This window comes from Bidens hawaiensis, unplaced genomic scaffold (genome assembly GCF_021521415.1).
Source record: "Bidens hawaiensis isolate Kalapana, Puna unplaced genomic scaffold, B.hawaiensis_p1.1 tig00055699_1, whole genome shotgun sequence".
Classification (NCBI taxonomy): Eukaryota; Viridiplantae; Streptophyta; class Magnoliopsida; order Asterales; family Asteraceae; genus Bidens; species Bidens hawaiensis.
Genome location: NW_027500024.1, coordinates 1 through 72,089, shown reverse-complemented (window position 1 = coordinate 72,089; position 72,089 = coordinate 1). Strand labels below are relative to the sequence as shown.

The window sequence follows — 72,089 nt, the reverse complement described above, 5'->3', positions numbered from 1 at the left end:
AAGAGTTTCTTGATACTTGAAAATGAAGCTGGGATCGTAAAAAAAACACCTAGACTTATGAACTTTGAAAGCAACTTTGAACACTGGAAATGGAGGTTTAAGAACTTCATAAGAGCTAATGACTTTGCAATTATAAGATCTATAAAAAGTGGATCTCATAGACCTGTAACGATAACTACTAATGGTCCTGTTGATATTCCTCTTGAAAGTCTCTTTGATGCTGATAAACAACTAATGCTTATAGATGAAAACGCATTTGGCTATCTGAGTATGTGTCTCTCTACTAAAATCACTGAAAGCATAAGAGAATGTGCACTATAAAGGCACTTTGGGATCCTTGGTGGAGAAATTTGAAGGAAACTTATATATGAGGGAAAGCCGAAAGGAAATGTTGAAAGGTGAATTCAATATGTTCAATCATGTTCAAAGAGAAATAGTTTCACAACTCCTTAACAAATTTAAATCCCTGAATGCTAAAATGAGAAGTGTTGGTAGCTTTTGGGATCCATCTGAGATCAATAAGAAGTTATTGAAATCATTAACTTACACGTGGAATAGTAATTTAATTATCGTCAAAAGAACCATGAATCTGAACACAACAACTCTTCTGCAGTTAACCTCCACCATTGGATCAGTGGAGATGGATGATAAGCTCTGAATGAACAACCACTTTAGTTCTCTAAATCATGCATTTTGTTTCAACATGTTCAGGGGTTGGAATAGCTTTTATGAGTCAGTCACATCCTACCGTTCATGCAGTTAATGGGGTAACTAGGGCTCAATCCACAGTTCTAGCTGATCAGAACAAGGCTCTCATATCATTTGTTGGTGCATCAGAATCGTCATCACCAAACATTGTTTAGGAGTTGGTAAACCATGCCGTTAATCAAGCTCTAAAGGCTCATGGCATCAACTAGTCTTCAAGCAACAACTCAGGAAGTTCTAGTATCTCCATAAAGCATGTTCATGAATCCCACATTTCACTATTCCATGCCTTTATAGCCAGTCATGAGGAATTGATACAAGGAAAACAGTTGCCTCTATCTTTCCATCAAGGGGATTTACCAGAAATCAATGAACAAGACCTTGAGAAGATGAACATCAAGTACCAAATGGCTATGGTAGTTCACAGTAGGGGTGTTCAAAGTCGGATATCCGAAGTTTCGGATATCCGAACATTTGGGATAGTGAATTTCACTATCTGAATCCGTATCCGAAATTTCGGATATCCATTCGAATAGTGAAACGGATATCCAAAATAAAAAAAAATAAAGAAAAACCAATTTCATCTCCAATTTCTCGTCCACTAATTCCCTTTATCATTAACCCAACTTGACCAGCACCATCAACAATAAAACCACATCGAAGTTAACAGCAGGTCAGATCTTTTATAGATCTAATATGGTAAATCTTCAAACGAATTGAAGGGTTGCGGTTAGAGGTTAACAGCATGTCAGATTTTAGAGGTTTCAATCTACGAATTACAACCAGGTCTGATTTGAAAATTTCAGAATACGATCAGGCCGGTGCTAAATTGTAATGGTCGAAGAGTAAGAGCACGAACGTCGATGATCGACGACATAGAAGCAACGACATCATTAGATCTATAGTCGAAACGAAACAAGCGGCAGTGGAATCGGTGGTGACCGGAGGACGGAGGTCGTCGAAGGTGGTCGAAGGCTACTGACTGAGGAGGCAATGAGCATATAGATATTAGTATGGTAGCGGTTGTGTTGTGTAAAAAGAAATTAGGGTTCCAATGGTGTATAACTTCTAATATTAGTATATATATTAAAATGAAAAAAAATATTAAAGTTAATATTTCGGATACTTCGGATTTCCGAACTATCCGAAAAAGCCAAAAAATGCTATCCGAATCAGAATTTTCGGATATTCGAAAATTTTTTTGGATATCTAAAATTTCGGATTCGGATACTTTTGAACACCCCTAGTTCACAGGACCACAAATTTCATGAAGAAATATGGAAAGAACAGTTTTCGTGATGCAGGTAGCAACAACATTAGGTTTGACAAGGATAAGCTTCGGTGTTACGAAATGAGGCACTTTGCAAGAGAGTACACAAACCCAAGAAAGCTGACGGAGATGTGAAGATTGTGGATATATCTGATGATGAGAAAGGAAATGGTTCAAGTGCTGGGAAAAGACCATCTGGTCAGAGCAACTCATCGAGTCAAGGGGTTCCAAGGATCGATCAAGGAAACTCAATGACAAAGGCTTTGATCCCTCAATATCATAATGGGTGAACTAATGTTGCAAATGAAATTTGTTGGGATGACTTTTGTGAATGGGAATGAGTGTAGCTTAAGGCGTTATCAGTCAATATGATCTCATGCTGTGATCTTTCTCATAACAATATTTACGGATTATGTTATTATTTGCATTTTTCATCATAGAAAAATACAAAATATTATGTATAAATTTTCATAGTATTAAAATATATGAAAATGCCAAAAAGATTTTAAGTTTTTATTGTGTTCCTAGATATTTTATTAAACCTTTGTTTTATTCAAAATCATGTGTTTTGTTTTCAAGGTCGTTTATGCAAAGTTCGTTGGAAACATGGGGCTTAAACAAATCATTTACAAGTTGAGGGTTTAAAATTGGTAATCTAAAAAAGTCAAGAAAAAATAAAAATTAAACTAAACATTTTAAAATCTCTGCAAATACTTCAAACCAATGACATGTTTTGAAAAAGACAATTCTTCTTTGATCCTCAAGAAGGTCTGGAAACAAATCTTATTCATTCTAAGTTTTGTACAGTTGTACATGGACAGGTAGATCAAGATCAAGTCTACTTGGATGTAGAGACTAAAGTTGCATATGCTGAAGCTCTTAAAAGAAAACGAGAACGTGAAAGTTGGTAGTTGAACCAAAAAATGAATTGATTGTGTCTGAAGATCATTCGAAATACAAAGAAAGAAACCAGTCGGCTCAAGAAAGTCAACAAAAATAAATTAGATGTCGGGCCTCCCACATATGATGTTTCAAAAACTTCTTGTTAACGATCGTTTCGAAAAAATAAGATTGAAATTCAAGTGTACAAGAATGGATTGTCCAAAATCCAATATCGTCTAAACTCTTGAATCAAGATAAGTACCGAATATCAAGAATACAGACGAAGCAAAGAACTTGATGAAGGTGCCTCGACATACTCAATCCTAGAGGGAGATTGTAGGGCTAATACTCTATATAATTATTAGGATTGTGTATGTCTTTCAGTTTGCTTATAATCGGTTTATTACATACTCAGTATGTTTATTTTGTACGGTAAAAGCCCATTGGGTAAGCCCACTTGAGCCCATGAAATGAAAACCTAGGAGAAATGAGGACCCTACAGAAGGTTACTTTCACTCATTTCTCCTAACAACTTACTTTTATTCTCTCTCTCTCTCTCTCTCTCTCTCTCTCTCTCTCCACAAAACTTCATCTTTTCTCTATTTTTGTGTTTGCATAACTAATATCCGAGATCCGAGTGTTGTTACTGATTTTCGCTAACTAACAACATGGATTGATCCGAATAAAGTTGTGAGATCCATTATTTAGGACCTACAATCGTTAATCACTGATATACAATGGTGTGCGAACATTCCCGAGGCAGGTTCTTGTAGAAGTTGCAAATGTTAGTTAAGGAACTATGGGAAAAAAAACTAGTGTTCCCATAGTTCCTTATATTTCCCTTGTCTTGTCCATGTCATGCCTCTATCTTGTCATTTCCTTGGCATGCCTTTGTCTTGTCCATATTTTGTCCTTGTCTTGTCCATATTTTCATGGGCGAAGCTTATGTAGGGCCCCGATTAAATAGCGCTATTCGTGGATTTTGAGTTTCTTATATTTCCCTTGTCTTGTCCATTTCATGTCTCTATCTTTTCATTTCCTTGGCATGCCTTTGTGTTGTCCATATTTTGTCATTGTCTTGTCTTTGTTTTCATGGGCGAAGCTTATGTAGGGGCACGAGCCCTTTTTTGTTTTTTTCGCTTAGTAGTGTAATTAAGCCATTTTCATCTAAAGATTTTTATACGTAGTGTAAACTCACTCTTTTTCATCCGAAACTTCTAACCACCCCCCCCCCCCCCCTCTTCTTAAAAAAACACACACACCAAAAAAAATAAACAATAAACGTGTGTTTTCATCCAAGCTTCGCTGTTGTTGTCTTGCTATTGTATGGTCTTTGTCTTGTATTTTTAATCATTATAACAATGGATCCCCCTCATAAAATGTTCGGCCACACAAGCACTATAAACTCCATCAAATGCTTATAGTTAAACGTATTTGGTCTAGAGAATTGAGCCTAACACATACGAACCCATGAAAAATAAAGTCTAGACCCAATTCCTCTGAATCTGATACCTTACATAGTCGTATTCTATATTATCATGCATGAATGTATAAAATATCCATGGAGAGAATCCAACAACGATTTGAGCGTCGACGAGTGGTTCCCAGGTTCAGCCTTGGACCCATTCTAACAAGTTAGTTCATGGTTATACAAATTTGGCACGAGAGGAACAAGACTGCGTCATCGAAGTGTGGTTGTCTTTCCCTTACTAAATATTTGTTTTTAACAGTTGACCTCCTGACAAGTACTCGTCTAGCCAGCAGAAACCATGTTAAGAGCCAGTTGAGAGGCTAAATTGGTATAAGGCAACAGCTTATGTCTACGAATCCCTCGTGAGTAGAGGTGAAAATACCCCGTTAACCAGCTTTTAAAATACCAGTAATCGATCGAAACCAATTATTGCTGCTAACCGGTTTTCAAGTGAAAACCCTGTAACTCGGTTCGGTTGTTAACCAGTAATAACCTCTTAACATAAACTTCATTAACACCAACCGAATTACCTTATGTTCCTACAAACCGGTTCCTATTAGGAACTTCCTAACCATCAGTTACTATCCGGTTTCTAGGTTTGGTTTCCAGCTTTGGTTCGGTTAATCGGTTACAATTTGCACCATTACTTGTGAGGAGACAACGGATTGAGGAGAAACAAAATAACCATCAGAAGGCCCTGATAAGTTATAAACAAGTAACACATTGACCACCAACTGTTGACACAAGTCACCACTCAAAACCCTAACAAATAAAAGCTTGAAAGATGTACGAGTAAAAGTTTGATAAGCTAGAAAGTGTTACAAATGCATACATTTAACAATTCAAACCCAAAGAAAGCAACACATAATAATCTCATAGTAAATTACACATGCCACCTTGCTACCGTCATGGGTAATTGAGACACGTTTACCTCCAAGAAGAACCACCGAGCCGAATGACCTCTTCACCACCATTATTATCCCTACCAATAGCACCACCGCCTCTTGGACCGCTACCCTTATCAGTAGACAATTCGCCATACATGTCTTTAAGCTTAGCCAAGTTACTAGATGCAGATGTTCTATCTTTTGTTTCTTCTCGGTTTGGACTCGGTTTATAATCCACACACACGCTCTGGCTTCGGCTACGACACCGGCTCCTGCTTCTACTCCTGCTTCGGCTTCTTCGAGAACTAGATTCCCTGTGGTAGTCTCTACGGCTTGTTTCCCTGTGCCTGCGATCATAATCATGTCTCCTGTCTCTATATCTGTCTCTACTATCTCTATCTCTGTCACGTCCATGATCACGGTCCCGGTCCCGTCCATGTTCTCGATCCCGGTCCCTTCTATCTCGATCGGTGTAATCCCGATCGGATAAATCACGGCTTTGGCTACGGTGGCGGGAAGGGGATCTTTTGGAATCGTCACCGTCTTTCCGGTCATAGGAAGGGAGTGGCGGGAGAGTGCGGCGAACAGGTGAGGAGTCTCGAGTGGATGCACGGTGAGGGGCCCGCTGACCGAAAGAAACTGAAAGTGCTGCTTTGACAGATGGCGGTCGACGGGCCATGTCATCGGATCCACGGGTGGATTCCCCTGTTACTCCACAATGTTTGGTTGGGAGTTTGAGTTTTTCAAGGTTTGCTGTTATTGACCGCATTACGGGGACGGGAATGCGAGGAAAGAGTGTATCAAAGTAGTACTGCAAGAAAAAGAAATCAAGACTTTAGTATATACCAAATGTGGCCATTCAATAACATGATGGAATATTGTAAACTGAGAAAAGCACTTTAAGTTTATTAGACACTGGATCATTGTTATTTGGAAGATTGATACAAGGGTATAGCTCATTTTGTCACTATTTACTAACAATGTTTTTTATCATATTAAGTATAAATGAAATCAGATGCACACTTGTGTGGCCTCCATATACCTTACACCGAATGTATTTGCATACAGTTATAGTTATTGGTAAGACAGAATTACAAATTTTGTCCTTTAAAAAAAGCCAAAAACCGGTTCGTGTCCTTTTCTAAGTTTCCTTGCAGGCGGTGTACTTTAAACTTTTTTTTTCTACACGTTATGTCCTTTACGCTAACTGGGTTAGAAAAACACAGTTAAATGCCCTCACGTGAGGCGCATGTGAGGGCATTTTTGTCTTTTCACCTGTACCTGCAACTCCTTCTTCTTCTTCATTTTGCAGATCTTAAGCTTCTGTTTCTGTATCTAGGGTTTCACTCAAAAACAACAGGTTTCATCCTGAGTCGTGTACCTCCACTTTCCTCTTTCACCGGAAACCCACCACCACCACCACCAGCGATGGACTTCCGCCACCACGCCCCCGGCGGATCTCCTTCCTCCTCTTCCACCTCCTCCTCCTCCTCCCAAACCCACCACCGTAACGGCAACCACCAGATCCTCAACACCACTCTACTCTCCTCTTTAACCGCCTACAACGCCGTCTCTCTCTCCTTAACCTCCTCCGACCACTCCGGCTCCGGCGACGACAACCTCTGCAACTGGCTCTACGACACCTTCCTCTCCTCGGACCCAGACCTCCGTATTGTCGTCCTGTCCTTCATCCCTTTAATATCCGGCCTTTATTTATCCCGTATCCATTCAATTTCCCAAACCGTACCACCAATAACAACGAAGTGAAAGTACAATAATACCCCCCAAAAGAATGCACAGAGTAAGCCTAAGACACAGATTCTAGAGTGGTGTGATTTGTTAATCGTCTTTTCCATGTGATCGGATGATGGAGTCACCGGTGAACGGCGTCTCATCAGATCAACAGATCACAAACATAATAATAAGAGTTAACGGAATTGAATCTATGTGAAGCTAAATTGGTGAAATTAGGGCACGGAATTGACGGAATGCAGGTGGATCTCACAAGTCAAAATTAATCAGATCGAGTCAACGAGAGATTATGAGATGATGAAGTGAATGATGATACTTACAGGAGGATTTGATGGAGGCGATGAATGTGAATATGATGATTGATTGATGACGAATTGGGGTTTATGCATATATATATATAATATGTAATTTGAATGGATGAAGGAGAAGGAGTTGCAGGTACAGGTGAAAAGACAAAAATGCCCTCACATGCGCCTCACGTGAGGGCATTTAACTGTGTTTTTCTAACCCAGTTAGCGTAAAGGACATAACGTGTAGAAAAAAAAAGTTTAAAGTACACCGCCTGCAAGGAAACTTAGAAAAGGACACGAACCGGTTTTTGGCTTTTTTTAAAGGACAAAATTTGTAATTCTGTCTATTGGTAAAGAGAGAATCTAGTATCACAAAAAAACAACATTTTATAGAGTAAATTACACTTTATGCGTTTTAAAGAACCATCCTTTATGTTTCTCAATTATATAAGGGCATATTGGTCCCTTTAACCTTTTAATACAAAAATTAACAATTTAATAAAGTTGTTATTAAAACTCAGAAACGAAGCGGCAAACTATTGAAAACATAAAGGATGTTTCTTCACTTTCTTGTTATTTCCTTGTTTAAAAAGATTTAAGAAAAAAAGCGTATACATTTAACGAACGAAAATGCTTGTTTAAAAAGATTTAAGAAAAAATACGTATACATTTAACGAACAAGAGCATAAATTATTCTATTTTGTGTGTATCAACAAAAGTATTGATGGGTTGATCACTTGTTGGATCAATCAATAAAGTTTGATGACCCATCTGGATCACGGCCTGGCCCAGTGACACCTGACTTGATCCAGAACTAACTGGATCTCATAAATGAAGACTAGCCATCTGAATCATAAAACTGGACCAGACCCGATCTGATCCATTCTGGATCAGCCTAACCCATTGACAGGTCTAAACTAGTTAAATGACAAGATGAGATCAGAAGTATGACTGGCACCTGACCTGGCCAAGAAGTAAGTCCCGCACATATACACCCATTGTTGTCATCCTTCCATTGGATCCAGGCGAGAACTCCTACAAAGAAGAAGAAAAAAATATAAATCAGACATCAAAACAAATGCCCTTAAAAATCACATTAACAATAAAAATAACAGTGCTATAAAGCACCATATGGACTCGCTGCACATTAATAAAAAAAATTCCAATTACACTAACATATAAGTATATAATTGCCTCCGAGTAACGCTCCTACGACACAAGTAATGCTACCTATATAAGCTGCAGGGGACTTGTAAGCCTTCCTTTATTGCCCGAACTCTTGAAAGAGTACAAAAGAAAACAAACAGTTAAAATGATCCAATATTATCATTTGATAGCACACAATGGAAAAAAATTGCCTGACATATCTGAAAAGAGAGCACACTGGTCTTAATCAACTCCTCATTTGGAGTACCTAACTGAACTTAAATGTCATGGACAAATTAGAATACCATGTTCTGGCCCTATCTTCAATCTTATACATAAATCATGATAATTTCAGGAATTTCCAACATTAACAATAAGACATCTAATCTGCATTTCTTGTTAGCTACTTGACTCTAGAATACACAAAAACATAATCCAAAAAGTCAATAAACTGAAACTTAACGTTGCAACAATTAATACAAATAGCTAACATTGTTTCTATCCATTACTCTTTTATTTATTTAACTCCTAAAGAACATAAGAGGACAAGAGAGAATCAAGCAGCAGCTATTAGAAGTATATCTACTTAGTGTACCTTACCAAACCCAGAGACAGAGATCATCTATATAGTTTAGGGCAAGACTTAGGACATCCACACATTGAACAGTAAAAGAACACAACTCAAATCAAAACATAACAGCATTGTGTAGCAAAAATAATTAACGTTTTGAACCAAACTCTACTGCGCAAAATGAAAACCAAACAACAAAGTACCTCATCATCCTTAACATATGGTTCAAACCAGCCCCACAGAGTTTTGGGTTCTGCAGCATATCTTAAGTATAGAAATCCAACCTGCAAAATAAAAAGAAGACATTAACACCTTCGTGTAAATATAGGGCTATACGCCGGGTATATTAAACTTGATTGAGCACAATGCAAATAATATATTAAACTTTAAATCAATACCAGTCAAAGTCATGAAAAAAACATGCATAAGAATCAAGTCAGTTCACAACAGAACTGCCAAACCTTTTCGTTGATAGTTAAAGTTCTATTTCTACAAATTCATTCTTAAGTCTTAACCACATATAAATTTCCAGATCAGACCTCTTGTTCAACAGATTTAAACAGTTCTAGGTTCAAGTACACTGACTACACTGGGATAACATCTTTTCCTCGCTGACCAACACATTTTTTATCTTGTGATTTTTACTGGCCACTCGTGTTAATCAAAATCTTAACCTATTTATCTTAGTTGATGGCGTTGTGGGTCAATAATGCATAAGCAATATACTCCGAGATTTCACATTTAGTAGATACACAAATAAACCTCTACAATCTAGCCCACTAGTTGATACAAAAATAACAGATGTGAACATTTTACTCAAAACAGAAAGTACTATAAACATAAGACAATACAGTATATACACAAATAAACCTCTACAGTCTAGCCCGCTAGTTGATAAAAAATTAGCAGATGTGAACATTTTACTCAAAACAGAAAGTACTATAAACAGAAGACAATAATAAAGTACACGTGCTTCTTGCCCAACTCAACGTATTTACTACTCATGTACCCTATTGCAGTATTGCCTTGTAAAGACTAACTACTTCTTAGAACAGATGTTTTCAATATGAGCATCAAGTGCAACAAGCCTGCAAAAGCTTAACAACCAAACTGAAATACATACAATCCACAAAGCAACAAATGTTAAGAACTGGGCATCACAAGCTAATGGCAACTAACACAAATTTGTTATCTTCAATAAAAAATTTTGGGCATAAACATAATTGTCAACTTATGATAAAAAAAAAAAGTAAACAGCACATCAAAGCTTACCGCTCTTATGTATGGAGAATCCGGGTGCTTCAACAGGCCATGCATTTGTTTCACAGTAAGTTTCATGGTGAAAAACTTGTACAAAAGACAAAAGGCGGTTGAAGGCCCACGACAATTCCCAGTCATCCACGGCTCCACATGATCTACTTGATTGTATATCTCATCAATCACTTCATGATAAGTTTTGAAACGATAAAGCTCTTTAAAGTAGTCCGATGAAAGGATATTCATGCAAAGAACCCTCTCCAAAAGCTGATCAATCGGCTTAATAGGTATCTCCATCACTTAAACCACACAGATACCCCACTCAAGAACACCCAAAATCAGCTGTTTATTGTGCTTATACTTGACCTAAAAGTTAAAACAACACAACAATAAGAAAGATGATTAAAATTAAAAAGTAATGATTATAACAAGCATAGCTAGGGGTGCAAACAAGCCAAGCTGCTCGCAAGCAACTCAAGATCGGATCAATAAAAAGCTCGAAACATGCCGAGCCTTATCGAACCCGAGTGATGCCCGGGTTTGAAATAAATCTTGTTTAGTTAACAAGCACGAGCTCGATCCTTGTATGAAAAGATCATCTAGGCTTGACAAGCCTTAACAAGCCTAGTGTATTAATTTCACGCTGCAATGCCAAGCTCAAACCGAGTTAAGGCATTTTAAAGTTTTTCTTAAAATATAATAAACAATATTTATAAACTAACTAATTAATAAATAATAAACGAGCTGAGCTCGAAACGGCTTGAGCTCTCATAAGTCAAAACAAGCAGAGCTTGAGCCTAGTCGAGCTCGGCTCCGCTTGTTTACAACCCTAAGCATTGTTACAGAAGCTCGTAGCTCGCTTGATAAAAGCTCAAATAAAACTAGCTAAAAAAACTTAATTTGAAACGACCTGAGCCGAGCTGGCTCATTTTTGTAACAGAGACGAGCTCAACACAAGCTCAGCCAAGGGAGAAGTATAATGGGGACCGGGGGTGACCCTGGTCCCTGCCGTTTTTCCGCATAGTAGTGTAAATTTACGCGATTTTGTCTGAAAATTTTTATAAGCATTGAGCACGATCACCCCCGAGGTATTGAGTCCGTAACTTCGATCACCACTGGGACTAAGCGCAAGCTTCGCCACTGATCATGGCTCTGCTCTCATAAGTCAACAACAAGCAAAAAAAAAAACTTAAGTTAAAACGACCTGAGCCGAGCTGGCTCATTTTTGTAACTGCGCCAAACTCAACCCAAGCTCAGCCCGGGTGATAGCTCAACAATATGCTCGTTTAACTTCAAGCTCAAGCTCGAGCCGAGCTGCCACGTTTAATTTCGAGCTCAAGGTCAAACCCACCCTGGCTCGAGTCGTGAACAGCCCTAGCATAGCTTCTTTAATTATCTCAAAACTCGTCAACATATAACAAGATTAACAACAAAACTTACTACAACATCCAAAATTTCACTCCTTTAGCATTAAAAACATATTCGCATAACAATATTATCCTAACCCTAAACCTAACCTATTTGGGGAAGTTAACTCCAATTGCTGCTAGATAATTTCAGAATCAATTGACTAATTAAAATAAATAGTTAACAAATAGCTTCGAGAAATTAAAAAAAGAAATACGTGTAATCTAATTAAGACGATTAAAAAGCCGAATTAGAACCCTAGAGGATTAAAATTGATGGTGATGATACCTTATTATTGTGGTGATGATGATGATGATGATGATGATGATGAGAAGCTGAGCTGATACGTGAGAAATCGAATCAAAGAATGAGCGATTTGGCGAGTAATTTTGGAGTTTGGGGTGTTCGTGAACAAACAAACCCTAGACCCCTAAATCCAATTTCAATTTTGCTGCTACGACTTTATTATTGATCGATGGGACATATACGGGGTAAAACACGGGTTGACCCGATTTAATTAGAGAATTGCAGTTAAGACCCTTGCATTATGGCCTTGTTTATAAACCGGACAAAGTTGAGAATTGATGTATTACAGGTACAGGTATAGGTACAGGTAAATTAAACGATATGCGGGCGAATGTAGTTCAACTTTTCATTGATAGTTGTAATTTTTTTTGGGTCGGTTTTCGTATTTCGCTACATCTAAAAAAATATTACGTTACTTCTGTTTGTTTAAATTTCAACAATTTAAAAGTTCAAATCAAATAAAGCTTAAACGAAGTTTATAGCCCAAAGGAAATAAATACCATTAACCTTTTTTTTCTTTCATTTGAATGAGAAACATGCTCAAAAGAATCGTCATCTTTAAAAATTTTCAAATCAAATAAAGGCCAAACAAAGTTTATAGCCCAAAGAAAATAAAAACCATTAACCTTTTTTTTTGAACGACAAACATTAAACAGAAACAGGCTCAACAGAATCATCATTTTGAGGTTTAAGTTTTTAATACGGTTTTGGATATACAAATTTAAGAACTTTGAAATTGATTCGGTGAGGTCTCAACTAGTTTGTTAAAAAAATGTATATCTGGTTTAAATATATGAGATTCATTTTCCAAGTTTGACATATTTAAGAAGACAGTGGCATTTTCGGAGATATATCCGAATGATCTTAAATTTATATAAACGAAACCTCCCTACATTCGCTCAAGCTATCAGATTGTTGCATTTAACCCGAATTCATGGGTATAGGTCTCACCAAACCCGGATAGCCCTAAACGGGTTATAACATCTCATTAAATTAAAAATTAATCTCACCAAATATTTGATATGAAAATCTTAAAAAATGGTGATATACTAAAAATTAATATATAAATTTAAAAAAAAATATTATTAATAATTAAAAAACAATTTTATAGTAAAAAAATAAGTGGGTCATGGGTCTCACCAATCCCATAGATTTTAAACCGGGTTAAAACATCTCATTTATTTATGAAACCCAACTTCCTCATGATAAATAAAATTAAAAATCATAAAAATATATATAAAAATTAGATCGAATAATGTAAAACAACCCTCGTTTTAGTAAAAAGAAAGAGGTGTATTTCTAATGATCGTACGATCTTTTATCACAATTTAAAGTAAGATGATAAATTTGCAAAATTTGGTGGAATGTGTGACCTTGTTCGTGTTACGGTGGAAACCGGAAAGCATATCATTCTTCCTTTGGTTTATCGAATATTGAAGCTAGTGTTGGTTTTACCAATTGCAACCTGATGCGTGCTGCGTAGCTTGTATAAATATGATAAATTGGATATTTAGCTTTTGCACAAGATCGTGTTTTAAATTTATAAAATGATTTCTACAAAGACTAAACACACACAAAATAGGCAAGTGTACCTATCGTATATGTAGAATAGTATTGGTAAGAACCAAGTATCGATCCGTGGACACAAATGTTTCTAATGATAAATTGTTGTTTTACTTTAATCGGAGGTTTTTGTCATTTTGGGGTTAATTTTTGAACTTTTTATAAAATATAAATGTTTATATATATAATATATATAGGTGACCAAGACGAGAGATTCTAAACAAGTTGTTCAATTATGCGAAAATTACCATCTAAGATCAAGAATCCACTCCATTTTAGCATTGATAATTAATATTCAAACATGTGATAAACTTGCCGTAGCAATATATGATAGACAGCTCCTTAAGCCTTAAGTGAGCATCTTTGGCACTAAGGAGGTAACATGCGCATTTTAAAGTCCACCCTTTCCTAATGTCATGTCACCTCAATGATGTCAATTTAAGTTGGCAAGTAGTTTCGTAAAGTAGAAAGATTAGGATTGACTTCGATTTCTCAAATACCAATTCTAACAACTTCGGGTGGTTGTAGTTTAGTCACACAACCTCCCCTTGGTTGATTTATGTAGGTTATAATTACACATTCCATTAACATATGATTTCTTTAACTATCATGATATCCTAAGCAAAGCCATTTTCGGATTACCATGACTTAGAGAAATACATCATAACTTATATCTCATCATTTCTAAGTACAATATAACGATCTATGTTTCGATAATGTATCAAAGTATTTATATCTTTCAAGAACATGAATCGATCATGAACGATTGCCAATAGAATTGACAACCACCAACTTTGAAATAGTGATTTAAGATGGTGAAACATTTCTCATCAAAAGATAATTGTAATATAGCCATGTACTTTACTAGACTACACCACATGTTTTGTATAATTCAAAGCTTCTTCATAGATTTTAGATGGTAAAAGAAGTTTAGCTCATAATGAGCATGATGATAAACATTAAAATGAATTATGATAACAAATACACGATTAAACTTGGAACAATCTAACCAAATGTAGATGAATCTTTCTTCTTAATGGTGATGATGATGGATGATGATGATGGTTGATGGTGATGACCTCCAAGCCTTCAAACTCTTCACTAAATCTTCTATGTGAGTGTTAGTGTGTGTTTTTATAAGAGAAAATCGAATAGAATTCTTTTCAAGGCACACCAAATGAATGCAACATGAGTCACTATTTATAGGCAATCTGGAAGAAAGGCACGGCCCCGTGTCCACGTAGGCACGCCCCCGTGCTTTTTAGTGAAATGTGCTAAATTCATTTTGTCTTTTCTGGTAGATGTCCACGGTCCCGTGGTTGAGAGGCACGGCCCTGTGCTTTTGTTCCCAGTTTTTTGTCTTTTCTTGTAGATCTTTGTCTTTTCTGGTGTTCAGAAGCATGGGGGCGTGTTTCTTGAGGCATAGGGCGTGTTTCTTTGTTTTTTTTGTGTTTTCTTCTGTTTTTCTTCGTCTTTTCGCTTGTTTCTTCGTTTGGGCCTTGGTCACCTGAAATTACATTTTATTATGATAAGTAGCCTTTTATGTTATGTTATTTGATAGGATTTACAGTTTTTAGAGATTATTTGATGCCGAAAAGATGTATAATTTTATGTACATCACAACCGCAGGCGTTGAAATATGTTTTTTCTAAAATGAATCTTGTTAATACGGGTTTACGCAAGCGAATGGGTGATGAGTATATGAAATATGCTTTAATTATGCGATCGAAAGAGAAACGTTTGATAAAATAAAAGAAAATAGTGAAATGACTTGATATCAAGCTTTCAAAAATCAAAGAGTAGAAAATTGCACCCCAGGTGTTTATATTATTGTGTTTCTATTTTTGTTTCGATTGCATTGCATGAAATACGGTAAAAAAAATTTTGAACGTTGCCCCTGAGATTTATGTCTATATCCACACCTAACGATATGCACATACTAGTTTAAAAGGTAAATGATCTAAGAATAGTAAACTAAACGTGTTAACGGGCAAACATACTATCAAATGCATAGTGTAATACATTTAAGATACCAGGTATAATTTGTGGACAGGTGGTGTTGATCAGTTTTTCATGTAAGTAATAGAAAACATGATAAAATTAAGCCCATGAACTTGTTACAGCAGAGAGAGTGGTAAGCGCAGCAGGGTATGATGTAGTCGACATGTTTGTCCTCTTGATCGAGTTCCCCTTTAGGATGTATAGTTAAGGATGGTATTAGGGTTCTTGAAAGGAATCCGGTTTAGGAGAGAGAAGGCACACAAAATTGTTATGTATGTGTGATTAGGTTATGATTTTAATATTTATCTCTCTTTATATACACTCAAGGGAAAACCCTTTTATTAGCTAGTAAGGTAATATTATCAAACTAATATATAATAAGGTATAATTAATATTTTGATCTATTATAATATAAATGAATATTGGATTTTAATAATCCGTATTGATTATAATGGCCATATATAAATATATATTATTCTTATAGGTGGCTATTGATACTAAGTTATCGATCGATATGTAATCTAAGTTATTCAAGTAGATTTTGTTTAACGTTAGAATTATAAAAAGAAAACAAGAAATTATATATATATATAGACACACAAATAACAACTTTCTTGGCTTATACAACTTGTACCATTTGCATAAAAATTTGTACTTTTGGTTTTGGTCTTTTATATTACCTTTTAACCCTATACTTTTCATAAATTACATGTTTGTCACAAAAAAAATTCATTTTTAATCCCAACACCTTTTCGCTTTCAACTTTGGTCCCCAATGATTTTCCTATTTGATATTTTATTACGTTTAACGTTTCGGTCTAAATTCTGTAAGTTAACACACTGCAACGCGGGTGTGTGGTTCAATATTTTTACGTTTATTTTCAACGTTTAACAGCCCATTCACACCACACGGGTCCTAAGTTGACTTAGTTATCATTTTTTATGTTTTGTGTTTCGGTTTAATTTTTGTGCGTTAACATACCGCAACAGTCGTGTGTAGTTTAAAAGTCCTACTACAAAACGTGTACTTTCGTTTGTTTGAAAAGTCCTACTACAAACCCCCCCCGGCCCCGGAAACGCGGGGGGGGGGGGGGGGGGGGCTAAATGCTAGTTATATATAACTATGAATAGTTTAGAAGCAATATATGACAAATAAGTAACCATTCATAATCGAATCGTCAAGAATTAATTGACCAAGATGTTGATATTAGCTATGCAATTGTTTTAGAACATAATCTAACAACAGTAGGTGAAATGCTAGGTTAGATTAATACCCAACTAAGTTAATCTCACTAGAATAGACATTGAAAGCTATAGACACACCTTAGGACCTATTTTAATAAAGACATGTTTATTACGAACACTTGAGATTTAAGGCTTCTTAATTGGTTTCTTACAAGACGAGATATATGCCACATACATATAAGTTTATACAAAACCAAACTAGTTTGCAGCTCCTTTTATTCATACCCTTCACATAGTTAGCTCACATGTTTTACCAATTATTTATTAAGTTACCTAAGTTAACAGACGTCAATATAACCTAATATAACCTAGAGATAGAATAGATCGAATCTAGCATACATAATGTCACACCCCGGTCGTAATGGCGGAAAACCGAGGCGTGGCGACTAGGTCGTGATTGATTGAGCACAATAGTATAAAAGTCTAAATGCATAAACATAACCAAACTGTCAAATATTACATCATCCAGGTAACATGAAACAAATTGTTTTAATACAAAATATCAAGTTTCCAAACAACTCCTAGCCTAGCCTTCATCTCTCTAAGGCCTCTATCAGCTATTAGCTACTTCCTGCTTCATTTCCTGAAAACATGTAATAAAACGTCAACTACAAAAAGTAGATGAGTGAATTCATAGGTTAACTAATACTGTAGTGATAAGCCCTACACAAGCATACTAGGCTAAGTTGTAGGGGTTTATATATAGGGTGTACCATCGGCTAACCCACCACTCCTACAACTTATCCTACTATGCTTGGTATGCTTATCATCTCAACTGAATCTGCAAGAGTTTCGTATAAAGATTCCAATTATTGTTTCCATGCATGCAGGAGGAACGGTATCAAGGATATATGTATAAGATACCCAAGAATCATATGTAACCATGCCATGATGAAAAATGATAATGATGCATAATGATCACACAAGACCTGACATCGACCCCACACAAGACCACACTATGCTACTTGATTTCCTTGATGGTAACCCAAATCGATCACTTTGGGTACCATGAGAGAATTCTAAAGCGTACTTTAGTATCTCTTGAATTTCCTAATCGATCACTTAGGAGATCCTTCGGATCCTTAATCGAACACTTAAGAGATCCTTCGGATTCTTAATCGAACACTTAAGAACCCCATAGGTCACGTGTATTCTAAATCGATCACTTTAGAATCCCACATCTAGTGACGGCCTGTCTACCAATCGACCACTTGGAGATCAAACCTATGCACTATTGTGACCTATATTGCCACTGTTCACACGATCACAAGACTGACCAATGAATAATGTGTTTTCATGATAAAGTATAACGGGTACATGACTTTGATTTCCAAACGTCCAATGTTCCCTAAACGCTGAGTGATTCCCATATTTACTCCTGAATATTTGATTATGCATACACAACTTCCGAGAAAGTTAAGGTACGCGTAACCTGCCATGATTACTTGTTTTCCCAATGTTCATTGTTTGCAAAAGATTTGTCAAGTGTTTATGATAAGTAATGTTTGAATAAATGTGTTTTGTCAAAACGTGTACATTTACCATGTTTTCACCCCCAATGATTTGAAAGGCTTTAAAGAAAAATGGGGGCTATGAACTCACCTTGTTGACTAGGTGTGGTTGCTAGGGCGGTCGGGTGCTGTCAAACGTCGATCCTCTAAGTCTAGACAAGGACATAATAAGTTAACAACGCAGTTTAAGTCTAAGAGTGTAAGCCTTACACGATCTCGAGCAAAAACTAGGTTTTAAAGACGAAACAGCTTGGTTCTGACCTGATTCGATCGAATAGGAACACATTCGATCGAATAGACACACATTCGATCGAATAGACACACATTCGATCGAATAGAAACACATTCGATCGAATAGACACACATTCGATCGAATAGAAACACATTCGATCGAATAGACAGACGTTCATTCGGTCGAATGAGTTGGAGACCATTCGGTTGCTTTCCTATTCGGTCGACTGGACTGGTTCGATCGACACATTCGATCGAATGAACTGATTCGATCGACTGGTTCGATCGACTGGACTGATTCGATCGACTGGTTCGATCGAATGAGTCTGATTCGACTCCTTCAAGCTGGGCGACGGAGATACCCACGGGTTTTCCAGATTTTCCAGATTTTTGACCCAAAATCGAAGTTTTTGACATGGAAATGCTCGGGATTGAAAGGGGTATCGATTCCTAGTACTTTTAAACACAAAAGCTTGCATTTTGACACCAAAAATGACGGTTTTTGACCAAGAACACACTTGACACAAAAGTCGGAGTTTTTGCTCGATTCGGGGCGGGTTTTGGTTGTAAAAACGTATGATTTTCAAGAAGATCTTACCGACAACAACGATAAACAGATTGGTGGACTCGAATCTTAGATTGGATGACTTTCTCTCACTACTCTCTCTCTAGAAGTGGGAGTGTTTGGGTGGGAAGTGTTGGTGGAAATGAAAGAGATGGTGTAAGAATACTTGATTTTCCGCTTAAATACTCGGGTGACTCGGGTTCGGGTTTAGGCTACCGACGGGTCAAGACTAGTCGAGTTCATAAGTTTTTAAACAAACTAAAACTTTTTCAGCAAAACTTTTATAAACCATTTTCCGAATAATTATTTAAAATCTTTTTTTTTTTTTTTTTTTTTTAAATAAGAACATTTTATTTTTCAAAAGCATAAAAATTAATATTTTCCAGGCGTAAATGTCGTTTTATAAAATAAACATTTCAAATGATAAAAGCAGATTTCTCCAATGATATGGGTTCCGAACTTATCGTCCAGAACCCCAAAGTGTATAGTTTCCGATGATTCCTTGATTTTTGTCTACCAGTCAAATTCCAGGGCGTTACATCCTCCCCAACTTAGGGGAATTTCGTCCCGAAATTTAGCTTTTTAGTATACTTGATGCATCGATGATTAAGATTACATGATCCCATGATGACCACTATGCGCCACCACTTCTAATATTCGTCTCAGGCACCACCCAAATCAAGCCGAAGGGGCTTATATATAGGGTGTACCATCGGCTAACCCACCACTCCTTCAACCTTACTTGGGTGTTTCCTTCGACTCCTATTAGATCAATGACACACAGGACGACACACTATTTTCCACTACAAGGCATCATCCTCAAGCTTTACATCAGACATATTCATTTCGGATTGAAGGGGTTTATATATAGGGTGTACCAGCGGCTAACCCACCACTCCTTCAATCTTCCGCGAATATTACCCTCGGTAATTCTTGAATTCAATGTCTCACAGCTGCCACGCTAACTATAAGTCCCTAATTCCAGGTTTCGCTTCAGACATATTCAACTCGTGCCGAAGAGGTTTATATATAGGGTGTACCAGCGGCTAACCCACCACTTCTTCAACCTTTGTCGAATATTTCTCTACACGAACCTTGAGTTCACGACTTCTAGTTACACAATAGCATATTGCTTATACACGTATACACCTGTGACCTTGATGTAATTATATTCCGGACTATAATTACGAGCTCACCTTGTATCAATGTATAAGCTCTATTGTGTGCGGCTAGAAAATTTGACACGACACCACACACATACACACAACCATGCTCCATGAATGCAAGAATGAATGACAAATTTTTGGCTTAAATAATGTATAAATTTCCCCAAAATTCATATGATTGAGTAGATATGACTTGTGCTCCCAGCATGAGCCCTGAGTAGCCAAATTTGTGGATGCAAATAAAAGAATACTTATAAGCATAATAAGGCAACACGATATTCATTGAATAACACAATTATTTGATACATGCTGCAAATGTTATATTGACTTCTAGACAATAGATTACAAGAATAGAGACTAAGAGAACAGATGAGGGTATTTCTCCTTCATTTGATCTTCGCGTTCCCATGTAAACTCGGGTCCGCGTTTGTTATTCCATCGAACATTCACAAGCGGTATGCGGCTACGCTTGGTCTTCTTGACCTCGCGATCCAAGATTTCGACGGGTTCTTCAACAAAAAGCAGATTGTCGTTAATTCGAACCTCGTCGACGGGAATGAGAAGGGCCTCGTCAACAAGACACTTCTTTAACTGCGAAACATGAAAAACATTGTGAACTCTACCGAGTTCCGGCGGCAGCTCAAGACGATAGGCAACTGGTCCGATTCTTTCAAGGATTTTGAATGGTCCAACATACCTAGGAGCGAACTTTCCCTTCTTCCCGAAACGGACTACGCCCTTCCAGGGGGAAACTTTCAGCAGAACACGGTCACCAACTTGAAACTCGAGTGGCTTGCGTCGTTTGTCTGCGTAGTACTTATGCCGACAACGGGCGTCTTTGAGTCGCTGTTGAATGATAGCGATTTGATCGGTTGTTTCCTGTATTAGTTCCGGGCCGATGATCTGTGAATCCCCGGTCTCGGACCAACACAAGGGTGAGCGACACTTGCGACCGTAAAGAGCTTCAAACGGCGCGCATTTAATAGAAGAGTGGTAACTATTGTTGTAAGAAAATTCTGCCAGCGGCAGATGAGCTTCCCAACTATTACCGAATTCAAGGATACAAGCTCTCAACATGTCCTCTAGGGTTTGTATGGTCCTCTCGCTCTGCCCATCAGTTTCTGGATGATAGGAAGAGCTAAGCTTCACACTTGTCCCAAAGGCCTTTTGCAAAGATTTCCAGAACCTGGAAGAAAAACTGCTGTCGCGATCAGACGTAATGCCCTTAGGCACACCATGACGGGAAACGATCTCACGAATGTATATCCGCGCCAACTTTTCCGTAGTGTAGTCCTCACGAACCGGGATAAAGTGAGCGGATTTAGTTAGAATGTCCACAATAACCCAAATTGAGTCATGACCGCTAGGCGTCCGCGGTAGCTTGGTGATGAAATCCATAGCTAACTCTTCCCACTTCCACTGAGGAATAATAGGTTGCTGAAGCAGCCCAGACGGCCTTCGATGCTCTGTCTTGACTCGCGAACAAGTCAAACATCTCATCACGTATAAAGCGATGTCTTTCTTCATCCCGGGCCACCAATAATGAGGTTTAAGATCTTGATACATTTTGCTGCTGCCGGGATGAATCGAGTATCTGGACTTGTGGGCTTCACTTAGAATAAGCGTTCGAAGAGGCTCAGAGTTTGGGATCCATGCTCGATCAAGAAAATAGAGGATGCCGTCCAACTTGGTTTCGAATTTCTGTTCGGCTCCACACGACAAAACGCCCTTGAGATCTCCATTCACAAGCGCCTGATTCTGAGCTTCGCGAATTAAGGAGGGAAGATTGGATTGAATTCGAATAGAGTGCAGCTGGGTCCTTTCTTTACGACTCAATGCGTCAGCCACCACATTAGCCTTTCCCGGGTGGTAGCGGATTTCACAATCGTAATCGCTGAGAAGTTCGACCCAGCGTCGCTGCCTCATGTTCAACTCTTTCTGATGGAGGATGTGCTGTAAGCTCTTGTGGTCGGTATAGATGACACACTTCGTGCCGTACAGGTAGTGTCTCCAGATTTTTAAGGCAAACACCACAGCACCCAACTCGAGGTCATGCGTGGCGTAGTTCTTTTCGTGCACCTTGAGTTGTCGAGAAGCGTAAGCGATGACCTTCCCTCGTTGCATTAAAACGCAACCGAGGCCTTGATTTGAAGCATCGCAATAAACGGTAAAGTCATCGTCACCTTCCGGAAGCGATAGAATCGGTGCACGGCAAAGTTTATTCTTCAGAGTTTGGAAGGCTTCCTCTTGATCTCGTCCCCACACGAAGGGTTCTCCCTTCTGAGTCAGAGTGGTCAAAGGCAAGGCAATCCTGGAGAAGTTTGAGATAAATCGGCGGTAGTAACCAGCCAATCCAAGAAATGAACGGATTTCGGTAGGTGTTTTAGGCGCTACCCAATTTCTGATGGCTTCTACCTTGGCAGGGTCGACGTGTATGCCGTCGACATTGATAACATGTCCCAAGAATTGAACTTCCTTTAGCCAAAATTCGCACTTGGAGAGCTTGGCATATAGTTGTTCCTTCCTGAGAAGCTCCAAAATAAGCCTGAGATGAAGCTCATGATCGGTCCTCGAACGAGAATAAATGAGAATATCGTCTATGAAAACAATGACAAACTGGTCGAGATATGGACGGCAAACGCGATTCATCAGATCCATGAAAATGGCGGGGGCATTGGTCATTCCAAAAGGCATAACCATGAACTCGTAATGACCGTAACGAGTTCGGAACGCAGTTTTCGGGATATCCTCTTCCAGAACACGCAATTGATGGTAACCAGAACGCAGATCGATCTTAGAGAAAAACGTAGCACCCTGAAGCTGATCAAAGAGATCATCAATTCTCGGTAACGGGTACCGGTTTTTGATGGTCAGTTTATTAAGCTCCCGATAGTCAATGCACATACGGAAAGTCCCATCCTTCTTTTTGACGAAGAGTACTGGGGCTCCCCATGGAGACGAGCTAGGGCGAATGAATCCCTTGCCAAGAAGTTCTTGAAGCTGATTCGATAATTCTTGAAGTTCCAGCGGAGCTAGACGATAAGGAGACTTAGCAACAGGGAGAGCACCAGGAATAAGATCGATACGAAATTCCACCTGCCTGCTAGGAGGAAGTCCAGGCAGCTCATCGGGAAAAACATCAGAAAATTCACGTACGACAGGGAAGTCCTGCAGTCTCTTGACTTTGGATTCCTTGAGAGTAACACGGGCTAGAAATGCGGGATACTTCTTTTGAAGGTACCGACTGGCTTTTAAGCAAGAAACGATTCTTAGGCATCCACCCGACCTATCCCCTTGAATGGTTAGAATTTCACCAGAAGACAGAGGGATACGAATAAGTTTCTCGGCGCAGATTACTTCCGCGCGATTGCTAGACAGCCAGTCCATTCCCACAACTAGATCGAAGCTTCCAAGACGAAAAGGTATAAGGTCAATACTGAACGATGTGGTGACAAGAGTAAGGGTGCAATATCGAATGACAGACCTCACTTGTGTGGACTCTCCACTAGCAAGTTCAACAACCAAGGCAGGTTCCAACTCGGAAATTTTTAATTTCAGCAAAGGAACCAATTCGCAAGAGACAAAACTCCTATCAGCTCCTGTATCAAATAGGACAGACACCCAATTGTTGTTAAGAGTAAACGTACCAGTAATAACATCGGGGTTTTGGCGTGCTTCGGCAGCTCCAATGGTGAAGGCCCTCCCGCGAGCCGGAGGAACGTTGGTGACGCGAGGGCATCGATTTCTGTAATGGTCCATCGCGCCACACTCGAAGCAGCCTCGAGCAGGGTTAGGCTGAGGGTTAGCATTCCCCACAGCCAATTGGTTGCCAGGACTCCTGCAGCGCTCCACCAGGTGTCCGAATCGTCCACAATTTGTGCACTTGCGGCACAACTCACTTGTTGGGTGATGATAAGAACATAAGTTGCACTTGGGATGCGGCCCAGTATATTCCTTTCTCGGTCTTCCCTGAACTGTTGCGGCTGAAACGGGGGCCATGGAGTTGATAGGCGTAGCACCAGTGATCGCAGTTAAGTAGGTCGCTTTCCGCTTCCTATTGTTCCCCTTTTTCGCTTTCCCATCGGAAGATTTGCCCTTATCCTGATGCAAAACACCGGACCTGAGCTGTTCCCTGGTCAAACGGGCAGTGAGATCGATCACTGCCTTAAGTGTAGTGGGGTCAACTGCAACCGCAATGCCCCTCATAGAGTCCGGAAGACCGCTGATGTATTGCTCGACAGCGCGTGAAGCTGGGGTAACCATGTGGGGCACCAATAGGGAGAGTTCATGAAATCTCTCCGTGTACTTCATGTGATCGGCGCCCTTCATCGTGTGCGCCCTAAACTCAGCCTCCAATTTCTGGAGTTCGGTTCTCGGAACGAACTCCTGCGTGACTAGCTCAACAAACTCGGCCCAGGGCAAGGCTAAGACCGCGTCTCGCCCCCTGGTTCTAATCTCGATATTCCACCACGTGAGAGCCCGTTTGTGGAACATACTCGCCGCGAATTTGACCCTGAGTTCATCCGGGCAAGAGCACATGTTGAATGAAGCTTCGACTTTCTCGAACCACTGGAGAAGACCAGCAGCTCCCTCGGATCCATTAAAGCTCGTAGGCCCAGTGTTAGTAAAAGCCTTATAGAGCCTGTCGGCCTGAAGAGTAGGATTCGGTTCTGGGGCTTGTGGCGCACCCGAGGTTCCTTCTTGCCTTAGGTTGTTAACCAGACCCGGAAGAACTGCTGCAATTTGCTGCGCTATGATGGCAGCGAGGTCAGCAGGGTCAGCATTAACGGACGAGCGACGAGGAGGCATTCTGAAAAAGAAAAAGAACGCGCAAGAATGATACCGGGAATAAGAATAACAGGATAAGGAATAGCCAAAGAATACATCGCTACGATAGACACAATTAAAGATGCAGCACATAAGCACATAGCAAGCACATAAGTGTGGGCGTGTGATAGTGATGCATGAATTATCTAGAGTTAAGGGTCCTAGGTTATAGTCTAGGTCGGTTTCCTAATTCCCTATAACCATTGGCTCTGATACCAATCTGTCACACCCCGGTCGTAATGGCGGAAAACCGAGGCGTGGCGACTAGGTCGTGATTGATTGAGCACAATAGTATAAAAGTCTAAATGCATAAACATAACCAAACTGTCAAATATTACATCATCCAGGTAACATGAAACAATTTGTTTCATGTTACCTGGATGATGTAATATTTGACAGTTTGGTTATGTTTATGCATTTAGACTTTTATACTATTGTGCTCAATCAATCACGACCTAGTCGCCACGCCTCGGTTTTCCGCCATTACGACCGGGGTGTGACACATAACTTCATTGAATGAATGATCTAATCACACAACTCAATTGAATAATCAATAATCACATGCAATCATACACATCATAATATTATCATAACAAACATTTGAAATCACACCACATAAATAAATCAAACATTCAAAATATCAAATCAATCCATGAGCATCTCATATATACAGTTTCTAAGACTTTTGGTAGGACGTGATAAACATAAATATGAAATACTTCATAGTTTAATAGTTCATAAAACAAAAACAAAAAAAAAATAAAGAGGGAGAGAGAGAGAGAGGGGTTAGAACAAAAAAGACAAGCATAAGCGTATTCAGAGCTTAGATATTTGATCTCGGTAGGGGGCAAACGAGCCAAGATGCTCGCGACCTACTCAAGCTCGTATTGATAGAAAAACTCAAAATAAGCCGAGCTTTTTCAAGCTCGATTCGAGCCCAGGTCTCAATAAAGCTAGTTTAGTTATCGAGCCTTGTATGAAAGCTCGTTTAGGCTTGTCAAGCCTTAATGAGTCTTGTGTATTTTTTAAGATTTCCCGCTTTTCAACTTTTATGTATTAATTTTACATTGCACAACCGAGCTCGAGCCGAGTTTTACCTCGTTTAAGGTACTTCATGAGCTCAAGCTGAGCTTAGGCTCGTTAAAAGTTTTTCCAAAATATATAAAAATGATTAAAAATATATAAAAATTAATTAATATATAATAATCGAGCCGAGCTCGAGCCCGGGCTCGACTCGTTTGCATCCCTAATCCTCGGCTATCTCAACTGATTATGATTTTCAAAACCAGCTTAATGATGCGTTTTCATCTTCCACAGTCACCTCTGAACCTTGATTTCTCTCACGAATGACGGCTGAGGGTTTATATATAAGCGTTTAATGCTAACTCAGCAAACGTATGGCCCATACATGCCTTGATGCATACGGTCAATATGTGTCTAAATGGGCATGCATTCTGCCTGTTTCAACAAGTAATCGATTATTAAGGCACGAGCCGTGCGCATTGAAATCTGCATAGGCCGCACATGGGCAATCTCGTGCATCTCTTTCCGACCTTCTGAATCTTGATATCCACAATGTCCAAACTTGCTTCTTTTCCATCAAAACTTGTAAATCACTTGAATATTGCATTACTTATTTATACCGAATTTAAAGCAAAATAAAATCAAATATGAGCTTAAAACACCTATAAAAACAAGTGTTGATTCCAACATATCAACGTAAAGAGAATATTTTGTAGAGGTTTTAACTATAAACAGTAGTAATTGTTTTAAAGAAAGATTTGAAATTGTAAATTAGACCCAATAAAGGTCTAAAGCTAGATCCTATAATTGATATAAAAGTATAAAACACATTATTATATATCAAATATGATAATCAGGTATCAGAAAAAATCATGTTTATTAAGGATTGACAAGGTGAATAAGCTATATCTTTTACAAGTTGTTTTACTCTTTTAAGACCATGGGCACGTTATCTATATTTAAAGAGTTAGAAAATATTTACAAAGGATTGGAACAAATCCTTCACACATATGGACACACAATCTATCACTTCAAATAAAAGCCTACCACTTTTACCACTTGTCAATGCCATAGCCCTCCTCACCTTTTTCTAACCAATTTTCATATATGGTCCTTATCTTTTAAGTTATTTCAATATGTGACATTAAAATTATAGGTTTATTCCAACTAAATTCGTTACTACATATAATAAGTATTCTTCATATGGATTGACAAGAGGCGATTAGTCGTTAGTATTTATTATGGTTTATATTCAAAATAATAAACAACAAAAATTCGATTCATAATATGTGGAATGAGAACAATAAACTTAGACTAAATTCTGATAATGTCAGCGGCTAAAACTTAGCTTTTAATACCTAAAAATACATATGATTTTAAAACTAAAAGTTATTAGGTTGACCCGAAACCTAGAACTCGGACCCAAGAACCAACCCGAATTACTTCGGTTCAGGTTCTGGTTAGTATTTTCTTGGGTTCGAGTTTCTCGGGTCGGGTTAGTTTGGGTTCAGGTACGGGTTTTCTTGGGTTGGGTTTCATGTTACGGGTAAAAGTGACAGCCCTACTTTCATCGATTATATATAAGAATCACTACATTCACTTTATGCAACTTTAAGTCTTATAATATTCTTCTAACTCAGAATAATCACTATTATTTGAACATGGTTTTAATGTTAGTATGTATCAGTATTATTTGAACATGGTTTTAATGTTAGTATGTATTTTTCATTTAACTGGCAATTACATTCATATGAAACAAACAAATCATTTTGTTATATTTAAATTTTCGGTTTTTATTTTGCTTGATTATACAATTATTAATTGTAAAGTATAAAGTTAATTAAAACATTTGTCATACACAGAATATTAATAACAACAACTTTATCATGATCAATCAATTTTAAATCGTAAAAATTCTAGGGATGATTATATCATCAAAGTTCAGGTATATGGTTTTTGAGATAATCATGTTTTTTTATAAATATGAGCAGATATTCTCAAATGACATGATATTTTATGTGTATGAATATTTTTTATTAGTATCATAGATATGTATTATCATTTATCTAGAGTTGGTATATACTTGGAGAACCTTTTTTCGTCACACGGACAACTATATATGGTTATATCAAGAGTTATAAGCAGGCCTATATGTTACTTTATTAATAGCTACAAGCAGACATGGACTAAAGATTTTGATTTTTGATAAACAATGTATACTTGCTAATACAATTACAAATGTAGTGTTAAATGAAGTCTTTACCTATTTGTAACATATTTGTTTAATCTTAGTTATGTAATTTATGTAATTTTAATTTAATTGTAACCGTATTAACAATATATAATCAATTTCTTAAATGTATTTCACTTAATGGTAAAAGTTTAAAATTTTCAACAATTACCCGTGTAGTACACGGGCCTCAAACTAGTAGTAACTAAACACTCATGCTAAAATACACGTGTGTATGTATCCTTACATACATGGCATACGGTAGGCATACTGTAACATGCAAACCTTATGACGTGAGTGTGTGTATATATATATATATATAAATTTTAATAAAAGTTCCACATAAATCGGGTTTTAAAATAAGTTTTCACTAACAACTAAACCACACACAAAAGACAAGTGCACCTATCATTTGTAATAAAGTGTAAGAACCGAGTATCAATCCATGGACACGGCAACTTTCTAGTACTATATCTTTGTAAATGATTAACCGAACAAGTAAATCTCAGATTTAATTTTTAACTAACTAAACAAGAATACAATGGCAAAAAGCATGTAAAAACATAAGAAACAATCAATCCAACAAAGTTACCTAGACCATGCATCCACTTAAACTGGTGATATAAATGACAATGATAATGACAAAACATTATGAATTAAGATAAAAATAAATATTAGATTTCAATCAAGGTGACCTAATACTAGCATAAAAACATCATGATGAGCATTCATGCAAGTTTGTAACCACATATTAGCAAGTTTGTCAAAACTACCAAATCTCATAATCAAAGGAAAGCTAGCATGAAAACAACACCCTAACCACCTAAAATCATGTAAAAATAAACGAGCTCAAGAGACCAAACTCAACACATAAATCTTTCAACTAGCAAATATAAACCAAGGATTGTGGCCTCAACCTCTAGCAAACATTAACTAAATCAAAAATCATGTTATCACCATACAATTTTCCAATATTAAGTGATAGGTTTCCATACTTGCTAAAATCTCATAACCAAGTTAATTTCCACTAGTCATTCCTAACATAATGGTATAAACTAAGCAAGCATACACAAACAAAGTTTATAAACAAACACTCAACACATGGTTTTCCAACATAATATGATCAAGCATCTATCAAATTAACAAGACTATGTAAAATAACAAGCATTTCAACCATTAATTTCTACTCAAGAACTCATTATTTAACTTGAAGAACATCAAAATTGCCAAAATCATGCATAGATAATTATCACATAAGTAAAAGCTTCAACATAATCTAAGTAACAAGAGTATTTAGCCCATAAGGCTTGATACAACTATAATCAAACTAGAAATAAGCTTACAAAACATGTTCAAGAACAAAGAATTGAAAACTAAGATCAACAGGGATTGAAGAGTGGAATGAAGAATCTTGAGGATGGTGGAAGCCTTAAAACTCTCAAGGAAACACAATAAATTTTCTTCAATGGTTGAAAGAGAATCACCAAGGCTCCACGCCAAACAAATTATGAGAAATAAATGTTTATAAGCTGTCTGGACATAGTGTACGGTCGTGGCCCGATTTAGTAAGTCTATGTTTCACTTTCTGCCGACTAGATTTGCAGTTTTCATAAAAAGTGCACGGTCATGCATAAAAAGTGCACAGTCATGCACAAAAAGTGCGACCGTGCTTGTCCGGCACTGTCTCGTGCACCATCATGCTTGATCTATCTTGTTCTCGGAGAGGTGCACGGTCGTGCCCGGAAAGTGCACGGTAGTGCACTATCACGATGGTGCAAATAAAGTGCATGGTAGTGCATGGTCATGCACTTTTGGCATATTCTTGATTTTTGTCCTAAAAGCCCCATCTTTTCGTCATTTCTTTGTCGGGCGGGCGCCCAGACTTGCAGATTCACAAGTAACTCAAATAAGTACCGAATACATTGAATTTGCATGGAGTTTTAAGCAAATACGAGGATAATTCGATGCTGAAAGAAGTACACTTTGTGTTACGTCACCTTATATTAAATAAGGACATGTAATTGCTCAGAATGGGTATGTGTATGTTTAGTTGCGATGACTTAGGATGGGGTCTACTGGGTTGTTGAAATCTATTGATGATTGTGTCTTAATGGTTTAAGAAAATCATTTGAAGCATGTCAACGTTATTCACAACGTTAGCTAGCATATTTTCATAAGTGTATTATGGTAATTAAGACTAGAGGATGTTAAGGATAAACGCCAATAAAGACTGAGATCCTGTTTTGGCTTGTAATAGAGAATGCGTTTTTCTATCTAAAAAACAGTAGGATTGAGAAAAGTTAGAGCATGTAAGGATGTTTAACTACAAACTGTCCACTTATCTTGTTGACACAAACTAGGTTAGTCTTTCAAGACTACTAGTTGTACCATAATCTTCATGGTGCTCTACAATACTAAACTTTCACTAGTTTAAGCATTGCATGCAATTTAACGTGTTTGTTGTATATGTGTTATCATAGGAAAGCACACTTAAATGCGTTCAATCGCATCCTATGCACCGTAGATCATGGGACGTGGCTACAAGCCTTATCGAATTCTCCTCTCCTAGCACACTCTAACATTGATTGAGAAGGTTGTGTTGGGGAATTTCATAACTGAAGCCTTGATTACTTGAGAGTCGTATACACTTTCAAATTAAAATTATTTGATGGTTCTCCAAATATTCAACCGGATAAAACTCAGATATGGCATATCATAATACGTGATTGAGAGCAAATTTCGAACCAGGGAGCGCAACCAAAAGACGATGGGATTAGGGTTTTGAAATAGTCAACTACAGTTATCCATTTAAACTTCAAATTTTATTAAAAACCCGCCCCTTCCACTTGTGATTTATGTGTGACAAACTGAAAATTCATTTTTAATGAATTTCAACATAACGATAATAGTCAATATATTATCATAGCAAAAAATTCATTTTAAATGAACTTTCAGCTCGATCTCTGCCAAGGACGATGCCCCTTGGACTTGCCATGGGCTACCGACCCTTAAATACTGCTACAAGGAGCGTTGCCCCTAGACCAGCCTCACACCAAAGAGGGGGTGGGGGGGGGGGGTGTTGCCCCTTTGGAACCCGCGTTCATTAGGAGTTTCACCCCTAACATCATAATAAACTCAAACAAATGATACATTCTGGCTTATTTTATGTATAGAGTGATTTACATTGGTCACCAAATCAATCAAATAACACAAAGTTATATAACAAGTTGTTTGAACACTTGTCGGCTCACCTCTTGTATTGTGTGCCTTTAAATGAAATCTTAGTATTAAGGTTTTCCAAACATAAGGCAACTATGAGTTGCTCTAGCGTGAAATACCATGATGGATCTAAGATATTAAGGTGTATAAATAGTGATATTCCTATTTAAGTTGTTGAAGGTTTGTGGCTTATAGTGGCCAAATGTATAGATTCGGGAGTAAGATTAACCATTGAAAAAAAGTTTGTTAAAACATTATAGTATATCTTCATTATCACTAATCGAGAGTATAGAAATAAAGGGGGAAAAGGGGACGATTTCATTTCGTTTCTTCTAAAGTCAAAAGTAAGGTCTCCCTTGAAAGAGCCATAAATCAGGGAAATTGTTTGTCAAAAAGATGGTATCTACTTGAATTTAGCCCTAATAAAAATTTAAAAACCGCTTTAGTTTTCTTTAACTTTAATTAGTAATTCAAACAAATTCTCAATGAATACAAAAAGTATATATAAATACAATAAACAATAAAAAGGAATATTTGAAATAAGAAACATACGCCGTTCAAAAAAAAAAGAAACATACTTCTGTTCACTCAAAGAATCTTTAATCCATAGCCGCCAAAATCCACAAATTAGGAACTAGAAAGGAAATCCGAGGAGGATCCCCTCTTCACGTTCACATTTACATTTCAAATATAAATTTTCATGAGTTTAAAACCTAAAGTTAATATACGAATATGGTTCGACTTTACATAATAAATGTGAATCTGATTTGGTTTTTACTTAAGTAGAAATTCAAGGTGAACAAAATGAAAGATTAAACACGTTAACTAAAACAGGACGGCTAAACGTCTCAAGTGTTTACTTAAACTGGACTGCTAAACGCCTCAAATGTTAATAGAAATCAGACACTCTTAGCAAAAGATGGATTCTGCGTAGATCCTTCGGTAATCAGCAACTCGAAGGTGATACTCTGTCGAAAAACATAGAGTGGGTAAAAAATTTACAGGTGTTTTTGCTTTTGGGTTTTATCAAGATATCACATGAAGAATTTCACATTTTATTTATTTATTTATTTTTGTTTATAATGGGATTCATTAAAAACATCCAAACGATTTACAATGAAGTGGCAAGTAAGTGGGCAACAAGCTGCGCCGCAACCCCCTTTTGGATAGCAAACTCAATCCTACTAAAAACAAATTTTCGGTTCTTATGGGCCGATAAGTTACTATACACGACTTTCTGAACTCTATTCAAAAGGTCCACGGCATCCGGAGCTAAGAAATCAAAAGTGTCAAAGGCGAATGAGATAAACGTGTGTTGATTCTCCAAACAGACACTATCGTTTAGTTTACTGTTTTCTAATAGTGTAAAAGAGAAAATCTTCCGAGACATAAAAACTAAAGATGAATTAATTAGGTAAAGGTGTTGTTATTCCATGATCGGAGATTGGGATATAGCAAGTATAGAGTAACGGCATGGCCACATGGGTACCCTCCTAATGCCTAATAACAAATTCTTATTGGCTCCTTTTATATTTCATAGAAACATTCAAACGATTTACAATGAAGTGGCAGGTAATGCGTTTGTGTGTATAACATATTAAATTTTTATATTACTAAAAAACCTTATGTAATGTGTTTGTGTGTATACATCATACGTATAAGAATAATATATTTCAAGGATAAGCTTAAACTTTTATTGAGAAATGTGTATTTTCTGATGTTAAAGCCGTATTGACATTTTTTAATATTGCCCCAAACAAACAATAAAATATAAATGATCATGGAAGATCTGAAGAGTATTAACCTTTATCACTTTATGTATCAGTATATGCATGCCTTTAAACAACTTTTATTTACTTTTAGTGAAAAAAAAAGAAGAAAAATACATATAGCACAACAAATGTATTTAAGTTCCTTTATACCCCACTACGGCAAGTTCTAACTAAAAAGAAAAAAAAGAACTTGTTTTCACTACTGAAAACAACAAATTGTTGCGATATATATTATCGGGGCCGGCTCTAGGGTGGTGCGAGCCGGACACCCGGCCGGGGCACGGTTTTTTCGGGGGCACGTTGGAACCACTGGAGAGTTGAAATCGTTATGGTAGTTTGACCTTTCAATCTATTGTTGACAAAGTAGTAGAACTGAGAGGAAAAAAATGAAAAATACATGCCGGGAAATTTTCCGGTGATTGAAGGGGTTAACTATGAAAAAAATAAGGTATATAGTGAAGATGAAGTAATAATGGAGATGATTCTCTCACCTTTACGTATTAGCACAATATTTTAATGAGAAAAGAAAATTAGTAGGATTGTAATATGTTTTATAAATAAAAATTCTATTTGTTTTTTATATTTAAAAGTATATTTTTCATTTTAACAAAATAAAAAATTAAGGAATTATTTATACTATTCATATTCTTATGACATTTCTTTGATTTTACTTTAGCTATTATCTATACTTCTAACAAAATATATAATTGAATTATAGTTATCAATATTTTTCTTATCAAAAGATTTCTCAGTTTTATCAACATGCATACATATTGTTATCATTTAGATTTGGAGTTCGAGTAACATCGTAAACAACATGGTCAACCCTAGGGTAGTGGCGAGCCAGACGCTTAACATATGCCCGTAATTTTCGGGGGCCAAATTTATTATATATATTTAAAAAAGTTATAAAATATGTATGAATCTTAATCATCTTAAACACATTGGGCCTAAACTTTTTTTTATCCATAACGTTAATCGTCATTAAAAAAATCTATAATATATATAAATGTAAACAAAAAAATCCTACGTGTCGCGATGTGGTCGCTCCCCCTTTTTTTGGAGTCACCAGATTTGCTTGATTTTTAAATGGAGGCTTCTCATGCATTTGACCCGAATTTACGGGTATGGGTCTTTCCAAACCCAGATATTTCTTAAACGGTTTATAACATCTCATTAAATTAAAAATTATTCTCACCAAATTATTAATGTGAAAATCCTATAAAATAGGATATACTAAAAATTATTATATGACTTTTTTTAAAAAAAGACATTATTTATAATTAAGAAACAATTTTATAGTAAAAAAATAAGCGGGTCTTGGGTCTCACCAAACCCAGATAACTTTTAAACCGGGTTATAAGATCTTAGTTATTTGTGAAACCCTTTTATCATCAACCTCTAAGTATATTATAAATTTCTTACAATAAATAAAATTAAACTAAAAAAAGTATATAAATATTAAAAATGAGTAACGTAAAACAGTTAGCTTATATAAAATGAGTAACGTAAAAAAGTATATAAATATTAAAAAGTATATAAAACAGCCCCCGTAATACGGGGGATAAAAACTAGTTAGCTTATATATTTTGTTAGTTCTTATAGGACATACGAGCCTTTTTATTTCGGTTTGACAGATGCATTTTAATTCTCGGAATCAGCCCGTATGTTATCTTTAAAAGGGTCAGTAGATCTATGACTATGAAAACAACAAATAATATGCTTATCAAAACATTACTATTCTAGCTAAAAAACTTGTTTTAGTGCATTCAAATATGCTTTATTTCTTTTCCTATCCGTAATTTTTTTATTTCCTCCAAATAAGGATAACTAATTAGCAAGCTAAGAATGTTAATAATTATGAACAAAAATTGCATGCGGCAATATTTCTCTCTTAATTAACTTTTCATGCCAAAACCTTTACTTTACTTGCAATTCAATTAATCAATAACTTCATGCATAAATATAAACCCTAATCTATATATGATCTAATCTATATATGAAACCAATATTTCACTATCTCCCCCAAAAAATAAAATATACTTTCACTTTTCTTTTTTATTTATATAAATACCTCTGGCTTTTGATACATTTGGCTCCTTGACACCGGAAGCTATCCGTTTTCTAACCAGGGTCCAACAGGTTGTGCATAGCAATGTGTCGACTCCAAAGGGGCAGGGGTATGTCTTTAGCAGGTTAGGGTTTGCAATTCAGAAAGGGGTGGCGGCGCAGCTTGTTGCCCGCCTACCTGCTATATTGATGTAATATCTATGTTTCTACATATTGGAACCCAATTTTTGACACAAATAAAAAAATAAATAAATACCAATTCTTATCAAATGCAAATTTACCCATCCCACAAAACATTGGTCAAGAGATGTCTCCAAGTACATGCGTCTGTCTCTTGACCTTCATGCTTTTTGTAACTTGTATATCCAACACTTTTATTAGAACCACCCTCCCTCATCAACACCCTAACCCTGAAGCCATTGTTCAACAACTACAAAGGTATGTATGTCTCACCTTAAACTTATAAACCTCCTTCACACAGACATATCCACCCACCTTTTTATTCACATTCATATATATATACACACACACATATATATATGGTAGAGAATACTGTACGCTAATGCCTTAACGTACGATAGGTACGCGAGACGCTCAAAGGCAAAAAAACAAAGGCAAAAGTACTAAACGCTCAAAAAATGCTCAACCAAACTCTAAAACGCTCAGCCAAAAACCTAAAACGCTCAAAAAACGGTTTTCGTGAAAAAAAGCGAAAAATTGATCGATTAACCATCCAAAACTGTTTTTTCGGTGAACCAATGATTAATTGGATATGTATTGACGATTCTGAGATGTTTGGATGTGATTTCATGGATCGATTTCGTGAAAAAATGGATTCGCATACCTATTGTACGTTAAGGTATTATTGTATTGGATCATTTTCCTATATATACATATATATATATATATATCAAGAAAACCATCTGGGATTCTTTTATTTTCTCAAGATTTTCATATTACCTTAAAAAAAACCCTCTATTTCTACCAAAAAAAAACCCTAAATAATTAGATTTTTAGTAAGTTCCCATCTTGGTAATGCTTATTAGTAGATTATATAAAATCTAGGTTTCTTTCTTTTCTATGAATGTTACAAAAACTTCATATATATATTTTTTTCTAACTTTGCTTTGATAACTTCTCGTATTTTCCCAAATGCCAGGAAAGTAAATGCTTCAATAGCCTCAAGAAGGCGAATACTTGAAACGAACACATTATACTTTCAATCCAAAGATCAAACTCCTTGCCAGACTGGCAACCCAGTCGACGATTGTTGGCGGTGTGACCCAAACTGGGCCAATGATCGCCAACGTCTCGCTGACTGCGCTATCGGTTTTGGTCAAGGTGCAATGGGAGGCAAAGGAGGCCAAATATATGTGGTCTCCGATGCGTCTGATAATGACCCCGAAAACCCTCCTCCAGGGACTTTAAGACACGCGGTCATACAAACTGAGCCATTATGGATCATATTCGCCAATGACATGCACATAAATCTAAAAACCGAGCTTGTGGTCAGCAGCTCGAAAACCATTGACGGGCGTGGGGCTATCGTGCATGTAACCAGGAAAGGTTGCATTGTGATTGAAAATGTAGGAAACATAATTATTCATGGGCTTTACATACATGATTGTGAGCCATCAGGGAAGAGTAATATAAGGGTGAGTCCAACTGATGTTGTGACCAGAGGGAAATCGGACGGTGATGGTTTAACAATCAAGGGGGTACGGAATATGTGGATTGACCATTGTTCTTTTGCTAGGTGTACCGATGGCTTGGTTGATATCACACATGGATCCACCGCGGTCACAATGACCAATTCTTATTTTACCGATCATGATAAGGTCATGTTATTAGGACATTCAGATGATTTTTTGGCCGATGCCAGTATGCAGGTAGCCTATAATAATTCCAGTTAAAAAAATAACTAACATAATGCGCGATATGAATATAATTCAAGTGCTTGTATAGGTGACGGTCGCTTTCAATCACTTTGGAAAAGGGCTCGTGGAGAGAATGCCAAGATGCAGGCACGGGTATTTCCATGTTGTAAATAATGACTACACTGAATGGAAACTGTATGCTATTGGTGGGAGTGCGGCTCCCACCATTAACAGTCAGGGCAACAGGTTTGTTGCCCTGCCTGATTCACATAAAGAGGTACATAAAGTACATAACCATATATATATATATATTTTATAGTGTTTAGTATTATTATTATTATATGCATTTAGTTGCAAATGTATATGTATGTATAGGTGACGAAGCGAATGGAAGCGAAGACGATGAATGGAAAGGGTGGAATTGGAGGTCCGAAGGGGACTTGATGGTTAATGGTGCATTCTTTGTGCCCTCGGGTGCGGAGATCAGTACTCAATATGACAGGGCATCCAGTGTCCCGCCAATGTCGGCTTACCTTATAAACCAACTTACTATGCATGCGGGTGTCCTCGTTGGTGATGGCGGTCCTCCGATTATTAATCCACCGGTTGATGGTCAACCAAGTGGTGGCAACCTTCCAGGCACAATACCAATACCCCCAGATGGCGGTGATTATGGCTACCCTCCAGGCACAATACCGCCAGGTGGCGACCGCTATGGGACCGCACCACCAGGTTGCTACGCACCTGGACAAACACAAAACGGTTGTGTTCCCGGGAACATACTAGGTGGTGGTGATCCTGGGATGGTCTCGGGTGGTGGGTACAATCCTGTACCAGGATCACCACCAGGATCGCCACCATTTGGGGTGCTACAAGGTTGTGGGCCCGGGATAATACCCTACTGTGGCGGTCCTGGTGGCAGAAGGGTTTCAGGTGTATCTAGCAGCATTCACGCAATGGCACGCTCGTCAATACCGACTACCATACTTTTGTCTTCACTAGTTGTATTGTCACTATTGACTGCAATTGACCATGACTACGGCGTGCTATTCACATTATTATAACTATTCTGTGTATATAATGATTCATATGCCTATGATGAGTATGATGTTAATATAGTGATCATTCAAATAGAAAGTACTATATATAAACATTTAAATGAAAAAAGATAGCATGTGTGTCTTAAACCACTGTGAAAGCTAATAACTACTTAGAACAAATATTTTCAACATGAACATCCAAGTGCTACAAGCCTACAAAAGCTAAACAACTGAACTGCAATACATATAATCCACAAAGCCGCAGATGTTAAAGAAACGAACTCTCAAAATATGTCTACTAACACAAAAAATTCTAAAAAAAGTATCATACAACACATCGAAACTTACCGCTCTGAGCCTCTCATGCATGGAGAATCCAGGTGCTTCAACAGGCCCACGATCCATAGCTTCACATGATCTGGTTGATTGTATATCTCACCAAATCACCAATCACTTCATGATAAGTTTTGAACTGGTAAAGTAATTTGTTGAAAGGATTTTCTTCCAATTAACCCTCCCCAAGAGTTGATCAATCGGGCTTTGTACAGGTCCATCATAAGGTACCAATAGCCTATTTTAGAGATTTGGGGATATGCTTGTAAACAAACTGAGTGGACTCAAACAAACCATGCTTTTGTTTGGTCATTTAACTTTAACCACATAAATGATCGAACACAAACACTTAAGCGTACAAGGTTCTTCTTGTTCGTGTTCGTTTATGTTTGTTCGTTAATAGTAAAACGATCATAACCAAACATATATGAACAAATATAACTGAGCTAAACCCATTTTAATGTGATGTGAAGAAAAATGTGTTGGACCAAAAAAGTTATTATAACTAAATTAAGTTATAATGGACCCAAAATTTCTAAAAGAACATAAACGAACGAGTTAAACAAACGTAAACTAACGGACATTAATGAATATAAACAAACGAACATAAACAAATTTAAATGAACGAACATGAATGATAGAGCGAGACATGCGTTCATGTCCGTTCTTTGTTCATTTATTGAATATAATAAACATAAACAAACTTCCTGCCTATTTGTTGATCTTGTTGAGGTAAAATCAGGATAAGTTGACTACAAAACCATAGATTTTGAACACAACAACTGTTAGTGATTTTAGTGTAATTAAGGATTGACTTGTTGATCAAGTTAATTGTAATACGAATCTAAATAAGTCGGGTGCGGGTGCACACTTATTTGATCTTATTATAATTATAATCCTATTGGTACTTAGGGGCGAAGCCCCTAAGTCATGGGGATTCCAAGGGGGCAGCGCCCTTGGTGGCGGGGTGCGAGGAGCGGCAGCCCTTGGCAGGGTCCAAGGGGCAGCGCCCAAGGCTGGGGTCGAGCGTATTTTGAGATTTTAAATTCAAAATCAAGATAACTGCAAAGGCAGTTACAACTCCCTAGTCGTAATTAAAAAACTGTTTTTGATCATACGATAATTCTAGTTAAAAAAAAAAAACTCTCTCGATCTCCATACTGATTCTTGCGCTCAATCTGAGTTTTATCCGGTCAAAAAATTTGGGAACCAACAAATAGTTTTGATCTGAATGTTTTTCACGACTCTCAGATTTTCCTATGATATATGATTGCAGAAATCCCCAACAACAGTCAGAGTACAATTCTAATTTGGGGTAAGTGTCAAAAAAACTACTATCAAATTCTTTACACTTGATTAAGTATTGCTTTAATCCTATTGATCATAATATTAATTAACCGTAGCCGATTTAGATGCCTAATGAATCAAAATATATCATAGGGATGATACCTGATGAAGATATCGAAGATTGAGCGACTTGCAGAGTTATTTTGCTGCTATAAGTTTATTAACGGCAAAAGATTGGAGAATTGCAGTTAGACCCTTGCACTATGGTTTTCGTTATCCAAGACCCACTACATTTAACCCCATTAAATTTTTTCTTTTTATCAATTGAAGTAGAAAGAAAAACAAATAAAAAATATTGAAAAATAATATTAGGCACACCAAGAAGTAATCAAATTTAGCATATAATGAGGTGAACAACTTTTTGATTCTTGCTGCCTAGAAGAAAATCATAGTCAATGAAACACTTCATAACTACAGTCTAATTTTGTGTTTTTTAACATATGAAACCACTATTACATGAGATCGCATTTACATTTAATAATCTTGATGGAGGTATATTGGACGAGTGTTTGTTGATGATATTGGCGGTATGCAAGTAGCCTGTAGGAATCTTGATTGCATTAGCATTATGTTTTGGTGGTGCATTTTGCCATCTAGGAAGTTGGCCTACAAAAAGAAGGTGTTGGAGTAGAGGACCTGCATCCATCACTGCTTGCAAGAACTTACCTTTCTCCGGCAACCGTTTAGTCAGCAGAGCGTTATCATGTTTTATGATGAAATTGTCTTCTATATAACTAGTCTGAGTGGTTCTCACAATGGAAGTGCCGTCTTCAATTTTTTTAGTTTCATGTTGACGGATGAGGTCTTTTGAAAGTACACGACATTTGAATTGGAAATTATCCCTAGCATTGATGGTTTTTGTTAAGAGACGTTTGTAATGCAACATTTCATCACTCTTTCTAGCAATCTCTTTGTGCACACATGCAATTCTTGTTTCCAACTCCAAATCGAGTGGAATTGAGCAAGCATCCACTGCTCCTGATAGTGATCAAAATAAATATAATTTATAACCTAACTCCTAACATTACAGAAAAAAAATAAGTACATAGGAGAGAACGAATTAAAACGTCATTTTTCCATAGGCAATTTAAGCAACGTCTTCCTAACTCGGATAAGAGACATCGCAATAAACTATCATATATACGACAAACCAAAAACAACTTAAACCTAGAAGCTAACTTTATAAACTAAAATGAGATCACCAAGATGCATATAGGTAGTCCCACTCCCAATTTAATTGTTTATATGCCTCCTCCATATGTTACCAAACAAAAGAGAGAGATATGGTGTGGTGATATACGAATATTAAGAGGGTTTTGAGTGTAAATAAAATGCTTTACTCATATATAGCATTTTAGCTTTCTTTCAAATTATTGTCAATAGGGGCATGAGGTTGGGATATCCAAAGCTAGCCAAAAGTCAAAAGCAAGTAACTTAAATAAAGATCATAGTGTTTCTATTAGTTATTATTTTGAGGTAGTTCTATAAGAACGTTTGAAGTAAAATTCTATTTATTTTTGAAAAATAATGAAACTTTATTCACTAAAAAAATTGACCATCAAAGATTAATCTACACTGATATATTAGTCCCCAATACATAATATTCGGGACTAATTTATCAATTACTAATGCTATTGGAGACTAATTTTCATGTGGCTGAAGTTAGTGACCGACCAACAGTCAGTCCCTAATATTATGGCGTCTTATTTGAGACTAAATTTTAGGCTCATTAAACTGTTATTTTATCATTTTTTTCGGTTCTGTGTGTGTGCTTGAATAGCACACTCCTTTTCGTTTACATATGAACTTCTTTTAAGGTTTGATAGGTATGTTTTTGGTAAACCAAAAACCACAGTGCGTGAAGAGAACTACAAACGACAAATGCAAAAGTACTACAACACGCGGGTAAAACTCTGCAACTTCAAGATAGGAGACTACATACTGCGTAACAACGAGGCTTCAAACCAAGAGCGCCCGGGAAAGCTGGCCCCGGTTTGGGAAGGGCCATACATTATCAAAGAAGTCCTGGGAAAGGGCGCATACCGGCTCGAAAGGCTCGATGGCACTCCCATCCCAAGAACATGGAATGGAGCTCAATTACGCAAATGTTATATGTAGATCAATTCCAAAACTTGTAAAGAAAAGGCCTAGAGCCACTTCTAATGGAAATGATTCTCCTTTCATAATGTGTTTACCTTTATACTTATGAACTTCCCACTGATACCGGTATTCACCGCGTAAAAGGGAAGAAGTAAGTCGTTACGTGTGGAAGGCGGAAAAAACCCGCGTAAACACAACGTTAATAAGGGAAACCTACACGCAGGTATGATGTAAGTAAAGTTTAGCCATCCTTGTAAGTGCAAGTGACGGTCTTACCCGCACAATCACGAACAAGGAAGCAAAACTTCAACCTATCATCTACCACGTTCAAAGGTTATCCTAAAAAAAAAAAAAAAAAAAAAAAAAAAAAAAAAAAAGATAAGGAAAACCTACACGCAGGTCAGATATGGGTAAAGTTTAGCCATCCTACTAAGTGCAAGTGACGGTCATACCCGCACAATCACGAAGGAGGAAGCAAAACTTCACACCGATTATTTACCACGTTCAAAGGTTAACTTATCCTCAAAGATGAGGAAAACCTACACGCAGGTCAGATGGTAAAGTTTAGCCATCCTACTACGTGCAAGTGACGGTCCTACCCGCACAATCACGGAAGAGGAAGCAAAACTTCACACCTATCTACCACGTTCAAAGGTTAACTTATCCTAAACACTTGGAAAATTGCTAATTTAAACTAAAGTATGTAAGTCATATAACGTTTATAAAGCAAGGAATCCAATGAATCAAGCGGTCTTAGCCGCGCAAAGATTTACATTTCATAAATATTCGTTACAAGAATGGCCGGGTAACTACCCGCCTACAAAGTAAATCTATACAAACTAAATCTATCCTAGCAGCGGGAAGGGATCTTCAGGATCAGGCTTCAGGGCCACTTCCACTTGGACCAGCGCCGTCAGTAGAGCGTGGCTGTTCAAGGTAAGCCTTAAGGATAGGTAGCCCATCATCAGCAGCAGCAATTTCATTCACCTTCTCCACCACCGGATGCGGGAAGGCGGCGTATTGATTTACTGCTTGGTCATATATGGCTTCGGTATCTACATTGTACAAAGGGAAGTTGGATGGCGGGACGCCTTTCTCAACAAACCCTAGACCAAGCAGGAAGCCGACCCGTTCCCCATCCTCGTGAGAAGCGTTGAGGGCTGCGCTCATTGCATCATCGTAAGATGTCTCTGAGAAGACCCGATGCACAACCTACATAAGAAAATATACAAGTGTCAACACCCTATTTACAAAGAAAAGCGTGAAGACATGAAGATAGACATACCTGAGACAACGCTTCTCGAAGAAGCCATTCCTTGGCAACCAGAGCTTCTTTAAGGGCGGCTTGAGCTTGGGTGCAGGCGCGTTCGGCTTCGCTTTTGTTAAGGTTGGCAAGTAGCACTTCCTTTGCGGCAGCCTCTTCGACGCCCTTAAGCTTCCGCTCGGTATGGTCAAGCACGCCCCTCTGGTCCAAGATCTCCTGGAGCTTCTTGGCATCTTCCATCGCCAAGGCATCATGAGCACGTTGGAGAGCCTCTAATTTGGCCTTGAGCTCCTCGTTCTCCACGCGTAAAGGCTCAGCAACGGCTTCAGCCTTGGTGGCCCTCTCGGTCGCGTTCCTCGCAGTCTCCTTAGCTAGCCGAAGCTGTTCGTTAACAGCTTGGGCGGCCTTGGAGCGGGCCTCGAGTCGCGCTTGAACCTCAACCTCGAGGGCCTTGAAGGCCTTCTCCTTCTCCGCAGCCACTGCGGTTAGTTTTTGGTTCTCCTCCCGGAGAGCACGCGCCTGAGATACTTCTTTAACGCGAGCTGCTTTCAACTTGTCGTTTTCACGACAAAGCAGCTCGACGCGTGGCTGCATCCGGGCCAGGAGAACCCGAAGCTCGTTGGTTAGCCTACCCTCCTGGTAGCTAACCATGGCTTCCCCCCAACGCACCATGGGGAGCAGCGTGGCGAGCCCAGTCCACGCACTCCACAGGTGTGCGAAGGGTTGTTCCTCGGCGAATGTTCCATCTTGGAACATACACTTCATTGGAATCCGACACTGCAAAAGAAACAAAGCAGTTAGGAAAAGATGATAAAAAATACATAAAGGCCAAAAGAACCCTACGCACCTGTAGGGTCGATCACAGGCCGATAACCACCGAACCCATCACCTGAACCTAAGGGAAATCCATCCAAAAGGTCAGGCAGATGGGAAGGTAACAAAGATTGGCAAGAAGCCCCGCGCGTACCTGAAGGTTCGGCCGTCGAGGCCGATGGCGGGGGCGGCATGGTTTCCGCCGCAGTCGATGGCGGAGGCATGGTGTCCGCCGCGGTCGCCGCCGCGGATTCAGCAGCAAAAGTAACCGCCGGCTCTGTGAAGGATGCTGTAAAAATCGCACTCACAGCCGGCGGTGACGTCATCTCGGCTGGAACAGTCGGCTCAGAGTGAGCAACTGAACCAGCGGAAGCAGGCGCAGGCGCCTGGGTCGACGCCTCAGGTAGGCTGACCAAGCCTACCGTCATTGGCGGAGAAGTAATACTCGGCCCCTCACCCTGGAATGCGCCAACATCCACGCCTGCGTAAAGAAGAAAAGTGTTAAAAGACTAAGGATTTAACTATGAAGATAAAAGCTAAGAGAGTTGTACTTACGGGTTTTCTTGAGCCTAAAGGTACGGAGAGGCGGGGACGGACCCGATGGAGCCGGCCTCTTTGCGCCGGTCACCGTCGTCTTCTTTGGCTCTCCGGAGGGAACAGTCGTAGCCTCCGGAGCAGTGGTCTTCTCACCACCAGGGTTCCCCGTCACCTCTTCACTATTTGACTCGGTGTCAGATAGAATCACTGGATCGGCTGTGGAGGCCGCCTTCTCCTTCCCCTTCCCGCCGGCAGCCCTCTTCTTCCGCACCAACGAAGGACCATCTGCGGATTCCTCAGAAGAAGACGGGATGTCAGGAATTCCAACAGCGGGTACAGCATTGAGGGGTTGAGGATGGAATAACGCCTTACCTGGCCGCCGGTGGCTCAGGATCTCGTGGCCTAAGGGATAGACCTCCACGAACCGATCCGCCATTTGTTCCAGGATGGGCAACTCGTTCTCGTCTAGAGCACGAGTACCCATCCGCTCGGGACCGTCAGCTTCCCGCGGGTACAGGAGCGACTCCAAGTCGTTCCCCTCTGAAAGAAAATAAACAGTTAGAAGATAAACTCGTATAAGCAAAAAAGAAACGGAGCATACCGTAAGGGATAGAGTTCGAACCGTATTCGAGGACGATCGGAACCTTTTGCGCGTCAGCCTCTTTCCACACTCGGCTCATCCCCAACATCACCATCCCGGACTCCGGAAACCGGAAAACCGGAGATTGGACCCGGGATATCTTCGAGAACCATTCCGCCTCCTGGTAGTTGGTGGCGTGAAGGCTCGGAATTGCTTGGCCATTTTTAAACTTCATGGCAAGGGGGACGGCGCGAGCGGATATGTAGAAGAACTCCCGCTTCCACGAACGGAGACTGCGCTCGGTGGCACAAATCTTTAAACCCTTGATACGGGTTGTCAGGGTATACCACCCCTGGATGCACCTCCAAGTGTAGAAGGTCATCAGGCGGTCAACATGGGGCTCGAGGGCCAAAATCCGGCACACCCACTCGAAATGGCGAATCTTGGCGATCGCCATGGGGTGCAACTCGGTCAGATGAACACCGTGCCTCTCGAGGACACGGTAAACAAACTTTGTCAATGGGAACCTAAGATTCCCATAGACAAAGAATGCTGCATAAACCCCGATCTTGCCTCTGGGGGCATCGTACACGGTCTGATGGGGTTCAGGAAACTCAGGCTCGAGAGGATCGAGCATGAACTTCCTAACAACATACCGGTACTGATCGCCGGGCAGAGCACACAGGCACTCGCCAGCAGTACTCCTGTCATCGGTGGTAGACTCGAGATCATGTGAAGACATCTTGCAGAAAGAAAGCGATTTCGGGTAAATGCTTGCCTGAAAAGGGGAGTATTTGCCGGAAATCGCTAAGAAGAAGAAGAGAAGGGTGAAGGTGTGAATTACAAAGGACCCTCTCCCCCTTTATATACCAATCACAATTAATGCGGTGAATTTAATGCGGAGGAGAGAGAAATCGAGGGTGCAATGAAACTATGACGCGTGGTAAAAAGCAAGCTGGCAACAGCTGTCAAAAGGACGCGTGCCAGTAATTTCGCGGCCACGCGCCCGAAAAATCGCGCCCATGCGCCTGAAAAAGCGTCTGGAATGACCATGTACTGTCACGTCACCATAACTTCCTGCACGTCCTGACACAGTCAGAAGAAACCGTCGCACGACGTTTCAGATGTTTGGACTGTTCCTATCTTTCCACCAACTCTTCGAATTTCGAAATTCAAAATTCAAAAAGATTCAAAAGTAAGCGGGAAAACACCCCTTACCTTGGCAAACAAATAACCGTAAGACGGATGCGGGTACAGTGTTAAGGCAAAACCCTTCACATACCTAGCACCCGCAGGGAATTGAAGCCAAGAATACCTTGGCAACCAAGTAACCATAAGCCGGGTGCGGGTACAGTGTTAAGGCAAAACCCTTCACATACCTAGCACCCGCAGGGAATTGAAGCCAAGAATACCTTGGAAGTAAAGTAACCGTAAGACGAGCGCGGGTAGTGTTAAGGCAAAACCCTTCACATACCTAGCGCCCCGCAGAAAATTGAAACCAAGAAGGATCTTCTGGGCAATGCTTGCGGATAGAGGAGTAACATCCCCGCATAACGGGAACGTCGAGAATTATATTGTTTGAAACTCCGTGATGGAATTGGTGGTCTTAGCATAATTGATCACTATGTTGAAAACCACCAGAACCCCATGGAGACTATATACAAGTAAGACTCAACGCTCCTGACTTGCGAGAAGGTTACATACCTACCCGCATCATACCCAAAGATCAAGCAAAAAAATCGGGAATTTTTGCAAGTGACATTAGGAAACCCGCGGGAAGAATCCCCACGGAGAACCTTAAAACTAAAAACCCTTTTCAAAACCCCTTGATTAAAGTCCAAAAGTTCACCTCACCTTATTAAACATTCATGAGAAGAACATTGGACTGGGGGGACTTGAAGAGGTAGGTCCCAGCAGAGCCCAGTTGGTCCCGCAAGACTCACCTTGAACAGGGACGTCTGCGCAAAGGCCATCTGCTCCCGCAGGACCCACCATGCTCAGAGAACCTTACGCGCAGTACGCAAGCTGTACACGCAGGGAAAGCCTCCCAATGGTGAAGTACCCCGCCTGTTCCCGCAGTTGCGGATACAAGCCATCAGGGAAGGCTACCCGCAGACAGCAGGGCTACACGCACAAGACAATAGATACTTCAGTAGTCACATGAAGGAATGAGCAAGGCGGGAACAATCCCGCCAAAATGAGCCAGTCCGTATGATTCTGAAAGATCTTCTGTAACCTACCAAGGTATGGGTAGGACAGACAATCTGACCAGAACAGCCCATGAGCCAATCACAGGGTGACAGCTCACCGACAACAGTACGAGGAGGAGCACCCTCTAGTACTGTTTGTCACTATTAGCCGCTGCCTACTCACCAACCCTTACTGCGGGGCGTGCGCAGCCTACAGTTGGTAGAATAGTGTTACTGTTGGCCGTAACCTACTCACCAACCAGCATGGCCTGCGTATAATCCACAGTAGGTGGGACGTGCATAATCTACAGTTGGTGGAATAGTGCAGCCGACTTTGTTACTGTTGGCCGTAACCTATCCACCAACCAGTATGGCCTGTGCATAGTCCACTGTTGGTAGAACAGGAATACTATTCAGCCGGCTGTACCTTCTAGGAAACCTACCTTCGGCTATAAATACTCCAACATCTTGGAATGGTAAGATCATCTGCTATCCAGTTATCTAGCAATCTCTTAATATACACTTATATTCAGAGCAATCTAGTCTGATTCTCACGCCGGAGGGTGGTCACAAGGAGGAACCCCCCCCCCTTCTCAGTGACGAGCTTACGGTGTTTGTTTTGCAGGTCCCCTGAAGAACAACCGTCTCTGTTGGACCTCATTCTCGTGGGAAACATTACTTAACCCCCAGATTATCTATAATCTGCACCGGGTCACTTAGTGTTTCTTCAGTTTACATATGAACTTCTTTTAAGGTTTGATAGGTATGTTTTTGGTAAACCAAAAACCACAAAGAAAGCCAAGCAAGAGATGTCAAATTGCCATATAAAATAGCTGTTATACTTGCTTGCATGATGATCATGATCACATTAGTGTTGTACACAATGAATAGAATGGTTCAGTTTGGTCGTATCTTATCCACCATGCGAAAACATAAACAAAGAAAAAAATCTCTGTCAACATAACATCGCATATCTGATGAATCTTTGACCACAAATCCCACATACAAATGCGACTTCTAGTTCAGCGATGTTGTATTTTGTTGGTCAAATCCATCGAAAGAAGTTTTGTTTTATGTTTTTGTCATAAACTAATCATCATTTAATGATACTAGTGTAGTTTAAACTTAATTGCAATATATTCACAATAGTTTTAACACAACTAAATAAAATAAAGCAATGATAATATAAATATGCCTATATCTTAGTATCTTAGGTTATTATTTCATCAACTTTTTGTTGAGCAATTAGCATGTACTTGAACAGTGCATTCCTTTTCAATGCACGTTTTAAGGTTTAGTAGAACCACAAACAAATCCAAGCATTACATGGAAAGCAACAAATAGTCAAATGTATTGGCTACTTTATTGTGTAAATAATAATAAGTTGATATATGTTTGCATAGTGATCATGTAGTAACTTTAATGCGTCATATCGAGTTATCAACATCCTATAACCCTTTTACTTGTGGGTTATCAATGTGAAAAGCATGAACAATGTTATTCTCGTCTATTATATAAGTTAATAGCATAACAAAATCAGCATAAGTCCTATTTTAAATATAAAAAATCTCATTTATCAAGTCTCGATCAAAGTTAATGAAGTAACTTTCAAGTGTGCAAAGACCTGTTACAATTTTTTTTATATAAAACAGTTAAGAACTGAATAAATAGATTTTCACATCAACATAAGAATCTATATTACATCTACGTGAATAAAAGAATCTACATGACATCCACATCAACACGAAAAATCACCTACATAGCCTCCATGCGTGTAATGATTGTGCTAGTAACCAATGTTTAGGCTTGTAAGCATACCGTGCGTCCACCGACTGTCCGTCCTTTCGTTTAATAAATGAACCGGACATGGACAAAAAAGTTCGTTCGGTAAGCTTATCGGGCGAACACGGACATAGGCCGCGTTCGTTCAATAGTGTCTATAAACGTTCGGTAGCGTCCGTCTGATTACGTCTGGTAACGTGCGTGTGGTAACTTTTATCCGGTAACTTTCGTCCGTCCGTTAATGTGTAGTATTTTGTAATTAATATGTTTTTATTTATTTGTTTTTCTACCAGATTACCCTAGTATATAAACCAAGTGAAAAATTAAAACAAATCCTACGATGTTAAGTGTTAAGTATGTTTGGATATCATGTGGTGTAATTTCGAATTTATGGGTAAACTTGTGGGGATTTATAATTAAACTTTTTGAATTTATATGCAATCGTTTATATTTGTTTGTTCGTTAGAGTCGTTTATGCCTTGTTTGTCCATTAATGTTCATTAGTGTCCTTGTGTTCATTTGTCCATTAGTGTCCGTATGTTCGTTTGTCCATCAGTGTCCATGTGTTCGTTTGTCCGTTAGTGTTCCTATTCATTAGTGTATGTTTGTGTCCGTTTACAATACTAACGAGCGGACACAAACGAACACGAACAAACCTAATTCCTTAATGAACGAACACATACACAAATTTTTGTTCGGTAAAGTGTTCGTGAAATGGCCGTTTGCCTGACAAAAACTTAACGGATAAACACGGACAAAGTGTTGTCCGGATTGGTTCAGTGCACTTACTGCCCTATCAATGTTAATTGATGATTTCATATACGTGTATTTTAGATACAAGGAATATATCAAATTGGGTTAAATGAGTTTTATTTTTAATCTTTAAATTAATAGAGCTAGAATAAATTTTATTTACTTTTAAAACATACTAATTTCTTTCTTCTGTGATCATTTCTTTTTCTTTTTTTTATGTTAGGATTTTATTTAGTTGTTCAACTCAACTTAATATATATATAAATTCTTGTAAATTATAAAAATCGTCCTTTCAATATATTGAACCTTATGAAGTGGGATGACTACAACGAAGACTGCAAGGCCGATTGCGCAAAGACAAAGTCGATTGCCCAAAGACGACAATCATTGGATGCTATTTTTAGCTGGTTATTTTCCTCTAGATGTGATAAAAAGTCATTTAACGTAACATTTTAAGAGAGAAAAATTAATATGCTCCACAGTGATACAAGTTAAACTACTTGTAAAATTCGACTTTTTTACGTGGCATACAAGCCAACAAGGTAGTGATTGTAAATATCATTATTCTTGAGTAAGTTTTTATTCCAAAACCAAACTGCATAAATCTCAAACTGATTGAAATGGCTGATTAGGTGCAGACAGTTCGATTGGTTGCTAACAGTTTATAAACGTCTTAATTTCCTACTTATAATCAAATACAGCAAATGCAGTCAAACAAAGATTTAGCTATATCATATATTTTGTACCACCCATCTTTATGATTTAATAAAAGGTGTTCTAAATTGTTGGAGGTCAAAGTCAAACTGATGATCCACATGAATGTACAAAGAACTGTCACAAATCAAAAAGTTCGAAATATACTCACTCTCTTCTCATCTTCGCATTAACATTAATTTCTTTGTAAGACTGAACTTTCTTGGCCGATGCACGTACCGGCCTCGAAAGAGATGTTTTTCTTGATTCTTGAGAAGAATCACCTTTATCTTCCGTTTTAGATGACGATGAAGTCCCTGAATCATAATCATTCACTTTCATTTTGCCATCATCATGATCATGAGCATCAACAGGTAATGAACATGGTGTAACATCATCGATATCAGTCATCTTCAGTGAGTCTTCAACTTTAAACTTTGCAGATTGCCTTCTTTTTTGGAGCCTTTTGGATTTACCCTTGTCATTATTATCTTCAACTGTTGAATTGTTTACTAGTAAAATCAACAATCAACATGTTAAAAAAGTAAATGAGAGAGAAAAGATAAATAAACACACACCTTTGGATATCTCTCTGCTGCTGTTAGTATCGTGTTTGTCGTCATCACCTTCTGCTACGGTACGAACTTCTGTCTCCACTGGTTCAGTCACCTTATTGTGCTACAAGTGAATATATAAAATATTATTATAAGGTTATACAACAATATAATAACCGTTTATGTACTTACATCACTATAATTTGCTTCACACATTCTGGTTTTAATTTTTTCCTGACATAAAATGCACAAATGTACCATGAAATATTAAGTTATTAACTAACTAACCTCGAACTCCAAGTTTTTTGCAATAATCACGCCATTTTTGCATGCAAGCTCATGATTCAGAACTTTTTGCTGAGTCAAACAACAAAATAAGCGGTATGAAAATGAGTATATGACCCCTGTTTAAAGTAAAACAGAACAAAAAGGTACTTAATATTTTGCTGGATTACTAACCTTTTCCTTGATCACACGCAGTTCCTACAACATAGACATTCAAATGCATATCACAAAAAAGAAAAAAAAGCATATAGAAATTTAATTAATTATGGGAAACTGACTGTTTGCATTTGACTGTTGGACTGAGCAAGTTGCAAATTCTGCTCCTTCATCTTCTGTAAAGTGACCCTCAGTTTCTGCATCTCGTAACCACTTAGTTCAATCACTTTACTGCAATAAAATTATAGGAAAATCACAACAATGGTTTGGAAATTCCACAGCAGCATGAAATGGAGAAAGGAAGATACTTTTTCTCTGTTAAGTGCTTCATAAGTACTGATTTTTCCTAGATCATAGAAAAAAGAAACTTTAGCCACTAATTGAACACACATTGACAAATTATTAGCTAAATAAAGCTGATGTGGAAACTAATTACACCATAAATTAATATTCCAACAAAAGCATGGGATGTCACCATAAACAAGATGTACCTGTTGAAGCTGCTCAATGTGTTTTCTTAAAGCATCTAAACTTGGCCCTGAATTGTAATCCTGGTTTAAACCTGTAGATCCTCGTGACATGTTGCTGATGTCAGCAAGAGCTTTTTTTCCTCGAGTTTTTGCCTTACCCTTTGTCTTTTCTGCTACTTTGGGCTCATCTATTTCAGTACAAGTCATTAGAAGCAACAAAAGAAGATAGCTTAAGTTATAGTTATCACAGCTAAAGCGATAGCAACTCATGAACGAAGCGCTCGACCATGTTCAACACAATCAAAATAAGAATCCAATAGACTATGAACATGTTATTGGAAACTTCAGTGCAACAGCCTTTAGCATGTACCCTAGTTTGAACCTCAAAGTTAAATTTCATAACACAAACAACAAAGTACGCAAATCATCGTCTTCTTTAACGACTAAGACCTGGTTTTTCATTGCAGAAACTCGCAAAATATGGCACTAGTTGTCAAGAGCCAGTAACAAACCCTAAAACTCTAGATATTCTCAAGCAAGATTCAAATCTCAATGTAAATTTCTATCATAGATATAATAGTATTACTAGAGAGAAATGCAGTATTCAAAATATATATGTATTTATCCATCATTACAAATCTATTTTGTTTACAAGATTTATCTCAAATAATACAATGATCTCTATTATTCTAGCTCACAACATCAAATCAGTTATACACTTATACTGTTGTCTATCCTACACCTAGGGTTTATCTATCCCCATTCCCCAATTAAACTTTATAATAACACAAGCATTTATAACAAACCTAAAAAAACCTAAAATATTAACAGACCCATAGCCAAAAACTCAAATTCAAGCTTCGATTATCAAATCGATTGCATCTAATATCTATAACAGCTACCGTCCCTTAAACCATAAGTCCTCGTTACACAATACGAAAACCACACGAACGATTCAAAATCAAACGCATGCAAACTTCTGATTCTTAGAGATTAAATCCGTAACTAGTACTAAAAAACCACACTAACGATTACATAAACAGCTATCAAACCGACGAAAACTCAAATTCAGACAAACGATCGTATCAACGAACCTCAAATTCAAATTCAAGCTTCCATTATCAAACCGACTGTATCTAACTATCTATCTATCTATCTATCTACTACATTAATCTCCACTTAAATTAAACTATGAGTCATCGTTAACACAATACGAAAACCAGACGAACGAATCACAATCCAATCCGTAACTACTAGTACTAGAGAATCAGCTACTTATACTTATTTGTCAATCTAACCACAAATAATAATAATAATATCGGTGAAATCGTAATGATTGAGAGAACTAGGTGAACAATTAAGGTAGCAGATAGATAGATAGATACCTTGAGTATAGAAATTGAAGGTGGATTCGTACACAGATAGATCTTCCATGATCTTCGGCATTTGTATAAACCCTAATAATTTTTAGCCATTAAACTCTCGGATCATATTATTATTTTCGCTTCAGACAGACACTGGGATGGAACTGGAATTGTAAAGTCATAATACCAAAATAAAAAATGGTAATGGCAAAAATTGTGGGGTTGACAATGGTGGTTAGGTGGCGATGGTAGTTATTAGGTGGCAGTGGTGGTGGTTAAGTGGCAGTGTCGAAAAGTACGGTGAAGTGGGAATGAAATGAAAAAAAAAAGTGTGACATGGATGAATAGTTTTAATGTGTCTAAAGGAGATGAGATTTCGTGTATAATAGTTGATTCAATTCCATTGACTAACCAAACTATTTTTTTCATCCTCACAATGATCTATTTCATTCCATTTGTCATTTTTGCATATCAAACATTATCATGGTAACAACCGGGATATATGTAACATATTTAAATGTTTAATATGTTGGTGAAACCACGTCAAAAAACATAATATGGGGAAAGAAGCTTTTTTGCTGACGGGCTTTATCAGTAGATCATCCACAAATAATTCTACCTTTTCTTTCTTGTCTTTCATGGGATTCCCTTTTATCCGTTGATGTCATCATCTTATAGATGATGCTCAATTTACTAGTTGTGTGAAAGTGATATCCCATGAAATCGAAACTATAAGATTTGATTATGTGGTCACCCTTCAAAACATTTTTATATCGAAAACACCTCTTTTTATCCTTAAATCAGTATCAAATTAAATCAGATGCATATTCAATCAACTGAAAACTGTAAAATCGAGGCCCTTTGGTAAAATCAGAACATGAGGTGTGGTGTTAAACATATTTCATTTATTAAAGAGGTGTTTACATCGTAATAGAAAGCAAACAGACAACATGCTGCGTTGCCAGCCCTTTTTGGATAGGAAAACTAAATTGTTTAAAAATAACACTCATCAATCGTGAACATAGGCATCAACTAAGGAGGGGGAGGGGAGAATGGCGGATTGATCACATGGGCCTACGTTATGGTGTTGAGTTCATGGATGGGGGATGGGTTGTTGGTCAAAATTGAAGGATTGAAATTGGTTTGTAGATGAAGTCACCGAAGGAGGAACATCTAGTGGCTATGAGTGATGGTGGTATTCTTTGTGCCATCAGAGATGGTGTGTCAATTGTATCCAAATCCTAAATTTGTCTCATATAGTCATACCCATGAAAAATTTCAAATGTAATTACACACCTCGTCACATATTAGATTACACACCCTATACATGTCTGGATGTTTCAGGTTTCGGGTATTTCCGTCGTGTTGGGGTTTAATTGTTATCCCAATCTTTGTGAGATGAATTATTATATTTTTACTCAAAACCTTTATGTATTTGAGAGAGGTGTTTTTGAGTGTTAATGTAGTATTCATATTAAACACTCATGTTGTCTTGAGAGATTGTATCCCCTACAAAATTCAAAGAAAAGTGAATACCCGGTTTGTGAGTCAATTATGATAAATCTTTCCACATTATTATAAGGAGGAAGTTGTGGTGATCTCTACTATCTTAGTAAGAAGTTTGCAAAGGTGATCGTTACCTTTCTTAGTGAGGAAATTGTTAATTATAATTAACTTTTGATGAATCTTAGTAAGTTAATGTAACGAAGGTTAGTTAGCATCCCCCGAACGACTAAAACCGATGTATCTTGTATATTGATTGCTCTATCCCACACACGCTTGATCTTCAACTATCAAAATGTTTCTACAAAAATGTTCTACAAACAAGCAATGGGTTTAAAAGATGGTCATTGATTTTTAATAAATATTCACCCTAGGATTCCACAAGTTCCTTCAACTTTCTTCTCTCCACCAACACCCTCTTCTATTCTATCATCTTCGCCATAAGGTTTTTGTTGAGGTTTTATGGCGGTTTTCAAAGGCGATGGAAATTGTGTTGGCAAGGATAACAAAGATGGTTGGGGTAGATGATTCATGATCGATGGGTTCACGTAACAAAATCATGTATCCAAAAATTAGGATACATTCCAGGATAATCTAACTTCCATCAAAGAAAAGTAAATGAAAAGCTTTCATAAAAATTCTCATAGAATTGAGAATGAAGTTTTCATTATGTACATGCGACCTTTTGCTGATCATACAATTAGTCTTGATCTACTTTACGATTTAGAGTCATGTTATGGATATATAAATGTACTTGTAATCATTTAACGCTTTTTACTAGGTATGTGTCATGTTTGGTTACATATTGTGGTCTCATACATGATCGTAGCAAGAGGCTCATTGAAGAATAGATTCATTGTGTAAAGTACAAGATCTTGTTGTAACTAAATATATCTTTTGTATCATTTAACAAGCGAATTGGCTATGTGCTTGAATTTGTGCAACATTTTTTTTTTTTAACAATTGAGCATGTTTAGAGATGTCCGGTGTTATTTGTTCGTTGGATTTCTAGGGATGAAAAACAAGATATAAAAAGTGGTCAAAATATTAAGGTTGCTACAATTATGGTCGGAGAAATAGGTTATTTATTGCGGTCTGCGAAGTGAGGATAACAATTTTTTTTTATTTGAACAGCGTGAGGATAACAATTATGAAATTCAAATAGGAATTATTTAAATATAATGTCTTGTGATTGGTTTTCATCACTAATTCTGTTATACTATACAAGTATGCTCTCAAATCACAACAATTGTGGTCCATATAATGTATACATGTTAAAAAAAAAGTTTATTAGATCTAGTTACGTGATATGCATACCTAAGTAAAAGGTCTTCTGTATTATAAGTTTTTGTTAGGTCTCACGTGTTTTATTAGAATCCAAAACCTATTAGCTACGCGATTCATGTAAATGCAACTTCCCCATTTATCACTTCTTTCTTGTTATCCATAAAAACATTATCGGTACGTGTTTCTTTTGTTCATCTTTTATTGGTATCAAAATTTTTAAAACAATAAACCATAATATGCTCTCGCTAGTTGATTGATTGAAATCCCAAATCCATTATATTATATACTTTTGCCTAGATCTCATCAGAACTTATTATTGGTGATTGATCTTGACTATCCTAAGATCATTCAAACTAAACAGAATTAATAAACAAAAAATATTAACTTATGAGGCCATTGGCCAAGTTGGTATGCATAATATGATTTTTATTTATTTATTTATTAATTTATATTATTTTTTACTTTTATGGCCAAAACATATATAAAATTTAATGTAAAAGACAAGTTTAACTCAGAACACACATAATAATATATGTATATATATATATATATATATATATATATATATATATATATTTTTATTATGTTACATTTTCAAATTTCTGTTTGAATGGTCATTTGATTATTGACAAATCAGTGACACATTCGATCATTTTCTTACACCTTTAAAAAGAAGCCCGTTGTATATGAGAAAATATCTGACATAACCTGAAAGTATTCCATACAAATTATAAATATCAAAATATTTTTCATAAACATATATAAAAAAGGTGTTCTTTGGATTGAAACAATCTTTGTTTGGTTTTGATGACATTAGTCGGTCAGAAAAACATATCTATCAATTTAACAAATACATATATTATATATAAAATATAGCCTTTTTAACGTATGACTTTTGAATAAATCCAAGACTTTTGAGTCTAGAGTAGAAGATTCTTTGTCTTAAAACAACTTATCAGATCAAACACCTTTTTGTTGGTCGCTAACTTCTGCATTGACTATTTCGAACTAATTTCCAATATTTAAATCCCACATGAGTCATGATGATGGGGATGAATCCTTTTTAGATCTATGACAAGTATCATACTTTAAATAATTTGTAATAATTTTTTTGTTAATATATTAAAAGTAACATATTGATTTCAATTTTTTTTTACTATAAACCGAGTAATATTTCAATTATATCCGTCCTAAACATGGTTCTATACTTCTATACTTCTATTTGTTTATTCGACAACGAATTTAATAATAAATCCGTTACTTTCGTAGTTTCAATTATATCTTTAGTGTTGGAACAGTTTTTCAAATCTTGTAGATTGGGTGGCTTTAGTATGTCCATTGTGGTTAGTAACAGATGAATTGAGGGATGAATTAGTCACCTGGCTCGTGCACACCACAACGGACACGTTTTAGCGGTTGCCACGAACGGATGAATTCAGCCGGCTCACCCAAGTGAATGGCGAAAAATTGATGGCTTCGCTCTTGAATGGATGAATTCCGCGAAACGAAGGTCAACATGGTGAATTCAACCGTGGCGCAAACGACAAGGGTCCAGTCAACGTCTTGTGATGCAATATGATAGGCTGAATTCTTCTACGTTGAATGCTTACAACACACAGCCTAAGGGGCAACCCAAAAGAGGGGTAATGTGGACACTCGGCCGAGAGGCCCGAGACAAACTTTTCTTGGGGCAAAAAAAAAATTAAAAAATTTCTAATATTTTATATATATTTTTAGAATAGCCGAACACTTATAAACTTATTGCAACGATAAACTCATTTTAATATCATAATTTTGCTAACTGTTATGTTTATTGTTATAACTTTAATTATGGTATAAAAAACTAGTTTGCATTATTTGGTTCATTAATTTAAAGAACATATATTTTCCAACTTGATCGGGACACATGAATTCTTAAAGTCGTCACTAGCTCTAGTCAGCCTTGGTGTACGTTCTTGGTTAGGTGATCACATCTCACCATAAATGAAACTTTTAATGCAAATATAAATTAAATTAAATAATTTATAAAATTATCATCGTTCCCAAAAAATGAGTAACTTAGTCAAGTGTTAATAAAATATCACCCATACTCTATAATCAATGCTAAGGCTGAGGGGTGTGGGGGGCGCGAGAGGGGGGCGTGAGTGGGGGCGCCATCCAATAATATTGTGACGTGTGGCAGAGAGAGAAACTTGATAAGATGGGTATTGGTAGTGGTGATAGCGCCCCGGGGCATGGTGTGGAGGGGCGCGAGAGGGGGCGCGAGCGGTTTTTTTTTTTTTTTTATAAATGTATTACCCAACGAATCCGGAATTTCTCAAAAACTCAATCGGAATCCGGTCAAAACCTCAACGAATCCGGTCTTCAAAAACTCAATCGGAATCCGGTCAAAACCGGAATTTCTCAACCCGGAATCCGGTCAAAACCATGGCACCTTCACTCTCTCTCCTCCTCCTCACCACCACCGTAACCTCCACCGGAATCCGGTCAAAACCATGGCACCTTCACTCTCTCTCCTCCTCCTCACCACCACCGTAACCTCCACCGGAATCCGGTCAAAACCATGGCACCTTCACTCTCTCTCCTCCTCCTCACCACCACCGTAACCTCCACCACCATCGGCGTCACCTACACTCGGTGGTTGAATTGAAGCTTTTCTGCACGAATATATATATATATATATATATATATATATATATATATGCTGAAACATTCCCAAGACACCCAGCTTAAACCCCAACGGCTCTATTTTGCATCCCAAGACACCCCTCACGCTCAACCTGTCCCGCGAGCCTCCTGGCGCCAGCCTCGTTTTCCGCTCTCGCGCCCCTCTCGCGCCCCTCTAGCGCCCCGGTGGTGTGGCTCTCGCGCCCCGGGGCGCGAGCGAACTCCCTCTCGCGTCCTGACTAGCGCTCCGCACCCCTCAGCCTAAGGCTGAGGGGTGTGGGGGGCGCGAGAGGGGGCGTGAGTGGGGGCGCCATCCAATAATATTGTGACGTGTGGCAGAGAGAGAAACTTGATAAGATGGGTATTGGTAGTGGTGATAGCGCCCCGGGGCATGGTGTGGAGGGGCGCGAGAGGGGGCGCGAGCGGTTTTTTTTTTTTTTTTATAAATGTATTACCCAACGAATCCGGAATTTCTCAAAAACTCAATCGGAATCCGGTCAAAACCTCAACGAATCCGGTCTTCAAAAACTCAATCGGAATCCGGTCAAAACCGGAATTTCTCAACCCGGAATCCGGTCAAAACCATGGCACCTTCACTCTCTCTCCTCCTCCTCACCACCACCGTAACCTCCACCGGAATCCGGTCAAAACCATGGCACCTTCACTCTCTCTCCTCCTCCTCACCACCACCGTAACCTCCACCGGAATCCGGTCAAAACCATGGCACCTTCACTCTCTCTCCTCCTCCTCACCACCACCGTAACCTCCACCACCATCGGCGTCACCTACACTCGGTGGTTGAATTGAAGCTTTTCTGCACGAATATATATATATATATATATATATATATATATATATATATATATATATATGCTGAAACATTCCCAAGACACCCAGCTTAAACCCCAACGGCTCTATTTTGCATCCCAAGACACCCCTCACGCTCAACCTGTCCCGCGAGCCTCCTGGCGCCAGCCTCGTTTTCCGCTCTCGCGCCCCTCTCGCGCCCCTCTAGCGCCCCGGTGGTGTGGCTCTCGCGCCCCGGGGCGCGAGCGAACTCCCTCTCGCGTCCTGACTAGCGCTCCGCACCCCTCAGCCTAATAAACTATTAGACAGTAGATAAGATTCGGTGTCACAATAAAAGTTCTAAAACTTTAATTAGTTTAAGGTTTAAAATTTAAATTGTATTATAAAGGCTTAATTTGTCTTTGATACTTAAAAGTATTTTAAAGCTTTAATAAACACAATGTTATTTATATAAGAAGTATTATTATTTCTCAAACTAAGTATAAGCAGATACTTTTGGCTAGCAAGTAACAATCCATTCTTTAATTGATTAATTATGTAGTCTATAGATGCATAAAACACCATCAAGTTCCACCACCGCTACGGCCTTCGGCCACGGCCATCTCCATCTCGGTCCTCTCGGCCTCCTCCCGGAACTTTTTATATATATCACTCGCGTAAAACTTTCTAGTTCTAGCCACCAAAATAAGTGAAACAAATGTACCAAAAACAGTAACCGCGGTTATAATAAGAAATGACACCTTGTAACAATCAACCCCGACACAATCGAGTGACTCACCGGCACGTCTAGTGATCCCCGACGCCTCCATTTGCCTCCTCGCTTCCCTGTCGTATAAGTGTCCCGCTACTTTCACGTTCAAAACATACAACCCTATAGGGTTAGCCACTGACCCAAAGTTATACAAAGTTGAGTAGTACTTCAAACCAAAAATCTCGGATATGATTGCGAAAAGCAAAGGCCATTGCGCACCAAAGCAAAATCCGATGACAACCGAGGCAAAATAGAGCGAATTCTTGACCCCGAACGCGATCAAAATGTGGCCAACACAAGATAGAATTAGGGTTAAGGTTACAAACAAAGGCCGCGGGACTTTGTACTTTTTTAAAAGATGTTTGGACCCAAACCCAGCGGTTACACGCCCGAGGTAGTTCCATATGCTTACAAGTGACACGAATGTGACCCGAGTGACTCACCGATTTGACCTAAGTTGTCAATCGCGGTCAACGTGCCACCAACGCCGCAAATCGTGGCTAAAAATAAAGTCAACATGTCGACGGAGAAGAGGGCTTGGAGGATCGTGTAGTCCTCGCCTCTTTCCGGTGGTTGGAAGGCGGTCCGGAAGCATGACGGTTCTTTTTCTGGCTTCGGTGGCGAGGGTGGTGGTATGACGCTTAGGGTTGATGGTAGAGTGGGTTTATCCGTCACCACTTTTATTGGTGACGGATCATCAATCAATAACCTTCTGTTTTTCCAACTATTGTACTCTTCTCTTATTACCACTGCGAGTGGCAAAAAGAGAAGAAAAATGACCCTAGCAGCACTGCCATCGTAGGCCCCTCTAGAAAAGGTGGAAGTCTTTTCAACTATAATCATTACCATTAAGAACCCAGCGAGGCCGAGTGATATGTAGAGGAGATCATAGAACACTTTGAGCTCATTCGCTTGTCGTATGACCTTCATGATACGGATTGTGCGTACAAACAAGATGGAAATAACCGCCAGGAGCCAACCGATGTGTAAAATAAGAGACGGTTTATCATCACCGTAGATTGCAAAATAAACTTGAGTGATGATGGCTCCACTTAGGCCCACGAATCCCTTCAGAAGTCCTAGCACGACCCCTCGACTCCCTGGGAAGTTTTTTACACATGTCACTAGCGCTCCCGTGTTAGCAAAAGATTGCGAATTTGCTCCTACACACAAAAGCACAATATTAGTACCAATTGAAAACTCCATCTTCAAAGAGGTTTTCTTTGAACATGGATGACAAGTTGACGGTATTCAAGTCTTATATCAGACTTAATACTTCTCGGATATACTTGTTAGTTTGTTAAAATATCTGTTGGATTTCAAAACCCGTATCTTGCTATTTAAATTTCTATATAACTTTATAATCTACGTAAATTAAAAATAATAAAAAGACTAAAATTTAATGGATTAGTAAATTATTATATTATCCAAAAAAAAAAGTAAACAAAAATTAAAAAAAAAAATGGTTACAACTATGGTTCTAGCAACGGCTATGAGAATTAGTCACATACCCGAATACTCGTACATATATGTTAAGTTTCTTTTTAAGGAATAGATATTTAGAAACGAATCTCACCTATACAAATGTATAAACACATCTGCCAAACCAACAGTTTGGCGATTCTTTTAGTAACACCCAACCAAATCATAAAATACCCAAAAAAGTTGAGTACTGATCCGATGGAGAGAACGACGGTGTAACCTCAGCGATAAGCCCTGAAAGCACTCCCACATTGCTGCCAACGTCTTTAAAGAAAGACAACAAGTTGAGGGTACTCTGGTCGTATCCTAGGGAAGTTTTGATCTCGGACGAGTAAAGTCCGAACATGTACGTGGCACCAGCGGCCGACATGATAAGGAACGAGGCGAACACCATGAACCATCGCCCGTTTAGGATCTGGACCGCTAAGGAGGCCATCTCCGGCCTGGTGCCGATGTTTGCCGTGACCATAATATTATCTAGGAGTAATAGTGGTCAACGTGACAGGGTGTATGAAACAATTAAGATATGGTAGCTCTAGATTGGTGGGGACAATTTATAGAAAAACGGAGTGTGTAATTAAGAGTTGACTAGACATGCAAAACTTGAATAGAATAACCCTAACACGGCTATGTATTTATAGGGAGACCCTGACTTGGTTAACAAGTAATTACCAAGTATAAAAGCCCAACTGTAACCCCATAAACCCATTACATCGTTAATGAGTTTCATAGGCCCAATAAATCTAACCTGATCACCAACACATGACGGGCCGATATTGATGGAAATTACCAACAGAGTTGACTAATATGTAAAAGTCTTTGACTAGATATGTAAAAGAAGACTTTGTGACCTGTATGTGATGTATATATATTATTATAAATTCAGTTTTGGCGTTCTTAGTAAATGAAAAATTTGATAATTATTATTATATTATTAATAGTTAATTTCTTGTATTTAAATTTGTCGGCTGATGGGTGATGTAACATGTAAAAGAGGATTTAAATATCATATTCTCATGTCGATCATCTCTCTCTCATGCAGGCAATTGTATCAATTTTCACACCCAAACATGTTGAAAATTTAAATATTTCTTATTAAATATATATATATATATATATCCATACTATATTGGAATTGTAATATAGTATACATAACTATGGTGAAGTTACTATACGCTAATGCCTTAACGTACGGTAGGTACGCGAGACGCTCAAAGGCAAAAACCTTAAACGCTCAGAAAACTTAAACGCTCAGTAAACGCTCAAAAAACAGCCTTCATGAAAAAAGTGAAAAATTGATCGATTAACCATCCAAAATTGTTTTTCGGAGAACAAATGATTGATTGGATATGTATTGACGATTCCGAGATGTTTGGATGTAATTTCATGGATCGATTCGTGAAAAAATAGATTCGCGTACGTTAATGTACGTTAAGAATTAGTTTATTGGATCTTTTCACTACATAACTATACTATATTGTTATTATACTGTCACTAAGAAGGAAAAAAATAATTTTACATAAATTTAAATATTTAAGAAATTATGAGTATTAAAACATAAGATACACAATGCGTTAAAGCAAATAGAATGCTTTAAATCATTCACTCTCGTCAAATCTTCAAATCTCTTAGAATTTAAGAAGTTTTGTGTATCCCACGTCCGATTAGATAACACCTTTTGATAAAAGAAATGACTACATAAGCCGCTTTGTTTTTCGGTAAGATTCATTCATTCCATTTTTACTTTTAGTGCCGAAGGTGGGAAAAAACCACTAAGGTGACCGAACTCAAAACATATACAAATTACATAAACTAGAGTGGCCCGGCTCAAAATGTGTAATACAACTTTCGCCCTTGTTTACTTTGTTCCACATTATTGAAGAAAGAAAAGTAGAGGTCTCACCTACTCTATAAAGACAAGATAAGACTTTGCAATAACTAATAAATTTTGTAATGTACACACTTATTCCTTTTGCTAAATACGTTTTATTTTTAGTCTTTGGCAATAATAAGTTATATTTTTTTTATGACAAAATAATTTGTAAAGTCAAACCAAACTGAGTCGAGTGAACCATCTTGACTTTTAATCGAGATGAGCTTGAGTTTAAGAGTTTTAATTTCAAGTAAATCTGAGCCAACTCAATATGAAGTTCTCCACAAACATCATGTCTGTGTGTACGTGCATTAGGATAAAATGGTTAGGAAGTGATTCCAACATTTGGATCAAGCCTATTTAAACTAAATATACGAGAGTTAAATTGTATGGTGTGTTTTATTTAACAACTAGCTTTTGGTCTTCAAAGGGGTAAAATGGTCTTTCGTTTATGATTTAAACTCGATAATTCTTAACTTAAACTATGAGCTAAAACAAAGTAACATAAGCTAAAACACAGTAAACAAAATATACTTCTTTTAATCTATATTTTAATCTGAACTATAAATAAAAGCACAGTAAAGATAAACTAAAGCACAAGAAATCATATAATACACGACTTAATGTTTATAAACTAAAATACATTGAACATCAATTAATAACATCATCAACTAAAACATAATATGTTATTTTTTTTGTCTTGAATACAACGGACATTATTTTAAACAATATGAACTAAATATAATATATATGTTGGTTTGCTGTCTTAAGTTATCCTTTAATCATCATCGTATCACAAAAGAAGTAAATACACATCATGAACTAAATCACAACATAGCCTTCGCAACTTAACGAAATTAATAATTGGACGTGAAGGGGGGGGGGGGGGGGGGTCTTTGCATATGATACAAACCGGGACAAGTTAATATGATCTTTGCCTTCGTCTAGATCCAATCAATAACGGTTTTGTTTCTTCATATTTTGCTCAAGAGTCATTGTCCCGATTTGTTTCCATGGCTATCCGGGTATTATACCAACATCGGTTTGTTTTATTAGACCATTCGTTATGGGCCATTCTTCATCATTCGTCACGTTAGCGTCACCTCAACTTTTCCTCCATCATTCAGTCTCATTACCCATCCCATATTATACCTCATTCTCAAAAATTTCCTTTATTAATATTATTTAAATATAAAAAATGAAAAGGAAAGGGAAAATATATGTTTGGGTAAGGTTGTGAGAGTTGGGTTCACAAAATGTGAAAAATGGAAACGACCATCATGATGGCCCTCTTGCATACCCCGTCATGCAAGAGGAGATTGGGGGGGGGGGGGGGGGGGGGGTCATGGGGTATCAATTGAGCCGCCTCAACACCATTGGTGATCCAAAATGGTCAAAACCCCATAACACCATTCTCCTCATTTTTCATCATTCATCACGTCTGCGTCATTTCAATGCCTACTTGGTTTTTCCTTCATCATATAATCTCATCACTTAACCCATATTATACACCATTTACCACCATTCTCCACCATTACCATTATATTATTTAATATGAAAAGGAAACAAAAACTAAAAGAGAATAGGAAAATAATGATTGGTGGATGTGGGAATACCCGCATAACCATGGTCATTCGGACATGGGCGTGGTGTTCTTGAATGACCCTTGCATAACATCTATCCACCTAGTACCCAATTGTGAGGCTTAGGGATGTATACAGGATGATCTAATTAATAAATACAGCTAATGTGCATACATATTTAAACCAATTTCGGTTGTTAAAAAAGACGAGCACAAGTTTATAATTTTGTATAGTAGTAACCAAGTTTTAAAAGTATTTCAATTAGGTTACTTCAGTTTAAATTTGTTTTAATCAAGTCACTAACTTTTATATTTTGTTTAAGTTTGTTAGCTCAATTGTTGTTTGGCCCAAGTGTAAAGCCTAACCCAAGAATTAGGGTTTTATTATATTTGATAATGTTTTGGCTAACAAGTTAGGTTAGTCTATATAAACCGAGTTATGGTTAGACATAAGAGAGGTGAGGTTGGTGTAACCGAGTCAGGGTTCATCAAGAGTCAAACCGAGTTAGAGGGTTTGTAATCAGTTTTTTGAGTTATATTTATTGATTAATATAAACGAGAGTTAGTCGTTTAATTTGTGTGTTGATTATCGATCTGGGACTTGAATTGGTATCAGAGCCAAGTTCAAGAAATCGATAATCAAGTTAACGGAGATCGGCGTGAGCGGTGGCTTGAAGAGGAGCTATCATTGGCGCATATCGGAACCAAGTTGGGTTTCCGAATCAGGGGGTGATTGTTAGTAATTTCCATCTTAATAGGCCCGTCACGCGTAGGTGACCGGGTTGGATCTATTGGGCCAATGGAATTCATTAATGACGTAATGGGTTTATGGGGTTACAATTGGGCTTTTATATTTGGTAATTACTTGTTGGGCCAAGTTAAGGTATCCTTATAGATACATAGCCATGTTAGGGTTATTTTATGAGTGAGATGAATTATTGTATTCAAGTTTTGTGCTAGTTTCTTGATTATAATAATATATGAGTTTACCCTATATATTGTATGCTCATTTGTGTTTTCGTTATCAATTCGTTCTTGAATTGGTATCAGAGCCTTGTGCTCGTGGTGTTTACCAATCAATCAAAGTCGATATTGATTATATCGTCGAATTCAATATCACCGTCAACGAAGCCGTGATTTATTGTACAACCACTGTTCGATTTTGCAAGAAAAAAAGAAAGAACTTTTTCCAAACTTGAAACATGTGGCTCTTCAACAAGTGGAACTAATTACATCACATGGGCGATTGTGGTGGAAGCGATCTTAGATGATCAAGAGTTATGGAAAGTTGTTCAACCGAATGAGGGTGCAGTTATTGATGCGAAGAAGAATAAAACGGCAAGAGCGTTTTTGTTTCAAGTAATAGAAGGTGATATACTTCTTCAGATTTCTCAATACAAGAATACCCGAGAAATATGGATGGCTTTAAAAGCACGGTATGTTGGGGTCGAGGGAGTTCAAAAGGCTTGACTACTAACGTTGAAAAGTGAATTTGATAAACTCAAGATGTCACACCCTCAAAATCCACTAACGGAGTTTTACCGTCAGAGGGTGTGAACTAACAGGATCGGAATCATCAGTTATAATCAAACCATAAAAACGTTTAAATGAAAATAAGTGCGGAAGCGTAAAACCATAGAAACAATGTTACGTCACGCAGGACGATTTAAAACCAATGATAACAGTTAGAAGTAAGTTTGCATAGTTAAAAGTTTTTCAAGCAATGCATGTTCCTAAACCGCGCGCCCGCCTCGGCTACCTGAGAATAACATACTAAAAGTGTCAACACAAGGTTGGTGAGTTCACAAGTTATATAAAATAAATCGTTTAGCGTTTGCGTTCAGCGTTTTACATTAAGCTTTTTTCGTAACCACGTACGGCGTTTTGCGTTAAGCGTTTTGCGTAACCACGTTACGGCGTTTTGCGTTAAGCGTTTTGCGTAACCACGTTACGGCGTTTTGCGTTAAGAGTTTTGCGTTACCAGATAGTGTTATGTCAAATTATATATCGATAGGTAGCTAGTCTATACAACAAGTATTACTAAGTGTTCGACACCGAAGCTGACTCGTTAAATAAGTGCCTTGTCACCAGGTCCTCCAGACCATGGTACGTGTTAGCCAAAATTACACCCGCTCGACCTCCAGTCGAGTTTAGCGTTGGGTGGGGTTTGTCAAACCCAGTAGTACTACTCAACAGTGACTCGCTATTCAAAATATTAACCGGTTCGATGTGTAGGACTTCAATTGTTTCGTTTGCCACTTAGCCTTTACAAGTGATATATAATTTACTAACAAAATCTTAAATGCGTTTTCGGAGTATGTTATCTCCCCCAAGTGAAAAGCGTTTAAAACAGTTTAAAGGGGTAAGTGAAACTCACTGTTTGCGAAGAATTTCCCAAAATAAATCACCAAGATACGCGTCACCGAAAAACTCTCTCTAACGTTCTAAAACAACAAAGAGATTTTTCTAAGTGTCGGAATATTATCGAGTCTCTAGACCCGGCACATAATACCTATGCACATAACATGTTTCGTGTTTCGTTCGTGAATCGTGTGTGACTTTAACAAGTGTTTTTGTGACACATCACATGTGTAAGCAATCATATACGTGTCATGTATTCATAACGTACGTTACTAGCAATTATTCCCCGTAAGGGCATTTTGGTCAACAAATAACAATTACTAGCCATTATTCCCCATAAGGGCATTTTGGTCAAATTATGACAATCAATTAGCAATTATTCCCCGCAAGGGCAATTTGGTCAAAACACGATAATACATTAGCAAGTATCATATTTCATGCATTTTCACAAAACTCAGCAGCTAGTTTCACCGAGACAGAAATCCTACTATAAAGATTGTACTATTTCACCGATCATAGCATCTCAATTAATTTACCAAAAATCATCACAGAAGCACATACGTCTTAGGTTTCCAGAACATATTTTATTACATTTTTATTCCTCATAGTTTTCTCACAATCATCAAATCATTACAGCAAACTCATAACAGTCAAATTCATGCGCAACAGAATGTTATTTGCAATTCCCGTTAAACGAAAAATCCAATAAATGCAAGACCACTTGGGTTAGGTTCGTAACTCAATAAGTCAACTTCCAGAAGTGGAAACAACCCAATTGGTCTCGTAGTTCATGAGATATAACATTTACAAAACAACCTAACAGCAGGTCTAACAGCTCAGCTTTGCACAACGTTTTTGTAAAATCATAAAAGTTAACCTTTACTTGTCCAAAAATTACAAGTTTGGACTTTATGAAAACTAAACTCAACAAAATACCCTGTAGTGTTAACAACCTCAACCAATTTCCACATTAACATTTATTTACAGTCGTCTAAACATAACTTACAATCTGTCCAGTACCAGTTTTGACCTTTAATCACAATTAAATCGTTTGACCAACCAAAACACCTCCAAATTTGGCGTGGTTGGACTTTCTGAAAACTAGACTCAGAGTACTACCTTGTAGACTCATAATTTGCTCAGTTTGCTTTTATATTCAACAAGTTACACATCATTCAATCTTAACAATCACTGCTGTCAAAAACTCAGCAAGCCTAAACAATCATCTAACATGCATCCTAAGCATACGACATAACCCAAAACATGTAATACACATAATTAATCATATAAAATCAGTAGCAACCCTCTAGGGTTTATAAACAATCAACGATTCATCAATCTTTCACCGTTCAAAATCACATATGATCCTCAATATCAACAGCCAATACATAATCAATCATAAGAACACTTAATATGATATTCAATAGTTAGGGTTTCATATTTATACCTTAAAACGCAGAAATAAACCAAGGGAAACGTGAGGGGTGCTTAGAAACGAGTGTAGGATGCTCCGATTATGACGAACAATATCAAAACGAGGTGATATGTGGGTGTGTGTGAGCTGCCGATCTCAAGGAAGAGGGAGAGGGGGGCTGCCGGTCGCGATCGGGGTAGGGAAAAAAAGAAAGAAAAGTGATTTAGGGTTTTAGGTTTAGTATTATTTATAAAAGTAAGATGTTACACTCAAGTCCCTCAACTTTCAATTGTTATTTTTCTAGTTTAATTAACTAATTCTAGTATATTGAGTTAACGTTTATAACGATGTTATCACATAACACATAAGCCTAACACATAATTATCACATAATTATTGTTTTGACGTTTTTCGTTTATTCACTAATCATTTGCGTCAACTCGTTTGCGTTTCGGTGCAATTCCCGAAAGACTACACATGTAGTAAGTGTTAAGCGTCATTTAAACCCTAGTTTAAATGTAATGAAGTGTGCGTTATAGATTCAGTGATCTTTAAGTTTGAATTGACGGAGTTGAGTTAACGGAGTTAACCTAAAATTGACGATTGTCACATCATTCCCATGTTAAAGAATTTTCGTCCCGAAAATTTGAGTCAAGTCGTGATGAGTGTCTGAAAAAGTAAGAAAATTTTCAGTTTGTCATATCATCCCCTAGTAGAAAGAAATTTCGTCCCGAAATTTAATTCATACCTCCGGTGATGTCTGACGGTTTGCCGGGTTTCGCGGTTTTCTGTGTTTGGTTAGCCCTTCAAAAAGGTGAGGATACTTTTTCATCATTTGATCCTCGCGTTCCCACGTGAACTCCGGTCCACGTCTCGAGTTCCAACGAACCTTAACGATTGGAATTTTGCTGTGCTTGAGCGTTTTGGTTTCCCAATCCAAAACCTCGACTGGTTCCTCAATGAAACGTAACTGTTCATCAACTTGCAGTTCCTCCAAAGGAACTACTTAGGTTTAATCGGACAGGCATTTCTTCAAATTTGATACGTGGAATACATCGTGTACGCCACTGAGTTCTGTTGGTAGGTACAGTCGGTACGCCACCGGACCAATGCGCTCAGTTATCCGGTACGGACCAACATACCGTGGGTTGAGTTTGTTTCGCTTCCCAAAGCGAACCACACCTTTCCAAGGTGAGACTTTGAGTAACACTCGATCGTTCACTTGAAATTCGAGAGTTTTTCGGCGCTTGTCGGCGTAACTCTTTTGGCGATCTCGTGCTGCTGCCATGCGATTTCGGATTTGAACAATCTTTTCCGAGTTTTCGAGTACCAGTTCTGGACCAGTGATTTGGCTGTCACCCACCTCTGCCCAGCAGAGTGGTGATCGACACTTCCGTCCGTACAGCGCTTCAAACGGCGCCTGCTTTAATACTTGCGTGGTAGCTGTTATTATACGAAAACTCTACCAAAGGTAAGTGAGGTTCCCAACTTTTTCCGAAATCCAACACGCAGGCACGCAACATATCCTCCAGGGTCTGAATAGTTCGTTCAGTTTGCCTATCCGTCTGAGGATGGTATGCTGTGCTCATATCAAGACGGGTGCCTAGTGCGCTTTGCAGCGACTTCCAAAAGTGCGAAGTGAAACGAGAATCTCGATCAGAAATGATTGAGACAGGCACTCCGTGTCTAGACACTACTTCCTTCATGTAAACACGAGTCAGTCTTTCATTTTGTCCGTTTCTTTAATTGCTAGGAAGTGTGCCGATTTAGTCAACCGGTCAACGATCACCCAGATGGTATCGCATCCCGTCGGTGTCTTAGGTAAACCCGTAATAAAATCCATTGAGATGTGTTCCCATTTCCACATTGGGAGTTCCGCTTGTTGCAGTAGACCAGATGGTTTCTGGTATTCTATCTTGACTCTGGCACAAGTCAAGCATTTGCTCACGTAGGTGGCAATGTCGGCTTTCATGTTCGGCCACCAGTAAAGTGCCTTTAAATCATGATACATTTTATCTGAGCCAGGGTGGATAGAATATCGGGACTTATGTGCTTCGTCCATCACTAGAGTTCTCAACTCTCCGTATCGTGGAACCCAAATCCGGTTCTCAAAATATCGAACCCCGTCCGATCTGGTTTCAAGTTGTTTGTTCATGCCCCGCATGAGTTCCGATTGAAGATTGTCATCTTTCAAAGCTTCAAGTTGCGCATACGCGAATCTGATCGGGTAAGCTGGCATGAATCGTGAGTTGCAATGCTCTCACCCGTTTGGGTTTATCTGTTTCTTTTCTGCTGAGGGCGTCGGCCACCACATTGGCCTTGCCAGGGTGGTACTTGATGGCACAATCATAATCTTTGAGCAGCTCGACCCAACGACGCTGTCGCATGTTCAGCTCCTTCTGATCGTAGATATGTTGGAGACTCTTGTGGTCGGTGTAAATGGTAAACTTGGTACCGTACAAGTAATGCCTCCATATCTTAAGAGCAAACACCACAGCTCCGAGTTCCAAATCGTGGGTCGTGTAGTTCTTCTCGTGAACCCGTAGTTGTCGAGAGGCATAGGCTATAACCTTCTCGAGTTGCATCAACACACAACCGAGACCTTGTATAGATGCGTCACAGTGTACCTCAAAATTTTTGCTTGTGCGAGGTACAGGGCCATTGTGTCGTTCACGGCCGTGTACGTCCCGTTTATTTGGTTGGCTACTAACATGGAATCCACGTGGGCTTCCAAGTTTTTCACTCCCATCTTACGCGCAATTCTCAGCCCGGCCAAGAATGCTTCATACTCCGCTTCGTTATTCGTACTTGGAAAATCCAGTCGAATAGCGTAAGTGTATTCTTGGCCTGCTGGGTTGGT

General features: G+C 38.1%; 2 protein-coding genes and 2 pseudogenes across 7 annotated transcripts; 1 reads left to right on the top strand and 3 right to left on the bottom strand.

Annotated features, from left to right (window-relative positions):
• Positions 1–5,084: 5,084 nt before the first annotated feature.
• On the bottom strand, positions 5,085–12,106 carry LOC143601120 (pre-mRNA splicing factor SR-like 1). Of its 4 annotated transcripts, XM_077078611.1 has the most exons (5): positions 11,927–12,106; positions 10,247–10,585; positions 9,178–9,258; positions 8,221–8,292; positions 5,085–6,026 (listed from the first exon to the last, which is right to left on the bottom strand). In XM_077078611.1, the coding sequence occupies exons 2-5, from the start codon at positions 10,526–10,528 to the stop codon at positions 5,256–5,258; spliced, it is 1,206 nt and encodes a 401-aa protein (XP_076934726.1). In that variant the 5' UTR covers positions 10,529–10,585; positions 11,927–12,106; the 3' UTR covers positions 5,085–5,255. The 4 variants fall into 4 exon arrangements, with proteins under 4 accessions (XP_076934726.1, XP_076934725.1, XP_076934727.1 ...); XM_077078610.1 differs by lacking the exon at positions 11,927–12,106 and having other exon boundaries at positions 10,247–10,771; XM_077078612.1 differs by lacking the exons at positions 10,247–10,585; positions 11,927–12,106 and adding an exon at positions 8,488–8,535 and having other exon boundaries at positions 9,178–9,259.
• Positions 12,107–35,673: 23,567 nt separating this feature from the next.
• On the top strand, positions 35,674–38,307 carry LOC143601121 (putative pectate lyase 5; annotated as a pseudogene). Its single transcript, XR_013147599.1, has 4 exons — positions 35,674–35,804; positions 36,526–37,255; positions 37,332–37,520; positions 37,619–38,307. The product of XR_013147599.1 is annotated as a putative pectate lyase 5 (transcript).
• A 12,313-nt stretch (positions 38,308–50,620) lies between these two features.
• LOC143601115 (uncharacterized) lies at positions 50,621–53,642 on the bottom strand. The gene is made up of 9 exons (XM_077078608.1): positions 53,525–53,642; positions 52,161–52,327; positions 51,978–52,015; positions 51,792–51,900; positions 51,688–51,711; positions 51,517–51,585; positions 51,421–51,462; positions 51,253–51,352; positions 50,621–51,186 (listed from the first exon to the last, which is right to left on the bottom strand). The coding sequence occupies exons 1-9, from the start codon at positions 53,583–53,585 to the stop codon at positions 50,843–50,845; spliced, it is 954 nt and encodes a 317-aa protein (XP_076934723.1). The 5' UTR covers positions 53,586–53,642; the 3' UTR covers positions 50,621–50,842.
• Positions 53,643–60,219: 6,577 nt separating this feature from the next.
• Positions 60,220–62,596, bottom strand: LOC143601119 (protein NUCLEAR FUSION DEFECTIVE 4-like; annotated as a pseudogene). Its single transcript, XR_013147598.1, has 2 exons — positions 62,095–62,596; positions 60,220–61,681 (listed from the first exon to the last, which is right to left on the bottom strand). The product of XR_013147598.1 is annotated as a protein NUCLEAR FUSION DEFECTIVE 4-like (transcript).
• Positions 62,597–72,089: the final 9,493 nt, after the last annotated feature.

Excerpts from the sequence above, each read along its gene's own strand:
- LOC143601120 (XM_077078611.1), bottom strand. The coding sequence starts at position 10,528 with ATGGAGATACCTATTAAGCCGATTGATCAGCTTTTGGAGAGGGTTCTT. Across the intron at positions 9,259-10,246 it reads ATTCTCCATACATAAGAGCG|GTTGGATTTCTATACTTAAG; the intron begins GTAAGCTTTGAT and ends TTTATTTTGCAG. Across the intron at positions 8,293-9,177 it reads CATATGTTAAGGATGATGAG|GAGTTCTCGCCTGGATCCAA; the intron begins GTACTTTGTTGT and ends TCTTCTTTGTAG.
- LOC143601115 (XM_077078608.1), bottom strand. The coding sequence starts at position 53,585 with ATGCCGAAGATCATGGAAGATCTATCTGTGTACGAATCCACCTTCAAT. Across the intron at positions 52,328-53,524 it reads CTTCAATTTCTATACTCAAG|ATGAGCCCAAAGTAGCAGAA; the intron begins GTATCTATCTAT and ends GTACTGAAATAG. Across the intron at positions 51,901-51,977 it reads AAGCACTTAACAGAGAAAAA|TAAAGTGATTGAACTAAGTG; the intron begins GTATCTTCCTTT and ends ATTTTATTGCAG.